Source organism: Arachis ipaensis, chromosome B8 (genome assembly GCF_059453495.1).
Source record: "Arachis ipaensis isolate K30076 ecotype BB chromosome B8, ASM5945349v1, whole genome shotgun sequence".
Classification (NCBI taxonomy): domain Eukaryota; kingdom Viridiplantae; phylum Streptophyta; class Magnoliopsida; order Fabales; family Fabaceae; genus Arachis; species Arachis ipaensis.
The window spans coordinates 141,160,463-141,223,543 of NC_142443.1; the positions used below are offsets into that span (position 1 = coordinate 141,160,463).

At 30.0% G+C, this 63,081-nt stretch overlaps 6 protein-coding genes across 9 annotated transcripts in view; 2 read left to right on the forward strand and 4 right to left on the reverse strand.

The window, feature by feature from the left end:
• Positions 1-9,117: 9,117 nt before the first annotated feature.
• LOC107612733 (Pseudouridine synthase family protein) lies at positions 9,118-14,792 on the reverse strand. Its single transcript, XM_016314455.3, has 12 exons — positions 14,545-14,792; positions 14,403-14,446; positions 14,199-14,276; positions 13,651-13,751; positions 13,477-13,564; positions 12,776-12,854; positions 12,458-12,540; positions 11,598-11,663; positions 11,106-11,162; positions 10,576-10,686; positions 9,833-10,071; positions 9,118-9,465 (listed from the first exon to the last, which is right to left on the reverse strand). Exons 1-12 carry the CDS (start codon positions 14,657-14,659, stop codon positions 9,354-9,356), a joined length of 1,173 nt encoding a protein of 390 aa, XP_016169941.1. The 5' UTR covers positions 14,660-14,792; the 3' UTR covers positions 9,118-9,353.
• Positions 14,793-16,510: 1,718 nt separating this feature from the next.
• On the forward strand, positions 16,511-24,302 carry ATGP4 (Ubiquitin family protein). 4 transcript variants are annotated; one of them, XM_021110198.2, is made up of 5 exons: positions 16,540-16,654; positions 16,769-16,789; positions 16,861-17,051; positions 22,122-22,292; positions 23,877-24,302. In XM_021110198.2, exons 3-5 carry the CDS (start codon positions 16,922-16,924, stop codon positions 23,930-23,932), a joined length of 357 nt encoding a protein of 118 aa, XP_020965857.1. In that variant the 5' UTR covers positions 16,540-16,654; positions 16,769-16,789; positions 16,861-16,921; the 3' UTR covers positions 23,933-24,302. The 4 variants fall into 4 exon arrangements, with proteins under 4 accessions (XP_016169943.1, XP_020965857.1, XP_020965856.1 ...); XM_088496834.1 differs by having other exon boundaries at positions 16,564-16,654; positions 16,743-16,789; XM_016314457.3 differs by lacking the exon at positions 16,769-16,789 and having other exon boundaries at positions 16,511-16,654.
• A 2,018-nt stretch (positions 24,303-26,320) lies between these two features.
• LOC107614482 (TPD1 protein homolog 1-like) lies at positions 26,321-29,643 on the reverse strand. Its single transcript, XM_016316678.3, has 3 exons — positions 29,018-29,643; positions 28,597-28,728; positions 26,321-27,920 (listed from the first exon to the last, which is right to left on the reverse strand). The coding sequence occupies exons 1-3, from the start codon at positions 29,109-29,111 to the stop codon at positions 27,562-27,564; spliced, it is 585 nt and encodes a 194-aa protein (XP_016172164.1). The 5' UTR covers positions 29,112-29,643; the 3' UTR covers positions 26,321-27,561.
• A 19,859-nt stretch (positions 29,644-49,502) lies between these two features.
• Positions 49,503-51,281, forward strand: LOC148550095 (uncharacterized). Its single transcript, XM_088495931.1, has one exon. The coding sequence runs from the start codon at positions 49,503-49,505 to the stop codon at positions 51,279-51,281; it is 1,779 nt and encodes a 592-aa protein (XP_088352057.1).
• Positions 51,282-53,141: 1,860 nt separating this feature from the next.
• Positions 53,142-59,618, reverse strand: LOC107614070 (omega-hydroxypalmitate O-feruloyl transferase). The gene is made up of 4 exons (XM_016316296.3): positions 59,558-59,618; positions 57,999-58,464; positions 54,631-54,988; positions 53,142-53,906 (listed from the first exon to the last, which is right to left on the reverse strand). The coding sequence occupies exons 2-4, from the start codon at positions 58,440-58,442 to the stop codon at positions 53,404-53,406; spliced, it is 1,305 nt and encodes a 434-aa protein (XP_016171782.1). The 5' UTR covers positions 58,443-58,464; positions 59,558-59,618; the 3' UTR covers positions 53,142-53,403.
• Positions 59,619-62,694: 3,076 nt separating this feature from the next.
• Positions 62,695-63,081, reverse strand: part of LOC107613245 (DEK domain-containing chromatin-associated protein 1) — a 6,112-nt gene continuing 5,725 nt past the window's right edge. Inside the window, exon 11 of the mRNA XM_016315147.3 lies at positions 62,695-63,081. This exon is cut by the window's right edge and continues 146 nt beyond it. Within this exon, the coding sequence (XP_016170633.1) occupies positions 63,034-63,081 (48 nt within the window). The 3' untranslated portion in view covers positions 62,695-63,033.

Sequence of the window (63,081 nt, forward strand, 5' to 3'; positions counted from 1 at the left end):
CTAAATTAGTATATTTTGTATCTAGAAACACTAATAAAGAACATGACTTATTTTTTATTTTTTCTTTTATTATTCTTGTTAATTTTTTATAATTATATTTTTTATTATTATATTTTTCTACTCAAATTTTTTGAATGAAAAAATGAGAATAAATTAGATTTCCATAATTTATTTTATTTTATCACTAAACAAAATACAAAAACACTAAATTCTGTGTCTCTGTCATTTATGTACTATTATCAATGTCTTGTCTTATTCTAATCTTAAAAACAACCGTAACTTAAGAGACGTGAGTAGAGATTCATATATAGTACATTTTTTTTGAGAAAAATACAAATAAATCCTAACCTTTTAATTTGAAAACACATAAGTCTCTGACTAATTGAGAATACAAAAATGTTCCTAATTTTTAAATAAAATACAAAAAATTTTTCGTCCAAAATATATAAAGACAAATCGATATTTCGAAAAGACTTAGATATCTCACGTTTTAGAAAATAAAAAACATTTTTATATTTTTAGTTAGTAAAAAATTTATTTATTTTCAAAATAAAAAGTCAAAAATTTATTTATATTTTACTCCATTTTTTTCCGTCCAAAAATAATCATTTTAAGAATGAACATTTACAAATAGATAATTTAATAATATTAGATTAATTAAACTCTAATATTATATTAAAATTGAAATTGAGTAGACATATGAGAATGCAAAATAGAAAAGTGGACCCACACAAACAAGAGAGGGATGTTTATAATGCATGAAAGGATAAGCATTTGAAGGCTTTACGCAAAATGGGTGAGCCAAGAGTACTATAAGGGTGGTTCTCAAAAAAGTTGGGTGTATATTAAATTGAAAGCTATATAAATATATAAGATAGTAGATAACAACAATGGCATGCAATGAATCACAATACTTGGTTGGTTTCTTCTCGTGCAAAACCCTACAAGCATGCACAGATAAGGTGATGTAATAAACCACTTGTTTCGTTTGGTTTCAACATACTTTAAATTAAAGGATACTAATAAATAAAATAAAAGAAAAAAAAAGAAAATATATTATTTAAAATTATTAAAAAAAACATCACTCCCCATTACCGTATGTGTCATATTCATATATCAACAACAACCCTAAAATCCCTCCTCTTCTAATAATAATGCTTTATCTGCTTCTATTCACATACGTCAATGAAGTGATATATGTCCAATTAATTAACATATGAGCTGGTTTCCTATATAGATACATTTTTTCTATTTAATTCGGTAAAATTTATTAATAATATAATAAAAAAAATTTAAAAATGATATAATCAATATTTTGAAATATAAAAATTTTATATTTTTTAATAATTTTTGATAACATATTTCTTTATAGTACCCTTTGCTAATGTCCTTAAAATACACGTGCTATTAAAACCCTATAAATGATTAATTAGGGGAATCGGAGAAGATGAAAAACGATTGATTTTTATTTTTTTTAATATGTTTTTGTTTTGTTGTTTAAATTATTTGAAACTATAAAATTAGGATTAATTGAATTCTAAAATTTGATTAATTTAAAAGGGTATTTTTGTCTAATCAAATAAAGTAAGGATGTTTAAGATTTTTTATAAAATTAAATTAAAAATATATTTTTATTTTTATTTAGTTAAAAGGGATGTATTAGTAAAAATGGTGATATAATATATATTTAAAAAAGAAAAAATTAAATGCTGATGTGGAAAATAAATTCCACGTAGCTTATTACTACTTGTCCATATTTTTAATATATCGGTACGTATGAATTTATCATCGTACCGTAACAAACACCTCTAAAATAATTAATTTATGTTAGTCAAGTGATCAATTCACTCGTCCACGTTAATTTGATGCATATCTTATTTGAGTGTGAACTTTTTTATTTGATTTTCATATCTTTCTTTTAAATATCTCTAAAGAGTAATTCACAATCTTACTATTTTGGTTAGAAAAGTGAAAGAGCTAGGTAAGGGGAAGCCAATATATAGGTTTAAAATAAAAAAGTGTGATATGAGAACATCTTTTGAGATATAGATAATAACTTCCAAAGTTTTTAGTAATGTTTTACAAATTAATTAGAACATAACAAGTTATTACAACTTTGATAAAATTAAATGACAATATATATCAAATAAATCCTAACTAAATTTTTCACTAGGAAAAGAAAAAGAAAAGAATTGGGTCTCAAAATAATATTTTTATGATTTTTATTTTATGCTTTTTAGTGGCTAACTTCAACTCTCCCATGCCAATGATTGCCTAATAATGGGGTCCTATAGATATATGAATATAAATATATGTGTATATGATTGATTATGATTTTTTTTTGAATGTCTAATGCATTAACATGTGTCATGCATCAATATTAATTATTATTTTTTGTGGTAGGCTTTGCATGCTTACCTCACATACATACTTTGATGATTCAATTCAATCATAAATCATATCTTACTGTATCCTCCTACTTTCTTTGTCTTGTTCTATATTTTCCCCAATTTAAACGCTTCCATCTGTTCACTTATGTTGGCATGAATTTCGTTTTGTACTTCTTCCATCAATATATAATCCATTCAATTCAAACCCTATCACTTTCTGCCAAATAATTTATGGGCCAACCGCAGAAAACTCTCGACCACTGGGGAGAAATCAAGCGAGAGAACATAAGATGAGAAGACACCATATTCAACTCAAAATCTTAAGGTGTCAATTTAATGGGTCTCTCATCTTATAAACTCTTCACTCTTTCTTGCTTTCTTTGATGTGGGACTAACTTCAACACTCCTCATACTTGCAACACTAACAATAATAATCAATATAATATATATCTGAGATTTTATGTTCCTATATTATTATTTTGTTGGTTCACCTGAATTAGTTTGTTTTCTTTGATCACAAGATATGGCAATGACATTAATGCTTCAAGCTAATAGGGTTAACTATTTAGGTATTGTTGCATTGTGACTAATTAGCCACTTTTAATAGAAAAATCTTTGAGTGTTAGTTGTTAATAAGGTTATCAAATGACTTAGTTTAGAAATCTAGATTAATGACTTTTTTATCCTCATTATATTCTAAGATAATATTTTAGTTTTGTCATGAAAAGACTCGTTTTAATTTAAAAATATAAGCTAATAGAAAAAGATACACAAATAATAACTATTATATCTCTCACATGTCTCCATGCACAATTTTCTTTTTTTTTGGTTTTTGTGAATTTTACATAACAAAAATCGAACTCTAATTCTTTAAATCATAAAAATTTTAATATCATGTTTTGAAGTTATTTATTCTAATAATTTAAATTGATAAAAAGAAACAAATAAATAATTCTATTTCTATTAACTCTCTATGTACCAAAAAAAATAAGGTTATAAGTTTGAGTTAGAGATATTTTAATTGAGTTCATTACAAATTAAATTTATTTGGAGTCGTAAATTTAGAATCTTAAATTTGGGATAAATTATATTCTCGAATTTGATAATTTTGTAGGTGACTTATATATGCGTTAATATCCTACACTAAACCCAACTGATTTATTTATCTTCGATATTACCGAGATAATACACTAAAAAGTGTTCTTATAACCAAGTTTAATTAAATTAACACAAACTCAACAAATAAAATATGCACACATGCATCATATGTTTTTTTTTCACACTTCTTCGGCGCATAAATTTTTGTTAGATAGTACAAAAATTTATTGATGTAGCACAAAAAATTTTGTATATAGCACAAACTTAACGATATAGCATAGAAATTTTTATACATATAACACATAAATTTTTATTGCAATATAATTATTAGTTAAATGAGTCAATATTCTGAGTGTAACACCTTTACTATCAAGAGTATCATGCTTCTGGCTGCACTACTCTAATAGTGAAGAGTATTACGACGATTTTTACATATATCTTTACATATAAGAGCCTTTATCTGAAAAACCGCCTCGACTTTATTTGAAAAACCGGATATACTTTTCTTTTATTATAGAAACATACATACATACACTTAAAATAATAGCACATGACATATATATATAAAATAGATGCAGCACAACCAAAATACTCAAAAACGTTTTCGCAAGCTTTTTGTCCGTTTTCTGAAAAACAAAAATTTGTAAGGAGATGAGAACCTAACCACACAATCTTACTAGAGAAGTTTTAGAATTACTATACAATGATATATAAAAAGGATAGTTATTTTCAATAACAGTGATTATCGCTCGTCTTGTGAATTTTTTCAAAAACTAACAGTTACTTATTCAAAACCCAAATTTATATTTCCATTATAAAATCTTAAAAGTTACTTAAACTGTGTGAATGACCAACCTGTTCCAAACATAAATTTATTAAGTCTATACTGAACCAGTTTGATCTTTCATATTTTACTAAACCTTAAACACAAATCAATCCCGGCCTCCGGCCTTTCACATAATCAAATCACGGCCTCCGACCCAAGCAAAATCAATCAACACATAACCCACCACAAGTCAAAGTGCATATCAACCTTTAACAACTTGCTAAATTACAGCCTCCATCCCAACCAGTCACGACCTCCTGCCCAAAATAATCAAATCTCGTCGGCCTCCGACCCAAAACAATATCAAATCTCGGCACATCAATATCATTCTCGGCTTCCGACCCAAAACAATATTAATTCTTGGTCTCCGACCCAAAACAATATCAAATCTCGGCCTCCAGCCTCACATATAATTACTTACATGCCACCACACTCTAAATAGAGAAACAGACAAACAGACAAAGAGAATAAGTCACAAACTTAAGCAATCAAACAGACAAACAGACAATCACACATAGAGAATAAGTACGACAAGTAGTACAATTAGCAATTAACATGATGTCAATTAGGCAAGCCAAGTAATTATATGCAGACCCAAACAAATGTAGTATGATGCATACTTGTCTTATTGGCCATGAGCTCACGCGTTGATTAAACTTCCAGAACCTGACACATCATAGCTAACCTAATTGTAGAAGAAGGTGATAATAAAAGAGGAAGAAAAGGAAAAAAAGAGAAGAAATAAAATAAAAGAAGAAGACGATGATGACGTTGAAGAAGAAACGTGTAAAACATTACAAGAAACACGTTGAATACCATCAAATTTACCGTCAGATTTAGTGACAGCCATTGCATCGGATACGAGCAAGATTTTGTTCCCAAAATTACTTACCGTCGGATTTTATATTTCACCATTAAATTCAACGGTAATTAGTGGCGCAAAATCTTATTTCAGTAGTGCTAACTTTACCCGCGGATCTTCCATCGTATTTAGCCGCCAGTATATCGGTTTAGTAAAACCCTGCGTTTAGGCGATTTATCGGCAAAAATCTCTGCCGGTAAAATTTGGGTAAAATTTAAACGCGAAACTCCTCCCCCTCACTTTTGCAAACTCTCTCTCTCTCTTTCCTCTCTCTCTCTCTCTTCTCGTCTTTTCTCTATGGCGTTGAAGCTGCCACCGTCGCCACCACCATCTGAAGCTTCTACTGCTGCCACTACTACATGTTGTCGCCACTCGAACTGTCGATCACTGATGAAGCTGTCGGCCCCGCCGCCGCTGTTAGTGTTCGTGGCCGTTAGTGGTGATCACGTTGTTGCTGTCACTGCCGCCTCCTATCACCACCTTGCCTCCACCATCCTGCAGCTACCATCAGAGGGTAATTTTGCTATAGTTTTTTTACTTTTCAGATTTCTCTTGTGAGTTTAGGATTTTGTTGGGTATTTTATCAAATTGTTGATTAAATTAGTGTAATGAAATTTGTAATTAGAATTTGTTAATGTTTTTTTTCTAGATTTTTTTGTGAGTTTAGGATTTTGTTAGGTATTTTATTAAATTATTGATTAAATTAGTGTAATGAAGTTTGTGATTAGGATTTATTATGTTAATTTAATGTAAATAAAAATTAAATTAAGTTAAGGTAGGTTAAGTAGGGTGAGATTAAGAGTGCTTAAGCTGTTAAAAGATTTTATTTAGTTTATTGAATTAGTTTTGATCTTAGGGTAGATGACGACACACTACCACTGGACGACAACGATCTTCAAGAAGAAGACGGGATTGATGGAGACGAAAAAGAAGAAGACGAGTTCGATGATTAGGAAATTACCTTAGAAGAGGAGAATGATGAACCAGAAGAAGAAGATGATCAATCTGAATAAGATTAATGACAACATAGTTCTATCCTATGTATTTCATTATCAAACTTTCATTTTGTGTTTACATTCTGTATATTTGATACTTTACATCATATATAAATCACTGTTTTCAGATAAAATACTAATTTATTCATTGTTAATTGATAGTTGACTATTAATTATTAACTATCGGGATACATCATAGATTGAAAATATATATATATATAAAAATATTGACGCCACCAGTGAATTTACCGACAAAAAATTTCCACAGTAGCAATCATTCAAATTATTTTAAAAGAAAATAAGAAAACACTTTCCGTCGAATTTTTTCGACGGTAAAGTGGTGTGAAGGCTCAACTTATGGTGCCAACGTTACTGTTGGACTTTTTTCGCCGGTAATGTTCATAAAATTTTTTGTCCCTAAATCATCATATTTCGATGCTAAATCCGCCGCAAGTTACCAGCAGACAACAAAATTGGAGGTTAATCATACTACCGGCGGATTATTTTTGTTTTTCCATCGGTAAATCCGATAGTACTCAACGTTTCTTGTAGTAAAAGAAGAAAAGCGAAAAAGATGACGATGACAACGTCGTCGTTGAAAAAGCGTGTGTATAACAAGAGAACTTAGTTAGATTTGGTTAAAAAATAACTTGAGTGTCTAGCTTTATTATCTTTATTATTATGATTACACTAACTACTACTAATTAAGATAATTAAGACCTTGAGACACATTTTAGTTATTTGTTTACATGACATATCAATGTTTCTTAGTATCCTAAACGAATCAACTTGACAAGAAGACGTGTGCTACTTCAATTATATAAAGTGCGTGTCTATGCATAATCAATAATCTAATAATTAATGAAATCAAATACCATTGATTTCTTAATCTCATTTATATATCCTCTAATTGCGCATGCACTATATATAGTATATACCCTATATATCATGCAAAGATATAATGTTGATTTGAACAAAAAAAGGCACTAATCTTGATTATCATTAATGACTATACATGATTAGAATTTATTTGGTTGAGGATTTCATTAATGAAACTTGCATGATTAGTTCTTATCTGGTTGAGTATACGTATCCGTATCCGAATATAAAGAAAAAGGAAAAGTATATATTAACCTTAATATTTTATTTTATTTATTATTTTCTAATGAATGAATTCATTCTTATTTTATTATTGGTAATTGGAGAATTTTGCAACTATGACCAATGAAGTATTTTTGTTTATTCAAGAATTATCTTATTTTTATTTTATCAAGTAAAAGACTCAATATAAGAATGCACGAACCTTCTTTAGATATTCTAGTTCAAAGATGGTAACAAAAATTCAAGTATTATAAATCACTTGAAGTGAAAGATAGAATATTGAAAATTTGCACTTTTAAGTGGGATATGGGTACCACCCACTGACTTTAACCAAATCACATTATCCACTTAATGCGAGTAATTAACAATATAATTAAAGAAATTAATCATTTGATGAAATTTCTAGTGATTAATAGATCATTTAAACGTGATCATTGAAGAGTGAGTATATAAGTTGAAATTACAAGTGATGTTTCCACTAAAATAAAATTAACGTATCATCAAAATATGGACCAAAATAAATCCTTGTTAGGTATAACAAAATCCCCCTTTTGTGCATTAAAAAAAAAAAAGAAAAAAAAATCCCTTTAGTCTTTTGCTACATGTTATCATGCATATTGCCACATCCTTTTAAGTCCCTATTTTCTTTTTCTAGGTAGAATAATGCTATTGAAACCACACATTTAACACCAAATATAAGTTCTCAACTCTTTTTGTTTCAATTTCTAACTCGCATAGTTAAAGTTCTTAATTATTTAACCACATAAGCGTAATCTGATTACTTATTATGATTTTTTAACTAAGAAGTTGAGAGAGACATAGAAAATATTCCATGACCAATGTTCGCCTAACACATAACGAGAGAATTAATCGATGTGTTAAACGATATATACCCTTTGAAAATTTACGAAATAAGTCCTTAATTATTTATAAACAATCATGCTACGTACATATCAAAAATCACTCGCTGAAAAAAAAAATACAAAGTATCTACTGTTTGTAAATAATGACTAAGCTGATATAAATAAATTTTATTATTCAACTATAACAAATTTAATTATTCTATTATGATAAATTTAATTATTTTGCTGACTCATTCTTTTGTTGAAAAAATGCATAAATATACACAAATACATAATAATTAATTTTTAATATATACAGAACATTTTCTATTTTCTAAAATAAAGAAAAAGTTGAAATAAATGAGAATACTACAAAGTTAGGTGTTTAAACATGAATATCTATTAGAGAGTACAACAAGATTTTCCCTTCTAGATATTATATGCTTAATGCTGTAATCTGGTTGTAGATATGTTATATCTATTTATGCTCCATTTCTTCTAATGTTTGGTTTGGTAAGAGATAAGTGAGAATAAAGCCAATAACTATATATATACCTAAATAAGTTTTTTGTGTAAAATATTTAACCCCAACCAAACATATCCCAAGTACATTATGTACTAGAGAACAAAATAGCAACCACTTTGAAAAGTTCAAAAAACAAAGGAAAAGAAAACACACAAACTTCTAAACAATACTGAAAGGAAACAACCACTAACTAAAACACTCAACAACCCAATCAAAGATATTAGTTTCAAATTATAGAGCAAAAGACAGCTGTTGTTACTGCTACAAATCATGACTTGAGAAACTTGGCTTCCCTTTTGAACCAACTTTGTAGGAAAATATAATGTAAGGAAATCAATCAAGTTTAGCAACACAAAAATCAAGAACACAATGCACTAACAAAACGTGTTCATCTTCAAATAGACAGCATCATCATATGTTTCTTCTACTACACTTTATACCCAAGAAAAAATCTAAAACAATTAGTACAATGATGAGTTTTGCTAACTAGAACTCAAATTAATGAATAATGAATAATCAAGACATTTTCATATTTCAATACAAATTTCCCTTTCTATCTCATCAGCCAAATAAAGCCTCACAGTTTATGAACAATGCACATTCTTCTTCTCCTATGAACAGGAAAGATTAAAGAACATGTGCACTGACCCTACAGAACTAGAACAATGTGCAACATTCAAAATGATGTGAAATTGTGTCAATGAAAAATGCAGTTAAGTTGTCTGAGTGAGTTTGGCCCAATCAGGATATGGGCATTCATATGTCCAATCAGGGCCAGAGTACTGAATACAATGTAACCATAGACCTTCTTCGTCGGTATCATATCTGCGATCACAAAACCAGAAGGAAATTCGGAATGGAATCATATGAATCATGACTTACTAGATGCTGGCTAACAAACTGAAAATTAACACTAAGCTTCTACATATCATTACAAACTAAACACACAACCAAAAACCAAAAATTGGAAAGCATGGGGGGAAAAGTATAAAGTAAAATGGAATAGTATAAAAAACTCATTAGGAGCAATATTGTCATATCTATGTAGAAAGAGCAATATTGTCAACACTGAGAAAAAAAAAAGGATATCATTTGTGATTTGAATGCAGCATTGAATCATAAAGGTATATTCTACAACTTACATTACAAACAAGAAGCAAATTTTTTTATTTTTAGGATAAACGGTTCTTACCCTTTTGGTGCCAAATTTGGACAGTTTGTACACATGGGATCAATGCTAAAACCCACATTGGACTTCTCTTCACAATCATTGACGACTTTTTCCTCAATACTTGATGTTAGAGCAGTGGCAGATGTGCAAGCTGATCTATCAGCACTTGAACCTTTACTTGATCGATCGACAGTTTCATCTGATATGTACAGCATGTCATTGGCTATTGGGTGTCCTGAATGCTTTAAATGAACACGAATCTACACCAGAGGCGAGTGTTTGTTAGCATTTATATATTCATATTGTAATAAGTGGACAACGATCAAATGCAGGATGCCTTTGATCCATAGTGGACTTCAGATTTTCAAATGCATCTGTGGTTTTTATTCCATTATCTTTATTCCCTCTATTGGCAATGAATCGAATACTTTCATTGACAAGCAAAGTGTTCGATACAACAATATGGACGTGCAGCAACATAGCTGACGTGTGGCCCACTGAAGAAAGTGTTGTCATTGTCGCAACACATCAATGGTGAGTCAGCACATTCGGCACTAAAAATGCCATATGTTTGCATCCGCATAGCAGCAAGAGTTCACCTCAACAAAGAACATATCAGACACAAATAGAACTACATATCAAAATCATCACCAGCAGGAAAAGTGAAAAAGGGAAGCAAAAAAATAAAATCCAACATGCATGTGAATTCTTAGGGGTTCGTATTAATCCAAGCCGGATCACATATTAACCTGATAGTTTCCTACCTGATGAGTACGACCAGTGATTGGTTCACATAAAACAATACTCTGAGCACCATTAGAAGATATCCGAGTAAATTTTGTAGAGGCTGCCTTGCCCTTCGCAGAGTCCCTGACCTGCATTAATGAAAAATATTTATTCAGATTTATCATGTAAAGTAATTTCCAGACTTTTCATCCCTGAGTTTATTCATCAACAACTGAATGTATCAACTTCATGTTGAACCTCCTAAAAGTATCTGGCAACTTCTTTCTGCTGAGCATTAGTTATCAATTTCATAATTGTAGCTGAATGACTAACTTTTCATAACATGTGAATAAATAGGGCAAGTATTAACCATTAAGTGAATCAGTGGTTAGTCATATCTCTTATGGTTAAAGTGGTAGAAAACAGGGAGGAAGAGTGTTTAGCAGTCCTAAATAATTGCTTATATTTTGATGCAGTTGTGACGGATGTTATGCATAAAAAAACATATGTGAAGTGTTGGAACTAGCTACCAAAACCCTCTGTCAGCTATAGAGATTAAGGTGCTCACCTCCGCTGTGCTCCTCCCTTCCCGAGCATTATAGTCTATATTGGCATCAACAACTAGCTGATAAAATCAACAGATGATGTGAGTAGAACTTGAGAATTTGCCTGAGACTTTGATTGTTCATGTTTGTTTTGAGATTCTTTTAAAAACACTCCATGTACAATAGTTAAAATAAAAATCAAGTGATATTTTTTCCTTTAATGTTTCCAAAAACAATGTTTTCAGAACAACTATTCTGGGCTGGCAACATAGTAATCAGTAAATTTCATAAACAGCAATCCTCTAACGAAGAGTAATACTACATAAATTTCCGCAGCATGACAACAACACTAAAAAAAAAGGTACTTCATTAATTTTCTCTATCACAAATACAAATATGCTTACTTTTGCTTTCCAACTCTAGCTTTTAATTAAATTTGCTCCAGCTTGTGATTCGGATTGTGACAAATATATCATTTGATTGCTATATTATATTCAGCTCAAATAACAAAATACCTCATCCTTGGGAAATTCTCCAACTACTCTTGCTATATACTTTTTCCGGACTAAGCCACCTTCAATCTGTAGTAATCAAATTCTACATTATAGTGTACTGGAAAAATAAAAAATCCAAATGATTATATGTTATGAACTCGTTAGAATGTTGATAACATGACATAAGAAATTGAAATGTTGTTTCATTTCTTCCCCTTTGCTACGGAAGCAAGCCTCACCAAAATTTTGAAAATGTACTTACACTTTCAAGCCAACAGTTGACAATTACGTTATACAAGCATCCCTGTCTTTTAGTATAGGTTACATGATTGTCAACTGAAACTAAATGGGATACTCTTCGCACAAATTGCAGATATGAAACATTTTTCAATAATCAAACTGTCATTTACAAATCTAGTTTGACTGCAAAACCAGCCATCTCTGGACATACCTAAACTTAAAAAATTTACGCAAAAGTACACATGTAAACTTGCTATATACCCCTTATCAAATTTACATGCAGGCATTGTAACTCTGCAGTTCAGAAAATAGAAAAGACTAACATGCAAGTAAAAAACAGAAAACTTCAATTCACAAAATCAGATTAATTATATTTCATAACTTCATGGTAATAAATACAGTAAAGTACCATCAATAATTCTTTATGTACATCACTTTAACTATAAGGTGTAATATTTCAGTCAAATTAGGTTTGCTAAATAAACCATGGCACCTCCTATTTAGTCAAATAATTACATTAGATATATTTATTCATAGTATTGCTGCACAGTGTATATGTCATGTTCACGTAAAATTACACAAATCAACCATTTATCTGATTTATAGGAAATAAATAGGGAACAACAAATGTGCAAATTTACCTGCTGCCTAAAAATGTCAGCTTTTGAAGCATTTCTGGCTAAAATAAGAAGTCCTGACACAAGGCGATCTAGTCGATGAACAGCTGAGATTATGATGTAAAGGGAAAATGCAGGTACAAATGGATAAAGTCTATAGATTTGGGTTGGTATACCCCCAAATAATAACAACAAAAAGGCACAAGGGAAAGCTATATTTTAGGGCCAGGAAATCAAACACCTTATCAGCATATATCATATATGACACTTCTCTTGAAGAAGAACATGAGGAGGACGACGACAACAATGTAAAATATATCTAAAAACAGCCTGTTAGGATACGAAATACAGGTGCCAGCCCATGCTCAGCTTGAAGGATGCCAACAACAGTGTTCTTACGATATTGACCACATGGATGAACCTATTTAACAGCTAAAATTCACGGCTTTAGCACCGATGACATACAAATTAAACGATCAGGTAGAAGCATCTACCATTTACTTAGGTAACTAGAAGAAAAACCAATTAAAATCCAGATATTGTTTTCTTCTAATTGCACGAAGCAATTCAAATTACATAAAAGCATCATCATGTTAATGATTTTTTTTGGTGACTATCATGTTAATGATTTAATTTAACATGCTAATCTCCATAATCCATCTTTGGCAGATATTATGGTAATAAAAGCACAATGCATGTAAAACATTAGGAAAAACAAACAACCAACATCCTTGCGAAACTGGCTAAACACTTGTACACCTAGATATGTTCGGCCACACCTTTGGTGGTAAATGAAAACCCAAAAAAAGATGTCACTACACACAATTCGCTATTTCTTGTTAACTCTTATGTATCTTTGGTAGTAATATGAAGGGAATAACCCCTTAACGTGAGAGTCATACTGAAAAAGTCATGCTCTCTATGATGGCAACGTTACATATTTGTGGCAGGTACATACAACAATTTATGCTGTTTTTCATATAAGTTTAGATGAAAACATCATGTGACTAGCAAATATAGTTCACTTGTTAATGCATACTTACAGGGACAGATGCAGGTTTACAAACAGTCAGCACGTCTAGTTCTTTTTGGAGAATTGGAACCTCACAAGCCATCACAGGCGGTTCATGCCTAAAACCTTTGCGGCATCAGTTTCAAGCTCAATCACTTCTAAACCACAAAAGTAAAAATGCAAAGCTTTCAGTGCAAAGACAAACCTGTGTACGAAATGGCTAATCTTCTGTGATGATTTAACTATGTATGAAACTGATACCCTCTCACCATCAACTTGAATCCTTCCACATTTCACTGCACTAACCTACAACAAGCAACTAAATTGTATTAAAAAGCCGCTCTTTCCTTTGGAGGTTCTGCTAAGGGTACTCGTTAATGATACAAAAGGGGGAACTTTTCAATGATAAACATAAAGTTTAAGTTTTCAATAACATGAAACACATAAGTTATGTCCTCCCACCCCTCCCCCCCACTATGAATCTGCCATTTCTTTTAAGGTGGAGACTCACATACAACTATCTTCATGTGAAGTTGGTAATTGAGAAACGTAGATAATTTGACAATTTTGACTACATTCTCCTCTACCGGTTTTAATCTCTATTTTTAAAAGTTGAAATATTTTTTTAAAGAAAAATGCAAGAAACAAATTTCAAATGCATAATCATGGAGGAATGATATTACTAACTAGTAAGGATATTTTGCTTCAAACTAAAAAATGTGAGCAAAAGGGTAGTTATTGTTGCATACTTACATAATATTCATAAGGTCGACCTTTGAACTCTTGGGCGAATAAATCCACAATAGTTTTCCCAGCCCACCGATTCTTAACCTGACACCAGCCAAAAATTCACCATTTTTCTAGGGTTTAATCAGGGTTTTTACATTACACCGTACATGTAAAAGATAAATTGGATTATAATTAATAGATAAGAGAGAAATAGTAAAAAGAACTAACATGAGCTATGAATTCGAAGTAGTAAGGTTTAACATATCGAATTCCTGCGCCAATTATTAAAAAAAAAAAAAAGGGAATGAAGGTAGCAGAGAGTGTGACAAGTAGTTGATGATTATGAATTGAAGGAAATGAAAATAGGTACCGTTTCGGAAGATGTAGTCGTGAGGGTGCGGGGGATTCGCTGGGGTTTGCCACACGATATCCGTTCCCATTCTGATTCCTTCTTCTTCTTCTTCTTCTCTCTTCCTCTTGTTCATGCTATGAGGCTATGATTCCACTGGGTGTGCCAAAAAGCATTCAAGTTTCAAGCTTGGAACTTGGATACTGGATAGTGTCTTGCGGTTATCAAAACGACAGTGTTTTGTTTTCAGTGCGGCGTAGCGAAAGCCTTAAACGACGTCGTTCTGTAAGTTGTTTCGTTATGAATGACTAAGTCACTAAACATATCAAATTATTTTAGGTTTAATTATTCTGTTGATCCTATAGTTTTGTGAAATTTTTAATTAGGTTTTTATACTTTTTTTTTAATTGGGTCTTTGCATCAATTTTTTTTTTCAATTAAGTTCCTTTTAGTAGTAATTGACTTAATTTTATAGGGACCCAACTAAAAAAAAAATTAGTATAGGGACCTAAATAAAACGGGAAAAAAAAATATAGGGACCCAATTAAAAAAAAATTAGTGCAAAGACTCAATTAAAAAAAATATAAGAACCTAATTAAAAATTTTGCAAAACTATAAAGACCAATAAAATAATTAAACTATTATTTTATAATATTTAACTATTAATTTTACATGAATATAATTATATATGAATCTTTATTTTTTAATTTATGAAGAGTGATTGCACTAAATAATTATATTATAAAATAGTGAAAAGACAAAAGATAAAAAAAAGGAGAGAAATTTAAAATATACGTTGATTATTAGTAAAAAAAAAATAATAATATACGTACAACTCATTATGCATTATGGGTTGAACAAATGTTAGCCTCAAAATAAAAACTACTTAGTGACCTTTTTAATGTAACTAATTTAAGTTAATCAATTAATTAGTTCACTCATTTAATAAGTATGCTGGTAAAAAAAATATGCGAAAAAAATAAAAGAGAAAAAAAAAGACATATTAAATTAGAAAAAAGAAAATATTTAAAAAAAATTATTAGTCTCTATTTTTTAAAATTATTTTTACGTGGCATTTATGTGATATTTATTAATCTATTTTTTTGTCGATTTACATTTTTTAAAAAATTACACAATGATTTAAATGATAAGTTAAATTTATAAATATAAGTTTTAGAAGTATATAATTTACGCATAAATTGTTTTAAGAAGGACTAAAGGAGTATATGAAGTTTTAATTTTTGCACCAAAAGAGAAAATATTAACATAGAAGTGAAATTGGAAAAAAAATTATACTAAAAATAAAAAATTTAACTATATTAATTATATTATTTAAAAAAAATAAAGATAATGTAGAAGTAGAAAATGATATAAATCATATGATTAAAGTGAGTTGGTCAAAATGATAGTGTGCTAAGTTTTATATGTAATAAAAAAATTATATCTTTTAAAATTTAAAAATAAATTTTATTGTATTTCTGCTCAACTAATTATGTTTTGACTGTATATGAGGTGAAGTCTTGTGCAACAAAAAACAAACATAATATTAAGCTAAAATAATGATATTTAAATAGATGAGTAATCATACATACAGGGAGAAAAAATAATCATGCGAGTAGTAGTACCGGTTTACTTGTCAATTTAATTTAGTTGCTTATTTTTTAAAGTTAAAACATGCATTATTTTTTCTTAAATGCAAAATCTAAGTAGACACACCAAATAAAAACAAAATCCAAGTCTTCTTCTATCTAAAGTCATCCTCCTAAATAGAATTTTTTGTCAGTCATATCTTTATTATTATTATTATTATTAATTAAAAATACAAAAATATTTTTAAATTTTTAAAATATAAAATATCTAAATTTTTTGTATTTTACGAAAAAATTTAAATATCTTGTATTTTAGAAAGAAAAATATTTTTTTATATTTTTAATTAATGGATCATTTATTTGTGTTCAAAATAAAATATGAGGACTTATTTGTCATTTATTATTATTATTATTATTATTATTACAACAAAAACACTATCGAAGAAGAAAAGGGAAGAGGAAGAAGAAGAGCATTTTCGCTTCGCTCCCAAATCAGAGAAGTCAAACAAGTCTTCCTCTGAGAGAATCACTCATCCACGAAGGCACTTTACAAATTCCAGATTTTTATTTCCTTTTTTTTTTTTCATAATTTTTATTCTTTTTTAACTTTTGGGTCTTCTTAGTTCTCAGTTCTTCTGTTGTTTTTGGTAAATCAGAATCAAAGTTCAAATCTTCGGGTAAGATTTTCTCTGTGTGTGTATGATTATGATTACAAAATTACAGATCCACTTCAATTGAAAATTTTTAGGAACTTGGGTTTGGAGAAGAAAAGTGAATAGTGAAGAAGAAGAAATTGAAATTGAAGTGAAATGCCGGAAGAGGAGTTGGTGGACATAAAGTTCAGATTGTACGATGGGTCTGATATGGGGCCATTCAGGTACTCTTCAGCAGCCACAGTTGATGTTCTTAAACAAAGGGTTGTCTCAGATTGGCCAAAAGGTTCTAACTTCATCATCACTTGTTTACTTTTCCCCCCTGAATTATGCCCTTTTTTTAATTTTTGGGTGTTTTGATGTTGCTTAGTGTTTATGTCAATTTTTGGGTGTTTGATTTTGCGTTTTTCACTTTTTGAGCTATATTAGTTGCTGTATGTTCATGATTATTGATTCATATGAGTAGGGGAATGCATTGATAGTGTCTAATTTTAATGTTTGATACTATGTTTTATTGTTTCTGATAAGTTTGTCACTTTATGTGTGATCATGTGATGTAAATATGCATATCAGGCTTGTGTAATTAGTTAATTTTGGCCTTTTGGGAGTTTACAGTTGGATTCAGCATTTGTAAGTCTCTTCTTAAAGCTAAATTATGGTAGCTTTGGCTTCTGTGGCTTCTGTAGCTTTGGCTTCTGTAGTTATTTTGTCAAGTAAAATTTGATTCGGCTGGTATCATTCGATGTATATAAAGGGAAAGAATGAGGTGGTGATCTTTTGTTTTCCCTCAAGGTCCCAAAGCCCTTCCTCGCCGAAACTCTGAGTAGCCAGGAGGAAGTGTTTCTGCATAGATTTCGTGCATGTTTGGGCGCCATTATTTTGTTAAAAAAAGATCTTTTTTCAATGAAAAAAGATCTTTTTTTATTTTTTAACGTGTTTGGCAAATTTCTAGTAGTAAAAGTAAAAGCACTAGTAAAATAAAAAAAAGATCTTTTTTGAGAAGCTGTAATTTACATCTTTTTTTAAAAGATCTTTTTTTCTTAAAAAAAAGATGTTTTTCATGTAATAAATAAACAAAAAAGTACTTTTATATTGTTATACCCAAACATAATTGATAGATAAAAAGACCTTTTTACATGAGATATCCAAACATAAAATTACTTTTACTTCTCTATAAGATCTTTTAAAAAAAGATAACTCGAAAAAAGATCTTTTCTTAAAAGCTCACCCAAACAAGCCCTTCAACTACTGAACAAACAGGAGGGAACCCCTCCATTCCTTAAAACATGCAAAGAAGAGGAAGTCCGTCCTCCTTCACACACTCTTTCATTTTCCTTTTGTGTCCCCTCTTCTGAAAAGCTTCCAAAATTAGGTTTTGGCTGCACCAAAGCTTCTATGCTTTCATTCCTTTTCCTTTCCGATCCTCTTCCGTGCATTCTTTTTTGCAGTGTTTTAGTCCCAACAGTCATTCATCATGCATGCCTTAGTTGGTGCAACAACACCAACCTTCACACCTATTTAGGAATTAGGATATGGATGTCAATTCCTATGTGATGCATGATATTGCAAGATGCATGTTTCATCACAAATTTCTTGCATATGAATAGAAAGCTTTTGTTTTGCTTATTCCTTTACAAGTATTACGTTTGATTTTGATAATTTGATCTCTTTCTTTGACCTTGATAACAACTAGCTCCTATTCACAGAAGGGAAGAAAGAAAAAAAAATCTTTGTATATTACTATTGGAACTAATATTCCAGCAGGGAAATTCAACTTCAGAAGCTTGTAAAGTAAGATTATCCAGCATGGAAATTCAACTTCCAGCATGTATATTACTATTGGGCATAAATGACCATTCAAATTTTCTCACCTAGTTAGCATAACAACCTCTTCTTGTTTCTACTCCCATTCTTTCATAAAATTTGATGAAATTTTTTGCCTTAGTAGGCTTGGGGTTCCTATCAACATCCCCTTTCAAAATCCATCATGTCCGAAAGGTGAAATGTAGGAAGTCCCCGTTGAATGTAAGATCCAACGAGTTTTCAAAGCGTGGGAGGTTCTGCCGTTTGACCTGTAATTCCTGCTGACTTGTTAACTTTCTCTGCCATTTATTCCCACTTGACCTTTTCATTGGCTTCATATAATATGGATCATAAAAGCGTGAATTGAATTTTTAATTCACTCTATTGGCAAGGACTGCAACTTATAAAGCTGTATCTTTATATAAACTTTCTTCCCAATTTCCAGCTTCGACTATTTTATGTATATGCACCTGAACTTTCATCCTGTTTTGAGGAAAGAGCTCCTTATTTTTATGCATTTTCTGATTTTGATCTTGCAGCGGTTGGTTCATACCTGTATCATATCTTGAATAGGTTAGCTTTTGAGGTTGAATTGTAATTGGTGTCATACCAATATTCTGGACAACTCAACCACTGGCTGACTCTCAGGTTTAAAATCAGAAAGACACCTAAGTACTTACCACTTTGGATTGTCCATTGATGGAGGGTGGTAGCAGTAGTGAATCAAAGCTTACCCTTGGCAGGTGAGCAGTGCAACAAAATGTGCAAATTTGGTGAGTTGATTCACCAGCACCATTACAGTATCCAAGCTCATAATAGTCTTTGGTAGCCCTCATAGCAAAATCCATATACAAATCAGTCCATGTATTATCTAGAATAGGTGCGGGAGACTTTATGGAGAAAGTGCTAAATATTTATCCCTTCAAAATACAATAGGGTTGATATTCTTCTGTAGTTTCTCTGAAATTTGGAATGACCCCTTGAAAGTGAAGTGAGTCATGGAATTCTCTCTATTCTTGCATTAACAAAGGGATTTTCTAGGATCCCTTAGGTAACTAATTCCACCCTACTTCAATTTCCCTTCTGCACTTGGAGACCTTGACAGGAGTTTGGAATAATAGTAACTCTTGCATAATACCTAAGTTTCTCATCTGTGATAAAATCTTCCTCTATTCCCAACTGAAAAATGTCCTTGTTGTTAGGGACTTGGGTATTCTGCAGTGCCCAAAGTCCCACATCAGGTAGTATGGGATGTTTGATGTTGTATTTAAAGAGAGTGATTCTTTCCCCTTAATAGCTAACTTTTAAGGTGTGGTTTCCGACTTTCTTAGGTACTTAACACAGTTAATTGGGTCATAGGTCAAGCAATCTTACCATATTTTTTTAAGTAACCTCCTATAGTACTGTTAACCGAAGGATTCCTCCCAACCCTTTTCAAACTTGTGGGAGTTGGCCCCTCCTCTATGGCTTACATTTTCTTGGGGTAAGTTGCCACCCTTCATTGAAGATTTGCTCCTAGATGCACCAGTTTAAACTGCCTGAAGCTGCAAGTTATTCTATTGTTAATAAGTGACACTGTCTTAACAGTTGTAAAACTAATCTCAATTCTCAAATCTTCTCTATATGCTTCATATTCTTGCTCTATATAAGCATGTCATCCAAAAATACCTAGTCAGATCTCCTCAACCATGGCTTGAGAACAAATTTTGTAAGACATCCCTATGACGGGTATTATGACTTTTTGGTTATGCCAATTGGTTAATAGCTTAAATAATTCCCATTCCTCTTCCAAATTTCAGGCATTAGTGGATTTTGGTTATCAAGCCATGTGTAAGGAGATTTGCCTTAGTATATCGTGAAGCTCATCGAAGATTGAAATTTTGAAATTTTTCTGGTATTATGCCTTATAGCTCTAGCATGTAACACTTCAGCCACTTTGTTCTCAGACTCATTCTTTTGGTAGTGAGGATATCTTTGGAGTTTTTTGGTTGGGATTTCATCCTCCTTTAACATAATAGCATTGTTTTACTCTCTTATAGGTCTTAATCTTGTAAGTTAGATTAAGTCTTGGAATTCATGTAATGCTTGTGGCACGTCTTAGAAAGAAATTGATGACCCTTGGGCTGATGCTTTTGGATGAGGTAACTAATCGAATTGGATCCTCTCAAGCAAAATCCATATGACCGAGTCGTGTTATTTTACACCGTTGATTATACTCTTATGCATCCCACACATGGTTTCACCTTCGTGATCAATGCTAAAAGAAACAATACAGGACTTGATCGTGTGAAATTTCGAATGAAAAAATTCCATTCTCACTAAAGTAATACTTCTCTTCATTCTATTTCAACACCATTGTGGTTTTCCATAAGATTTAGATTCTGCATAAGGCAGGATAACCCTCAAGAGTCATGTCTTCCCTGCTTCATTCATGAAGTTCCAACTCTTGGAAGTTATCTTCTCCCCCTCCAAGAATCGGCTACAAGTCAAGACCAAGAAGTACCTTCATCCCCTTGAGCTTCATTTAGGGGAAACAGATGTTATATTATCTTACACTACCAGCACTTTCAAATTCCATCTCCTTTTTGTTTATCTTTTTTGTGTTTTTTTGGTCTTTCCTGCCTCCATTATGAATGAACTAATACTTTCTATTGACAGTCTGAATTCTTCAATAACTTTGGTTGCTAAACAATTGCTTTAAGCACCACTAAGGATTTGATATGATCCCATTCCTTTGATTTCACCCTACCTTTGGTTGTAAATCCCATAAACTTTAGAAAGAGCCAGTAATTTTTGCTGCCTTTCTCAACAATAGAGCTCTTGGGTTTTAGCCCCTTGTTCCTTTCCCTTATACCAGCATCAAATGGATGGGTTAAGGGACATATCCCTGCCTTTTGCTATACTACAAACCCAAGGCCCTCCTTTGTCTTTGTCTACATTTATAGACTCTCTACCGACCCTATATATTCTCATATCCACTCACTCCCCCCCCCCCCCCCCTTCTCTCTCTCTCCGCCATAGGCGGAATTCCTGTTTTCCTCATAATCTTCAGGGAAATCTCTGTCCTTGATATGATTTGCTTTCCTTAATGGACCCTTCTTAGAGCAAAAGGGATGAGTCTTTCCCCCCAAATTTTGTGTCAATCTTAGGACCATAAGAAATTATGTACATGATATGAAATAAGAAATAACACAGAATACATATTTTTCTTGGCCTAACTGAAATGAAAATTTTGCTTGCAAAGTTCTTCACTTTGCTATCATGCATTTCAGATTGAGGACCCTATGAAATTCCCTTATTTGTTTACCTGAATAGATGTTATAAGGGGGGAATTAATCATGGTTATCTGTAACAAAATGTGGTATTTACTGATTCAATCAACTTGTTTACAAATGATTATTCGTGTCTGAATTGGGTTCTTGTTTACACCTTATTTAGAATAGGGTATAGCTATAGTTGTATAAAGCTCTTATCTTGAGTATCATTCTTATGGAGTATCTTCCTTCTATTTAGTTTCATGTTCTCTCATTTTTGTTTCCCTATTTGATTGTAGGCAAAACAGTCACCCCAAAGGCAGCAAATGAAGTGAAATTGATTAATTCTGGTAAAATATTGGAAAACAACAAGACTGTTGGTCAATGTAAAGTACCATTTGCTGATGTTGCAGGCGGTGTCATAATAATGCATGTTGTTGTACAGCCATCTCCTGCAAAAACAAAACCTGGTACGTTTGTATTGATTTATACATATAAGAGTGCACCAGTTCTAGTAACATTAAATTTGGGACATCAGATATTTTTATTTTTTATCATTTATCTAATTGTTTACATCAATTACTGCTGTTTATATATCATATTTGTTTGAATATTTGTTCTTTTGGCGGTGGTTATTAATTTAACATGTCCCCTAATATTCATTGATGGATTGGTTTAAGCTCCTCTTCAGAGTATTTCAAATTTCAATTTTTTTAAAATCAAATAGATAATGTAAAGCTGGAATAAAACCATAGTTTGTGGGAGCACCCTACTCATTTCCATAGATTTCTACAGATGGGATCTTTTTTTTTTCTCTTTTAAGTTTTCTTTTCATGCCAAAATTTGGGTCAAGAATGTCAAAGGAAACTAGGTGATGATAACCAAAATTAATATAGGTCATGCAGATGCATGTGACAGGCTTTTGATAATACCATTTTTTCACCATGACATTCCAACCTGATTTATAATATCAAGTGCTAGTTTTAGGTATGAACAAGCTGGTCAATATTTGTGTCAATGAGAATCTTTATTTTTCCACATTTGGAGCAGTTTGTATAGGAAGCAAGGAATCTTCAGTTCTTTTGATCTGAAATGTCAATAACAAATGCCAAAAAAAAGTAACATATGAATGGGGGAGTTATCATGTTTTTGTGTTTATCCTCCTATTCTGTATATGGTGGTCAGATACCATTTTATGCAAAATTGGTTATCATATATTACTTCTTCTTGAAACAGATTATTTGCCACACCATCCAACCACTGCTTCTGATTTATTATTGATTGCTGTTTTTGGGTTATATTTTCAAGTCAAACAATAATGTAGCTCTTACCATTGTTCCATTGTGCACATTTCTTTCTTTGGTTAAGTGATGCATCATAATGGGGTAAGGCTTTTTTCTATTGTTATTTTTTCTATTCTAATAATGTGGAGGGTAAGGAGGAGAATCATTAATCATAAACTTTAAAATTATGCAAATTAATCCATCGGACTTGCCCGAATGTGCAAAATCATCATGTTGGCAATTTTTCCATTAATTTTTCATAAAGTTTAGGTTGTCAAACTTATATATTTAGAGAAGGGAGTGTTTTGCACATAATCCCAAGTTCAAGGTGAGGTGTATACTACACTTATTTTAGGTAAGATGCACATTTAGGAAAGTTTAGCATCTGTTTGGTTTGAGTTTTTATTTTCAATGTTTTCTGATTTCAGGATTTGGTAAAGAAAAAATTGAAAATAGTAAAATGGGATATTGTTATTTCTACTGTTTTCAACTTTTTCTTCGTAAAATTCTAAAAACAGAAACACTGAAAATGAAAATAGAAATCAATTAACGTTTCGTGACTAAACTACATATGGTGTAAAGTTTATGAACACTTTACACTAATACTACATCTCAAGATTATGAAGATGAAAGTTTGAATTCACATATGATGGGGGCATTGAGGAGTGCTTTTTGCATGTGATCAACTGTACATTTATGCTTTAATTTGAAGGATTGCAGAAACTATCCAGAATGACATTTTCTTTTTCTTGTATATCATGTCATGAACAGAAAAGAAGATAGATGATTCACCCAAGAAGATTGTCTGTGCTTGTTCCATTTTGTGAGGACAATCTGGTTTCATATTTTGGGACATCCTCAATCCTTAATTCATCAGTATCAAGTATCATCACCACTGGTAAACTACAGAAATCATCAATATGCTTGGACCAAAAAAAAAAGAAAAAAAAAAGAAACAAACTCTTGTGTTTTCAGTTTTCAACATTCAATGTGTAAAGTATGTGTATACATATATAGTTTTTTATAATATTATATTATGATGATGGAGGATACCCTATCACAAAAAAGAAGTGTCTTAGTAGTTGTGACTTTCTCAAAAAATGTCATTCTTTTATTACTAAGTTCTGAAGAATTGATGATGACATAATAGCCACTTATTGCTACCATTCATTGGGTATGATGACGTTTTGTTAAACATGTGTATGGGTGTATTGGTAAGTCTCAGGAATTCTATTCTCAGGCAGTATTTGACTATTAATGGCCCTAAAAATGAAAAATAATAATACAAATCAAAGATGAATTACATTAACTTTTTTGAGATTTAGATTTTTTTTTTAATGCCTACGGTATTCCTTGACCCGACAAGTCAATGATTAATCCGTCGCGAATCTAAGCTCTCTTTAAGGGTATTTTGCTAGTCAATGAGTTACTGTATGCACAAGGCGGGATTTATATATCCAACATTTGTTTAAACGGACGAGTGGGTTGATCACTCGGCCAATCCATCCAAATTGATTTTTATGTTCTGAGATTTAGACTTGACACTGATGTTTCTTGTAACTGTTATTACCATAATGTCGACCTCACTTAGTGTAAGCATAATAAATCAAAATTTCCAAGTGTATTACTACTTAATTATAGGTCTATATAATACACCCTAATTGCTCTATAATCAAGAAGGTGCATTGGAATGAATATTCCAACTTGAAATCATGATGGATGGAGTTGAACCAAAGTTGTAGCAATTAGGGATGTTAATGGGGCGGGGCGGGGGCGGGGGATGCCTCCCTGCTCCCCGTTTTCGCCCCCAGAATTGATCCCCGTCCCCGCCCTGTTCTCCGCCATGGGGGAATAATTGTCCCCATCCCAATTTTCCGCGTTCTCTGCATTTTTCGCGGGGCCCCATTCTCCATCTCCCTATATTTAACATTCATATGAAAATTATAATAAAAAATATAAAACAAAAAACAAAAAACAAACTACAAAATATTATTACAACACACAAACATATCTTATCCAAGATTATAAATCCAAAAATATAACATAACAAATCATAATCCACCATTAGGACTCCATTCGGGGCGGTCCCCGCAGAGATCCCACATCATGAGAATTTTTGACACCCCTAGTAGCAATGATATAGTAATATAGTATTATAATGATGATGTAACGTGTGCAACATCATATGAAGATAGAGCAGTTGATGTAACGTGAACCAAACCTGTTATGCAACCAACACTTTCATACCTTCATTCATATTTCTCGCGTGTATAATTCATGCTATATTCGTAAATATTGGCAGTAAATAAGATCGTACCAAACTACCAATAGTGCTCTTCTCTATTTTTCGGTAGTCATCTTGTTTGTTTGGCTTTGGATGTTAAAAAGTGTATATAGCATAGGAAGAGTTTCTACTGTACCTGGAATACTGGTATTTCAGTTGTTTTAGCCGTTGATCTGAATTATAAAAAATATATAATATATATTAATTAAAATCAACGATTAAAATAATTAGAACATTGGTATTCCAGGTACACTTGAAATTTTTTCTATAGCATATAGTCCTTCAAGGCGACAAAGGAGTTCTAACTTAGGAAAATTCAGTTTCTATGCGAAGATTGAGGACTATACATTAGATTAGCTTGTTCCATTTCAAAAATTCTGAGAATTTATTTTTTAAATGCGAATGAATTATAATAATTTTTTAGTCATTCTATTTTAAATTTATAAGTTTATAAAAAATTAAAAACATTATTTTTAGAATTTGAACAAAAATACATAATAAAGTTTTATTCTTATTAATTTTAATTTTTTTTATATTTTATTTAAATCTACATAGAAATATTTAATTTTTACTGACTTTAAAATATAAATATCAAAAATAAAAACTAGTGAATTTGTTTATATTTTGCAATATTGCTATAAAATATTTTTTTAGTTCGCTATTATTGCCTGCAAAATAACCCTGCGCACAAAAACATACGTCCTCTGCCCTTACTAGATTTAGAAACTAGATGTTTTTTATTCAAATAAAAAAAAGCTCTTTATTCTGTCTCCTCGAAATTCATAATAAATTTGTAGTATGATTTCAAATCTCGTCATCATATAAACTACATCTGATAATCGATGCAAAATAATTTAAATCATCAACATCGTTTTTTTAGAATATTTTTATTGACAAGCTATAACCTGAAATTCAGCTGAGTCGTCAAGTGTGCTTTTCAACAACGCACGAATTTTACTTTAAAATATAAGTTCTACATCTTTAATGTGCGTAAAATCTCTCAAATTAATCAAATAAGACATACCTTTAGCAAATTTATAAACTATGATAACGAATTAACTAATCTCACCAAGATTCTTTAGAATGATGAATGCAGCGACAGAATCATTGTCTCAATCAATTAATAAATCGATACCTTTTACAACAGAGTGCATACTTTGAATCCCCACCATGACATCACCCCACTCTGGGGGCAAGAATAAGACAAGGTATTGAATTCCCTTACTATAATGCAAACCCAACTTCCCTTTATTCTTACGCACAAGCGTGAATGATATTAATATTTATGGTAAAGGAATAGGACTAGGTATTTTTCGGTGGATTTTGGTAGAAACATTATGATATGTCACGGGCCACCCGGGTTTACACACAATGCACTATACATTACATAGGAACATACATCACACTGAGAAGGAAAATTTTCAACGGCACAGAGAATGAAAAAAAGTGGGGACCTTTCCATTATTTCTTGTTTCTTTCCAACTAATTTTCCCTTAAATTTATCAGTAGAAAAGGAGTTCGATGCTTAGAGAAATTCAACATTTTTAGCAGGTGGGTAGTAGTAATTCACTTGCTATTAATGCTTTGTAGTTTGTACAGTTCTATTAATGAACCTACCCAAGTGGGGTAATGGTTAATAAGTTGTGTACCAATATCATCATACCCCAAAAGAAAACAAAAAGAGATAAATGCATTAAAACAAAGAAAGGGAAGGGAAGGGAAGGGAAGGGAATTGAGTATGGAACTTTGTCCTAAGTAGTAAGTAGTCCTCACCCTCTACTATTTCCTATATTCTATTATAATATTTGTACAAAACTTTTAACCACATTCCTCTGATCTGATCACATTTCAAAGACCCATCCAAACTGCAGACAAGTAGGTGAAAAATACATTTGGAATATACCATGATGATTGATTTACCTATATTTGTGTATATACATGTCCAAAAAAATTCATCCAAAAAAACTTCCAAACCACCCCAGTTCACCATATGACCTATTCTCCCCCAATAACCCAAAATCAACCAAAAAAACACCAAACATGATCATGTCAACCATTCTCTCAGACCATGACCAAATCACCAAGTCCAAAATGGAGTTGAGTGTGCCTATGGTGGGTGGTGGTAGTGATGTGTCATCATTCATCAATATAAAGGGTTGTTGACAGAATTCATCAAATACAGGACACAGAAGAAACAGAGAGAGGATAAAGGAAGGTATTGGCATACTGGAATGAAATGGTTGCACCATTGAGCAAAGGCCTTCCATCATTAACAAGGCAATCGTTGTATCTAAGCCTCTTGAAGACTTTGGGGTTGATGAGCCTTGCAGAGCTGAACCAGCCACAGGTGAGGTGTATCCTTGAGATGTCACAGCCACTGACACACATGTTCATTATCTCAACTGTGTATGTTGGTATCCCACTCGGTAGTGGGGCCGTGGGACCTTGGCTTATCACTATATCTGATTTGCTGCACTTGTTGTCACCCCATATTCTGTTAGGTTCCACCACTCCAGTGCCTGTGCCTGCCACTGATCAACAACAGGAAAAGAAAACTAAAAACATTGATATACACAACAGAAATCAAACACTTTACTATCCCTTTTTTGCATCAAATTACTTGTTAAAGTGTCAAAACAAACCCCAAAAAGGACTATTACCGAACGGAAAAAAGAAGAAAAAAAAGGTTGAACGGTAGATGAATCATTGCAGAACAAAGAACACGAAGATTAACAAAGTAAAAATAGAAAGGGCTGTTTCTGTATTTTGAAAAAACAATACATCAATACTTCACTACCTTTTTTTTGCATCAAATTACTAGTAAAAGTGTAAAAAAAAAAAAACAGAAAGGAAGCAACAAGAAGACAAAAATTGACATTCTTTCAGTATGGAGTTATTTTATTTAATGCAAAAAAAGGGAGGACAGCAAGGGAATCAAGCCAAAAACAATATACCACAAACAACAAAGGCTATAAAAAATTAAAACTCAAAAGTCATACCAATTATTGAAAATAAAAACTAGCGCCAAGTACTAATTTAACATCATTTAACTTGAAATAACAATAACAAATATATCCCTTCAAAAAAAAATAACAAATATATTCCAAAAGCTGAGTCACAATTAATCCTAATAATAATTAGTATTATTAAATCATCATGATGATTATAATAATAAGAATGAAGCCATTACTGTTTTTGCATTTTTACCATTACTACTACGATGATTAAGAAGCTTGCGGTGCACGTTGGCTCCTTCCTCCTCCACATTCAGAGACACCGACATGGCGGTTCCAGTTCCGGTTCCGGTTCCGGCGCCATTACAGTCACCACAACCAAGGTCTGAAAACGCCATTAACAACAAATAAAAAATAAAACAAACTAAATAAACCAAAAAAAAACCTCCAATGTTCCTCAAGAACTAGAAACAATAAGGCACAGTTGCCATAACCGAGAATCACATGATTATCTTCAACATTTAAATACTAGTACGAATCCGATTTTCTTCAAAAAAAAAAAAAAAAAACTACAATATCATTTACTAAATAACGAAACCGATGAAGAAAGCTAGGTTTAGAAGCGCGATGATTTAGGTAAAAGAAAAGGTCGTAGAAGTAGAAGGTTCACGTACCGTTGACGAGGCGAAGAACAGTAACGAGTGTCGCGAAGGAGAAGACGGAAACCGCTAACGTGAGAAGGATCCGTTTAACCGAACGAAACTCCATTGAAGAAGAAGGAGAAGACGAAAGCAGCGAGTGGAATCGGAGCGAGTTGACTCAGTCAGAGACACCGAAAAAAGTGAGGATAAAAAAAAAAAAGAAAACCGTCGTCTATAGACTGAGACTAAGACTGAGACTGAGACCTCACTCTGCTGCAGTCTGCACTTGAAAAAAAATATATGAAAAGAGAGCGATATTTATATATATTTAATAATAACGAAAATAAAATAATAATTTATAAAGGGACATGTGATGTATGAATGAGGCGTCGATTAGAAAGAAAAAGGTGAATGTATAATGTATGTGTGAGTCACGGGGCTATGGTGATACGTTAAAAGAAAAGAAAAGGTGTGTTGTGTATAGATGGATAGATAGAGAGATAGCGTTGAAATTGAAACTGAATCGATTGAATGCGAAACATGCCAGCTATGTTAGGAAATGGTGGAGTGGAGGCACAAAGAAAAAGAAGAAGAAGAAGAAGGAGGAGGAGGAAGAGGAGACGAAGAGACAAGGGTGGCAGAGAGGGTTCAAGATTTAGGGAAGAGGGCCCCACAGAGACGCATAATGAGAAACAGAGCGCGCGCCACACACACTGCATTACTGCCTCTACCTCTACCACTCTATCACTGTAGGGTTTAAATGTTTAGTCGTGTTACTCAATGCAATATTTGTACAATATCATTTATACTATTTAGAATAATTTTTGACCTTTCAAATCTAAAGCTCTGATATCATATTATGATACTATTCATCTCAAAAACTTCAGCTGATTAAAAAAGATAACACTAATAGACAATAATTATATCTCTAATATATTCTTAAACTTTCATTGTACATATTGTACAAATATTTTATTAATTTTCTATATTTTTTCTTAAATATTTTTTTTTTAGAAATAAGAATTAAAAGTGATTTTTTTTTGTTTTAAAACAAATTATCATGTAAAATTAATAGTTAAAAATTTATTAAATAATTTAATATATTTAATATAAAATTTAATAAATTTTAATTATTAACTTTACATAAAAATAAATGTATATAAATTTTGATCTTGCATAAAATCTAGATTTTTTTGAATATATATAACTAAATTTAATAAATAAATTAGTAATTTTTTATTTTAAATATTATCAAAAAATTAATTAACTTAATTAAAAAATTTTAAACTTATCTTTTTAAAGCTGATGTAAAATATAATGTATAAAAAATTTAATTTGCTTAACTAATGATTACTGTAACTTCTTATTTAATAGTTTGATCTACTTTAATGAATATTAGTATTTTTCTTTTTTTTTACTATTATTATAAAAGATTACACAATTATTTTACATACATAGATTATTATTTTTTATAATAAAAGATGTAAACCAACTTGATACATATTAAAATTTGGATTAATTCAATAAAATATTCAAAACGTTCGATGATATTATTTATTTTAAATAATTTTACCGAACTAATCTAACTTAAATTATCTTTTAAAGAAATGTGATCTTTTGAGTGTTACTAATTTTTTTTAATATTTCAAATTATTTTATTTGAATTAAAATATTTTAAATTGGATACTAAAATGATAGTTTACTTAAAAATGTAAATAAACAAAAGGGCACTGGATTGAACAACATGATTTTGGGTTAATGTCCTTCTATTTTTCCCTCTACTATATTGAAGAACAAACATTGAGACTTGTTGTTGATTCAATCTAATGTGATTGGTTACGGGTCTTCTAGTGAACTTATTTTTAGTCTAAATATTAAAGAGTAAAATTTGTTCCGTTCCTATTTTTTTTAATTTAAATAATCTGCATTTTAATGGTTGAAAAATGATAATCTGTTTTTTATTTATTTTTTTATTAGGCAAATAAGTCTTTTTGTAAAAAATTTTTATAAGATGATAAAAAATATTTATGTGTGACATAATTTATACGATTTAACTTTTATCAGTCTTACTTAAATGATAATAATTTAATTGAAACTGTTTAACTTCTATATAATCATTAAAATAATATTTCAATTAAATAATTATCATCTTTTTGTAATATTATTTTTATGATTGTATAAATAATAATAAATAATTTTAATCAAATAATTATTATTTATATAAAATAAGTAAAGACTAAATCATACAAGTTAACGTCATATATAAATATTTTCTGTCACTTTTTATCAAAAAATTTTATAAAAAGACTCATACATTAAAGTACGGATTATCTAAATTGAAAAAAACACAGAAATTGAAAAGAGATTTTACTCAATATTAAATTTTAAATTTTTGAAATACTTATCATCATCATCATATTACTAATAAACTAGAAATGGGTTGGGTTAATGGTTATTACTTTAGTCATATATGCTTATGCATGTATACATGTATAAATGTATACATCACGGTGACAGCATTATTAATTTGAAAAAGATGAAGATTGGTGTATGCATGTTATAGATTTGTGTATAGCTAAGCACCGCACGCACGTGGGGTTACTTATAAACCGTGTGGTCCCCTCTGGTAAATATGGTAATGCCATTCACAATCATACACTATATACTCAATCAATGAATACATATAGATTACTATTATCATTACTCATTATGATGATTATTATCATTCTCTTCATTATCATTCTTAAAGATAATCATTTGTAATGCTAGCTAGATACCACACTACACCACCTTGTTATTATTAGGGTAATTGATAAAGATTGTATTAAAATATGACAAAAATAATTAAATATTAAATATATATTTTTATTATAAATATTTAAAGATTAAATTTTGATGTATTTTTTTTGTAAGTGTAATTATAAAATAAGATATTTTTATTTTTTAAATTTAATGAAGGCTAAATTAATCTTTTTACTTCATTTGTGATTCATATATTTTTAAAAAATAAAAATAAAAATAAATTTTAGTAGTTAAATTTAATTTTTTTTTTTTGTGCACACCTTTTAAATACTTATCTTAGTATTTTTAAAAAATTCGAATTAAATACACAAATTATTTATTAAATATAAAATTTATTTGTCATTTATAAAAAAAATATTTTTAATTATTTTTTCATATTTTAAATATTTTAACATTTATTTATTATTCTTATTCTCCGAAATTATTTTTATCAAGTGATATAAACTTTTGGTAATATTTTATAGTTTATCCTTGTTGTTATTATTACTATTATTGTTACCTTTCAAAAAGTAAACGCCTTAATCTCTTCAACAAATGATTCAGGTGCTTTGTGGCTGGGAACATCAACATCCTCAATACCATATTCTATTGTGTAATATTTTTAATATAAAATAACGGCTACATATACATAGTTATATACGAAATACGATACTAATCAATTTATTAGTAGTATACTTTATGACAAGTTACCAATGCTATATGGAGAGGCTTGTTTATTGCGGATTTACCTGAGTGCCTAGAGGAGAGAATGCACTGCCACATCAAGCTGCTGAATGGAGGAAGAAGAGAGTGTTGGTCCTTGGCTCCTTGCTGGGTTTGGGTCGGGTCGGGTAATGGAACCGTCTGGTTCGGGTTGGGTTGTCCGGCCCAAATTCTGTCCCCAAAAAAATAGCGGTTAGTTTACTCACCGGAGTTAAATCTTAAAATGGTCCCTGAAATTGACGTCGTGCACTAAAATCGTCATTGAGATTTCAATTGTACTAATTACGTCTCTGAGATTGAAAAAAGTGCACCATATTAGTCTCTGGCCCATTTTCTATTAACGACGTGATGACATGGTATGATGACGTGGACTGTAAGTGACACATGTCACTTCATCATTTGGCCACGTGTAATAGTATGATAATGTGGTGACTAGTGACACGTGGCATGCTGACGTGGATGGTTGTGCCACGTGTCACAATGTTATTTGGCCATGTGTCCGTTTGTGCCACGTGTTGCAACAATATTCGTCCATGTGTCATCCATTATGTCATTGTTGTAGATGCATCAAATTAGTCCCTCACTTTGCATTAAGTGACTCATTTTACTCCATGAAATTGAATGTTGTATACCAAACTAGTCATTTCACCAATTTTTCTCATTTTTTTCTATAAATTCAAAATTTTCAATATTTTTGAATGCATTAATTTCAATTCTATTTTTTCACATGTTCTTTAAATAAAAGTGCTTTTATAAAAAAAATTTTCTTGCGAATACCCTAACCGTCGACTTGGAGTTGACGTGAAGGCATTTCAAGCACCTTCACTACCATCTCCGACCTCTTTCAGTGCTTTTATTAAATATTTTTTTTCTTGCGGATACCCCTAACCGCCATCTTGGAGTTGACGTGAAGGCATTTCAAGCTTCTCTCATTACCATCTCCAACCTCTTTCGCCTAGACTGCAGAGGTCGAAGATGGTAGTGAGGGTGCTTGAAATGCCTTTAATCTAACTCATTTAGATATAATTAAAACATGTATTTCATAAGAAAAAAAATGTTTATTTTAATTATTAATTTTTTTTAAAATACATTTTTTTTATGAAAAAATGTGTCTAATCAATCATATAATTATTTTTTTATAATAACGTACTTATATATTACAAAATTTAACAATGTTAAATTATTAAAAAAATTACATAATTAAAACTAAAATTTTAAATTTTTTTATGAAAACACTTGTATTTAAACGATATACGAAAAAATATAATTAAAATTAGTGTATCCAAGATAATAAAAATTTTAAATTTAAAAAATAAAAAAAAATTGGTAAAGAGACTAGTTTGGTACACGACATTCAATTTCAGGGACTAAAATGAATCACTTAATGCAAAGTGAGGGACTAATTTGGTGCATATACAACGATGACATAATGGATGATACGTGGACGAATACTGTTGCGACACATGGCACAAACGAACACGTGGCCAAATAACATTGTGACACGTGGCACAACCATCCACGTCAGCATGCCACATCTCATTAGTCACTTACAGTCCACATCATCATGTCATGTCATCACGTCGTTAATGGAAAATAGGTCAGGGACTAATATGGTGCACTTTTTTCAATCTCAGGGATGTAATTGGTACAATTGTAATCTCAGGGACGATTTTAGTGCACGGCGCCAATCTCAGGACACCGTGAGTACTGAGTAAGTAGTAAATGTTGAATGTTTGAAATTTTGAATTGTATTAATAACTTATAGACAGTAATAAATTTATTAAAAATATTTGATAATAAAAAAATAATTAAAATTAATCAAAATTTATTTTATTTAATATGTAATAATTAATAAATATTAAATAAAATAAATTTTAGTTTTTTTATCTTCTTAACATTATCATAAATCTATAAATAAATTATAATTTTAATTTATGATGAATTAATCTTTGATTTAATAAATTAAAAAGTATGTAAAAAAAATCTATTTAGCATTTAAGATTGACTATTGTTATTGTAGGATTTAGATTCCAACCTAATATTATCTGTGGATTTAAATTTTATATAAAAATTTAACATTATCTTATCTGTGAGTTAAAAATTTTTCAATTTTAATTTTATTATACTCTAAAGTTTCACGCCTAATCTTATCAGTAACAATCGATTTTTTTCAACCAAATATAATATTTAATTATTTTATATTTTATAAACATACTAATAAAACAAAAATTACAAAATTAAATTCATATTAAAATTAAGAGTAACAAAAACATAATAAAATTCATATTAAAATTACAAAAATGAAAGAATATGGTTCTATTTCTATTAATTTTATTATACATGTATAATAATTTTTAACTATATATTTTAATGAATAATATTATATGACCAGCAAATATTATTATTTTTGGCTAACACTTAGTTAGCAATAATTTGTACCCATATTTACAGATAAAACACACACAATAAGTATATAATTTACACCTATATTATCAAAATTTTGCATACATAAATCAATACAGTTTGTACCTACGTTTTTCACAATTTGCACACATAAATTAATAAAATTTATTTGTTAAAGATAATTTAGTATTTATGTTGACTGAATAATGACTAAATATACTAAAAATTACTGATTTCTAAGAATTTCTCTACTTTAATATATCAAAAATGCAAGTAGATTATGTAGGGTAAGATATAAATCCGCATCTAACCCTACCTAAATCCCAACATATTCCATTCTCAACTTGATCTGTTGGGGTCGAATTACCAATCCTACTCGAACGGATTAAATCGAATTGAATACTTACAGATAGGATTAATATTACTAATCCTATGGACACCAAAATACAGTAAATAAAGAGTTAATACTTAATTTAATCCCTGAATTTGCACGCGAACCTCAATTTAGTTTATAAAGTTTCAATTGCCTTTTTTTAGTCCCCAAACTTTACAAACGTGACTCACATTAGTTTCTGGGACAATTTCTGGCACAAAAACGATAACGAAGCACTGACATAAACAACCAAATATCATATTAGAACTTGTAAAATGACGTTGTTATGGTTTTAACGTTTAAATAGTCCAAAAATAATGTCGGATCACTTGTTTTAGGAAAAAAAATTTCAATAAATACCACTTATGATTTTTTTTAGACTATTGGAGTGCTAAAACAAAACAATCGTCGTTTTACAGAGTCAAACATGTCATTCGGCTGTCCACGCTAGCGTTTCATTAACGTTTGTGTGTCGAAAATTAGTTTAGGGATTAAAATGAGTCACATTTACAAAGTTTGAAAACTAAATAAAGACGATTGAAATATTAGGAATTAAATTGAAGTTTGCATGTAAGTTGAGGGATCAAATTAAGTATTATCTCGTAAATAAATAGCAAGTTTAAATTTTGTACATTAAAATCAATAAATTACAATTTATATGACTCTCATGTAATAAATATGGGAGTAGATATTGTTATTAGCTAATTGATATTATTAATCTTCTATTATATATCATTTTAAATTAATTTCAATAAAAAAATTTGTTATCACTATGGAAAATAAAATAACGAAGATGATTGATAATGAGAATTACAACGTCACTTTCTTATAAATATTAGGCAAATATTATTTATATATAGCAAAAGCAAATAGCAACTACTTAGTACACTTTGTCCTATCAAATACAATACACTCCAAATATGTAGAAATGAAAAAAATAGAAAAAAAGTGTAATTATTTATTTATTATTACTTACTTCCATTTTGTATATATAAAATTAGCAATTTTCTCATATATTATTTCTTTATTTATTTAACCACAAATTTTTTAGAAGAAATATTTTGTTAATTTTATCGTTTTTGATACGAAAATGACCTAATTAGTAATTATAAAATTAAAAATATTATATGAATTTAATTAATAATATATATAAAAAATTAATTATAAATTTAATAAAACTACAAAGACTAACAGAATAATTAAACCTTATTATTACTTACTTGCAAGTTGTATATATAATTAGCATTTCTCTCATATATTAACATTTACTTCACCACCATTTTGTAATCCACTCAGTCACATATTCACCATATAGAAATTACAACCTCTTGAAAAACACTAGTAATATATAAGGTGAAAACTCAGATGAAGTAAAATTCACGTGAAGTTGATACCTGAAAGCCGTTGGATGAAAATTTAGTCAAATCAGTCAAATAATCATCTAACGACTCTCGGATATCAACTTCACGTGAAGTCGACTTCACTTGAGTTTCCACCAATATATAAATAGAATATTGTTCTCCTAATTGAATTCCAAATTTTCCATTCTAGGTCAACCTTTATTACCCAAGAGTAGAAATGATGATCCTTTGAATTTAATTAAAGGTAGGGTAGCAAGGAAGAGGAGGAGGCAGATTCTGATAGTAATTTGTGCACACATTGTACTATGCTCTAGTAATAGTAGTACTAATTAGTACAAAAAACATGCAAATGCAAAAGCATAAAATTAAAAGCAACAGAAATTGGGACCGGCAAGCAAGTAAGGCCATTACAAACAATTTGTCATAAAAGAACCAACCATAAACCAACCATCACAACTTCAACTTTGTCCTTTTCTTACACATTCCTATCATTTTTATGGCCCCTCACCTAAAAAGTAACCTTTTGCATTCTTATATTTTAACCATTCAAGTAGTGGCGCTTTCTTTGCCTTCACTTTTTTGTGGGGTGGTGGGTAAAGCTATTCCCTGTTCTTTCTTCTTGCCTCTTAATTATTATTAACATTATTCAGATTCAGATAAATGATTCTTCAATGAGATAATAACATCCACACTTATGCCTAAATAATGTGCTTCCCCCAATTGATTTTTCTTCCCTTTTATCTCTCTCTCTATATACCTAAGTGTTTTCTTGGTTGGTCATTATATTGTAGGGTTTTTTAAGTACATATGCCTAATTTTTTTTAAAAAAAATAATAATGTTAGATGTATAAGTAATTTTCAACCAAGTTAGATGTCATTTTTGTTAGGTAACAAAATAAATCAGAACTTGTTAGGTAACAAAATAAAGATTAAAGAATACAACTTTGTTGAAACTTAGACACAAAAATATTTGTTCATGTAACTTTTATCTTTTCGGTACGGATAAACTAATAAATATTTAAAATTTCACTATTTAAAATGGTGAAAAGTTAATTTATAATTGTTTTCTATTATTTATTTTTTACATAATTAAATATATTAGTTGGGCTACACATTCATGTAATTTTCTATCCAAGTTCATCCAAATTGGTCCAATACCAAAAAAATCTAATACCATTAAATGAGCGTGTATTACACGTGCTCCAAACCCCCAAAACGTTAACATTCATTCGCGTCTTCATTATGAAACAACGTTCTTTCTTCAACCTTGAAACCACTACTGGAGAAGTTCGAATCTCTCTCAAAATCTCTCAAACTTCACTCGTGTTCTCTGCCGAAACTGGTTTTACTAAAGAATTGCGAGAAGATTGCGAAAGGAAGAAGAAAAAACAAACGAAAATAAGAACAGAGACTGTGAAAGGTATGATAAAAACTAATGTTCATTTAAAATCTCGCAATCTCGCGTTTCTCCTAGTTGCATTTTAGGTTTACTGGATTGAGTTACTTCATTTAGTAGATCGACTTATTCTGATTCTTTTTTTTTTTTTGCGTAACTAGGGAATAGGAATGGAAAGGTATTCTTATTTTCTTTCTGTTCAGTGGAGTTGGTCATTTTGATTCACTTGATTGTTAGTGTATTCAGTTGAGTTCTTTTGCATGCAGAAATATTTTTCTTGCTGATTAAATGTTTATCACGTTTTATTTGAAACATGAATGGAGTTCTGTTCAGTGGAGTTGGTCATTTTGATTCATTTGATTGTTAAGTATTCAGTTGAGTCCTTTTGCATGCAGAAATATTTTTCTTGATGATCAAATGTTTATCACATTTTATTCAGAGCATGAATGGTGTTCAGTTCAGTGGAGTTGGTCATTTTGATTCATTTGATTGTTAAGTGTTCAGTTGAGTCATTTTGCATGCAGAAATATTTTTCTTGATGATTGAATGCTTATCACGTTTTATTCCGAACATGAATGGTGTTTAGTTCAGTGGAGTTTGTCATTTTGATTCACTAGATTATTAGTGTGTTCAGTTAAGTTCTTTTGCATGCAGAAATATTTTTCTTGCTGATTGAATGTTTATCACATTTTATTCAAAATATGAATGGTATTCGATTCAGTGGAGTTGGCCATTTTGATTCACTTGATTAAAGTATGCATGCTTGTGTTTGTCAGTGTATTAAGTTAAGTATTGACCAAATTTTTTTGTCCTAAAAGCAAAAATGAAAAAGATGATGGTGACAAAAAAGTAGAAGCCGCGCTATAACGTAAGCATATGTACACATTAAATACATTTATCCCTTTTCATCCAAATTAACTCTATTTTGTATTATAAATATATCATGACATACTGTTTCGGAACCTTGCAGAAAACTCACGATCTCAGATGCCAGACAAAAGCAATAGCGAGGGTGTTCAAGGCAATGAGTCAGAAAAAGAAAGATATTGTTGAAGAAATGAGATTCGGTACGCTGTCACATGTCCTGGAAATGAACGTCTCTCACAGTCTCTTGAGAGAATTGGTTGCTTGCTATGATGAATATTATGGATACCTGGACATTCTCTATGGAAAAATATCTATAACACCTGACAAGGTAGCAGCTACGCTGGGCATAAATCACGACGGTAATACACTTTCTACCTTGTGCTTATTTCGGTTCATTGCTTGCTTTATTTTCAGTTTATTTGTGTACAGAAAATGAAACTGAGCCTATTTGACTGGTTAAAATATTGTACGAGATCGTTTTCCTGAAAAAGTTGAGTGCGGCAGACTGAATGAGGCAGACAAGGAGATAATTAACAGCTTCAAAAGTGCTGCATTGGCATCTTTGACAAAATCTGTCATCGATATGAGTGTTGAAGGGGAGGAGAACCGGCAAAAATTCCGAAGGACTTTTGTTGTCTTCGTCCAAAAGTGCTTCTTGCTGCCGACGATGGTAAGCACGGCCTCCCCAATCCATAAGCCGCCAGTCCTTTGTGTGGACAACATCCGACAATGGGGTTGGGCAACTCATGTGCTGAGCTTCTTGAGGAAGGGGATCAAAGCCAGGAGAAAGGGAAAGAAACAGTCTGTTGATGACTGTGTGTTTGTTTTGATGCTGATATATTTCCATGAATCCAGGTTCCCTCGCTTGGATGCACCTGCGGCTCCCAGGCCACCGTGGGTGGCCCACTGGACACGAAAGAGGATGCTCGACCGGATTTCTAAGGAAGCAACCGATACAATGGTAAATTAAACAAAAATTTCCCATGAAATTTGGGTTCAGATGCTTCTAAAATACTCTGCTAACTAAATAAGCTTGTGTTTTAGGGACTTCTGTACAGAGCACAATCAAAGGAGGAAAAGACAAAAGGAAAGAAGGTGGAGAAGAAACCAGTTTTTCTGAAGGAGAAAGAGAAGGGAAAGCGGAACATTATCTATTATATAAATTTAAATTCGAACATCGTATATATATAATCAAATTCGAAAGACCTGCATCTAGAATTTAGAGATTGCATTCCATTCAATTCAATTCAGTTCAATCCAAATCAGAACACCCGCGTCTAGAATTTAACAATTGCATTCAATTCAATTCAATAATAAAACCTTGTCTGCTTGATTCGATTCAGAAGAATAATCCAAATCGCTCTCATTCAAATGAGCTGAAGTTGAATCATTCATTATTTCGATATCCTATTGAAATCTGAAAACAAAAAAAATAAATCTACAAATCGAAGAATAGGAAGAAGAACGACGAGCAGCAGAGCAGATCCAAAAATCGCAATCAGATCGTTAACGTTGAAAAATATTTTCGTTGAAGAAAAAGCTTTACGTAATTCTGTTATGTTAATGGGAGGGGGAGGGACCACACGTGTATTTCACATAACTTGGGAGAGGGGGTGAGGCGCATTAACCAAAAAGTATTTGGATGACTTAGTTAAATTTTTTACATAGATATGGAGCATTAATTATACATACATACATACATAATAATATGCATGTATGTATGTATTCTTCCATAACTATTCAACTATTTATTATGACTCACTTAATTGTCAAGTTCACTTGTTACAATGTTTATGACATAAAAATTATCTAACCAAAACCATTGAAATAAAAAATTACTAAGGAAATTTAAAATAAATATATTGATAGGTAGATGAAATATTTTCTTATCTCAACCAACTTTTGAAAAAAAAAAATACTAACAATTTCATTTATATTTAGGAAACTAAATTTTAGTTTAGTAATTATTCAATTGATGGGTGTTATTGGGTCATTACCATTATTTATTGGTTTTTTCTATTGGTTTTCTATTGATATTTATTTATTTTTAGTTTCAATACTAAATCAAATTTAAAAAAAAAATATTATTGTATGTTAATTTTAATAAAATAAATTTCCTTTAATATAAAGCTAAGAAAATTTATATTTATTGTGGGAATAGATACACAATATGGCAATAAAAACAAATATATTAAACACACTCCCCCCCCCCAAATTAATTTAATTTTTTACCTATATAAAACAACGTCTTCTATATAACGAAATATATATTCATGTTCTTGATAGTATTTAATTAAGATATTATTTTAAACAAGGCACCTCTCTGTTCTTTTATTTTATCATAAAAAATTCAAAATTATTAGGCCCGCTTGATATAATAATAATAATAATAATAATAATAATAATAATAATAATAATAAAAACACAAATAATAAAGAGATAATAACTTTTTAAGATTAGTAATACCTGAAATTATTATAGTAAGTAAAGTACTAATTATTAATTAATATTTGGGAGATCACATAATCTGGCTTTTGAGTAACTTTAATGTTGGGATAATAGAAGGGCTCCACCCTCCAAATTTGAAACACAATTGAAGAGACAAGAAAATGACTTTCCATAAAATGGTGCCTCTAATTCCACAGACATAGTAAGCCACAATCACAATTACAATAATATTCAATATACACCAATTGCAATAAACAAAAATGGTGGCACCATTGATATATAATATGCTTTCTACAAACACTTTGATTACAATCAAATGGTTAATTATATATGCCACATGCCACATATCTTCTTTGAACATCATTTTCAAATATTAAATGCTTATGAATCACTAATTACATTGTGCTTTTACTTAGTAATTTCCCTCCTTCATGATCATTTGCATAATCTTTCTAGATGCCTTAGTCAATTTCCTCTTTTAGCCTCATGTTATGTAGTATTGGACTTCATTCAAAATTTCCAGTAGATGTATAATTGGACTACTCTTTTAAAGATCTAACTATCGGTGGTAAATGGGTCTAAATTCGTCAGATTGGTATGTATAATCCACTAAAAAATGCGGATTGGGTTGGAAATCTGAGACCGCCTTACTTAAAAAATCTGCCTACCTTGCACCGCTTAAACCGTGGGCTTTGGCGAGATGGGGCGGACTTTCTCGACGGGCCTAGTGCTTTTTTGGCTAGGACGTTTTTGCAAAAAAATTAGTTTATGATTATATTTATTATATATTTATAATTATAAAGTCTTTAATATTTATAAATTTATCGAAATTATTGTAAAATTATATACATTATTTAACATTTAATAATATAAAAAAAAATTTGGCGAGCCAAGTCCATCAACCTGCCGTTAAGCGAAACGTAAAAAAATTTTAGGACCGCCTTCTTAGACAGAGCGACTTATTCGTTTCCCAACCCTAAATCCAACTTTATACAAGTAAGTTGTTGGTATATTATAATATGTAACTATCACTTGATCATACAATTTTTTATTATTGTGTGCAAAATAAACCAGTTTATGCATAATTCACTACTAACACATTGGAGGATAGTCAAAAAAATTTGAGATATCTTCAAGAGACAAAATATTATAGATTATATTATAATAATATAAAAAAATGTTTTCACTGAATTCTTGTATTATAGTATAATAATATTAAAAAATTGCATAAAAAATAATACACATATTACTTTTTTTTATTTTTATGTATAATGTGCCGGCTTTTTTTACTTAAATGCGCATGTAAAATACTTTAATTTTCAAAATGCGCATGGTTGAAAATTTTTCTGAAAATGCGCACTCTCATTTTTTGACTGACGTCCGTGAAATAGAATTCAACTTTATTTCACCCCAGGTTCCCACGAAATAGGCAAACTATATCAGATTCATTTTGTGTGTGCCATAGATGAAATGAAGCATTTCGTATGTGCCATGGCTGAGATGGTCCATTTCGTGACTGATACACATGAAATAGTTTGTGTCAGTCGCCAGAACCCATTTCGTGGACACCACCCATGATATGCCTCCTATTTTTATTTCGTTTGTGATCCTTGCGAATTGATAATGCGTATTTTTAGAAAAATTTCAAACCATACACATTTTGAGAATTAAAATATTTTACATACGCATTTAGATAAAAAAGCATAATGTGTGCCACAAGAAACTTGCAAGTTGCCACATCCGTTTCCACGGTTGACCACGTTTCAACTTTTACATTATTTTTGGTCTTCAGAAATTAAAACTTATATTACTATTATATTTATTATGTACCTTTGTTCACATCACATAACAAATTAAGAGAAAATGACAAATTAATTTTTGACTTTTTAGTCGGTAGATTTTTTAATTTTTAAAATTTTAAAAATATATTTAAAATTTTGATTTTTTTTAAATTTGAATACATTAATTTTTGGGTTTAATTTTTTTAATTTAGGTATACATCCGTATCAATTAAGTTAGTACAACGAGAGTTATGTTTAATTTTTTTGTTGGGTCAAACTCAAGTAAAAATGAGAAATCAATAAATCTAAATTTTAAAAAATATTAAAAACTTAAATATATTTTTAAGTTGTCAAAAATTTAAATATTCGCGATCAAAAGGTTATGACCTATTTATTTATTTTTTTAAATTAAATATTGCGCAGACACTTGGAAGTTAGAAATATAGAACCATATGACTTTTCTAGTTTAAACGGCTAAGCCTTTTCCCCCCTCCAAATTTCTCCCATTCTTCTACATTAATTAATTCGTTACCCTTTTATAAATTAACCACCTTTATTTATTAGAAAATTTAAAATATTTGGTATCAGAACAAAAAATAATATATAAATTTAATACAATGTTATCCTATGATGTACGGACACGGGACACGACACGACACGGGATACGCTGATACGCAAATTTAAAAATTTTACATGACACGGAGACACGCATACATATAAAATATAAAGTATTTTTTAGATAAACCGTAATGATATTTTAATATTTTATTGATATTAAAATATAAATTAATTTTTTAAATTATTTTTAATGTCTTATTTTAATTATATTAAGTATTTAAAATATTTTTTGTTTTAATAAATAATAATATATACTATATCTAAATTTATTTTAAGAATATATATTAAGAATAAGACCGGATACGCTGACACGTTATGGTATTTAGGTGTGTCCAAGTATGTTCCGAAAAAAATTTTTATTTTTTATTGAGACACGGTTTGGACACAGTAGACACGCGTATCGGTAAATATCGTGTCCAAAATATGTCTGACACGCAAACACGGCAACTCAACAAAGTGTTTGTACTTCATAGATGTTATCCATTCATACACAACTTATTGGTTAGTAGCCATTCCTCAAATCTTCATATGTGTATATATATATATATATATATATATATATATATATATATATATATATATATATATATATATATATATTTCTATATGCATATACTTTTATGACTCAAAATATATATATCTCTCTCTCTTAGTGAATAGTTTTAGAAATAGGTTTTTATATATATATCTATATTATTATGTATTTATTATTAATTAATTTATCTTCCTATATAATAACATTATTATAATAATTATTATTATTTCCGATTTTCCTTATAGTTGCAGGATTTAATTTAAATCCAAATGGGGTATGTGAAGGGAAAATTGAAGAGCTTGATTATGAAGGTATGGAAGCTTTATAATAATAATAATAATATTTATTATTATTCATCAAAAAAAGATGGGTCAGAAATGATGATGGCTCCAAATGGTTGCTTCTCAGTGTATGTTGGGCCTGAAAAGCAAAGGTTTATAGTGAAAATAAAACATGCAAACCACCCTTTGTTCATGATGCTATTAGAAGAAGCTGAATTGGAATATGGTTTTCAATTTGATGGGCCAATTTTGCTTCCTTGCAATCTTCGATTTGTTCTTCAAAGTCTTGGCTGAAATGGATTCCACCAAACAACAACAAGAACAACAAGATATCAATAACAATAATAAGGTCAAAGTCAAAGGGTATTATTGTACCTTTCTTCTTCTTCTTCTTAGTCCTAAACGTTTTCTTTGTTATGCTAATAATAATGGTGAGCATCTTCATCATCATGGTCCATATAAAGGTTATGGATTCTGAAATGGTGAGGGTAAACAATTTTCAATGCTAGATTATTATTATTATTATTATTATTATTATTATTATTATTATTATTATTATTATTATTATTATTATTATTATTGTAGATGTTATATATGTAACTTGAAATTCATTATTTATATATGAAATTAGTTTTATATTGACGTAGAGCTAAAATGAGTATGATTAATTAGGTATTTATTTGATCATATTAATATTTTAGTCATATTATACTCATATTTTTATGTTTTATATTAGTACTCTGTAATTTTAGAGACTAATTTAATTATTTCTAATAGAGTTGCACATGAATCGGATAATATCCGCATATCCGCGGTAATTATCTGTATCCGATCCGAATTTTGCGAATATTATCCGATTCGCACTATAGTAAGATCGGATTGTGGATTCGGCAGTGATATCCGCGGATCCGATCCGCAAATCTTCATATCCGCACATCACATATAAATAACATAGTTTAAGAAAGTAAACCCTAATGTGATGTGAATTTTAGTGTGTTATTTTATGAATTTTATGATATTTTGTTTTTAATTTTTTATGTTGTACTTCAACTTAGAATAATTAAACTTAAATCTTGTGTTATTATTTTGTTTTTGTTATTCAAGAGAACTATTATTGATAATATTTTAGGAGTAAACAGGCTTAAACAGATAAAAATAAAATTTTTTGATATTTTTTTGTAAAAACAGTCAAACAAAATTTTAAAATAGTTTTTTTGAATTATGCGGATATACCTGATATCCGATCTGGTCTAAAAAAATGCGGATATCGTATCCGATTCGATCCAATGAGTGCAGTGCGAATCGAATAGAATTTTAGGTTATATCCAATCCGATCCGATCCCTATGCAGCCCTATTTCTAAAAGTTAAAATCTGTTTTAATGAATGATGTTGTGATGAGAATTTTATAGACTAAGTTAGATATTAATGTAATTTTCTGTTTGGGCTCTAGCCCAGTTGGTTAAAAAAAATACAAAATTAATTTTAATGATGATGCTAGGTTAGGCAATTATTAATTAATGTATGTGAAACCTGAGGAGGCATTTGAAGAATGTTGGTTGGAAAAGGAAATTCCAAAATGAAATAGGAAGAATTAAAGAAATATAAATAATATTTAAGAAATTTAAACAGTCTATTAATTCTTTTTATCTTTCTAGGATTCTTTTTTTTAAAGTTAGGAGTGAGACTCAAACTCAAAATTGTTAGATGAAAATGTGGAGATTATGCCATTTGAATTATAGCTCATTGACTTGCTTTTTTTTCTTATAATAACATGATTAGGGAACATTATAATATATAATTTAATGAGAAAGAAAAAATTTAGTTGAAAATTAAACAAAATGAGATATGGGAATAAAAGATTATTATACTAAAGCTAATTAATAAAACTGATAATTTTTTGAAAAGAAATACTATTTGTACACTAAAATCAGCTATTAAATCAGTCATCAATGTATTTATGTATAAATACATGTGTGATTTAATTTATTTTCAATGTATATTTATATTTTAACATGTATTTTATACTAGTGACTGACTTTAGTGGCTAATTTTAATATACACGTAGTATAGAATACGTGACATTTTCATGTCCAGGCCATCCTAATTTTGTTCCAAAATTTTTTTGCCTTATATCATTTGAAACATTTCTTAAAGTTTGAGTTAAGCATGAGATATGTAACATCTAGCTAGGAAAAACATAATAGAAAAATCCCACTTTTCATTCACAATGCTTTAATTAATATCTCAGTACATATTTAAATTGAATACCTTTATTACAACACTTAAATAATAATACTAGTGTTAGACAAAATATTATTTTCATAAGAAAATTATAAAAATAAATAATTAGTTGTTTGGTAATATTCCTATATATAATATTTATATCTATTTTAAATTAAGTTAGATCATTTGATAGTTAGTTATTTATTTAAATTTTGAAATTAACAGCAAGCAAGAAGTGCGGAAACAGCTACAAGAAATTCAAATTTCCTGCAAGTGGTGTACAAAGAGTAACTGCCCATTGAGATTAGGCTAGTCTATAAATAGAGATTTAGGAACACGTTGTAATCAGTTCAGTTCTTCTTGGAAAACACTTAGAGACCCAAAACGCTCTCAGTCCCTTGGCATCACAGAGTAAAATTGGGAATCTTAAGTAATTCCTCTGAACTCAAACACTTGTACTTTGCTTTCTTTCAGTTTTTATTAATAAAATTTCTTTACTTTTACGTCTTTTTCTCTTTTACGTTCATGTTTCTTCTTTCATCTTCTTTTTAATTTCCTGTTTGTTTTAATTTCTGCATTTTACTTTGCCTCCGGCACCTTGTATGTTTTCCTTTTTATCTTTAATTTTACTTTCGAAACTACAATTGAGACTTTGAGACACCCACAAAAGGAGTCGTTTCCGCTCCTTGAATTAAGATTGTGAAACAAAACTCGAAAATTGTTGATTTATTTGTTGTTAACAATGGAACAAAAATTTGAGTAAAACAAATTGGCACGCCCGGTGGGACATTGTCAATAGATTGTAGTTTGTCAAAAGAAAAATCAAGAGTTTTGAATTTGCATGTGGTTGCGCAGTGGTAAATTTGTGCGTCCAGAGCCAAGGAAATCAGCGTCAGTTGACATGTCAAATACTTCTGCAGCATCTTCTTCTATTTCTAGTGATGAGATTAGAGGAAATGAATCCGAGAATTCTCCTGTGATTTCAAATGCAGAGCCTACCTTGATGTCAGTGAGGCATGATGGCGTTGGCCATGCCCATACAGGGTTAAATGCAACTCACATAAATACCATGGGGTGGCCGCCATATGGCTTGCCACCGGGGTATGTCCCCTCCATGGTGACACAAGGATTGCCTGTGCCTCTCTACTCAACTTTTCAAAATCCTCTTTATCAAAATCCATATGGCATGTCAAATGTACCTGTTTTTGGGGTGCCAGGTTCACACGTATCACAACAAAATTTTTCACATGCTATTAATACAGGAAATAACAGTGCATCTAATTCTACTACGTCCACTGTCACTAGGGTAGAAAATTCCAGACCTGTATTTCCTGACATGTCAAGAGCAATGCATGTTAATCAACCTAGTCAAACTGTGGGATCTTTAGCAAATATTAGGCAGCAGATGGATGAAAGCCACCATGATCTAGTAAACATGTTAACTCATCAAATGGTGACAGTTTTAAATCCTCTTCTAGAAAACACAAACACTAGAATTGAACAATTAAATAGGCAAGTCAATAGGATTGCTACTGTGGTAAATTTAGAAGAAAATGATAACTTGGGTTTAAGATTTGATAATGTCAATCAGAACGGTGGAGCAATTCCTAATTATGATGTTCATATGCCTAGACAGGGTCAAAATGCTGATGATATGTTAGAAAGACTTAGACAAAATAACTTAGGGGGCATTATAATCTAGCAAGAAATGTTGAACAAGTTTTAAACCGTTTGGGATTTAATGTTGGTTGCTTGAATAGGCCATATTTTGTGTCTGCTTTTCCTGAGTGTGTCCAACAAGCAGAGCTCCCAAGGGGTTGGAAGATTCCAAAATCCCTTACAAAATTTTCTGGAGAAGAAAATGAATCTACAGTAGAGCATATTGCTCGATATACTGTCGAAATTGGGGAAGCAGCTTCTAATGAATATCTCAAGATGAGATACTTTCCTTCTTCTTTAACAAAAAATGCATTTACATGGTTCTCTAACTTGAGACCAAATTCTATTCATTCTTGGGCGCAGTTGGAGAGAAATTTTCATGATCAGTTTTTCCGAGGTGAATTGAAAGTTAGTCTTACGGATTTATTCTCTGTCAAACGTGCAGAAGGAGAATCCATTGATACCTATTTGGCGCGGTTTAGAAACATGAGGAATAAATGTTTTACTCCGATTCCAGAATCTGAAGTTGTCAAAATGGCCACTAATGGGCTAGAATTCGGAGTTAGGAAGAAACTTGTTAATCAACATACTTTAGATCTTTTCCAATTAGTTGAGAGAGTAAGACAGATAGAACAAATTAAGAAAGAAAAAGAAAATTTTAAAAGGGGTTCAAAAAAGGTTGCATATGTTGATTGTTTTTCCGATAGTAGTGATTCAGATGAAAAAGAGATTTATATTGCGGAATTACGTGGGGGTCCTCCTTATATATGCAAGTCTTTGAAGCCTGTTAAAAGAAAGGAAAAAGTTTCTTCTTATTCTAAAGTTGAAAATAAGACTTATTCTTTTGATATTTCTAAGGCAGATCAAATATTTGAAGTTTTATTAAAAGATAAGCAGCTCATTTTACCGGAAGGAAAAAAGATGCCTACAACTGATGAAATAAAAAATAAGAAATTTTGTAAGTTTCATCAAGTATTTTCTCATACCACTAACAATTGCGTCCGTTTCAGGGATTTGATACAAAAAGCAATTGAGGAGGGAAGACTGAAGTTTGAAGATAAAACTACTATGAAGGTGGACACTGAACCATTTGCTGCTGACTCAAATTATGTTGAGCCATTCGATTTGTCAATCAACATGGTAGAAGTTGATGCCACGATGGTTAGTGCTAAAAATGAAAATAAAGACCTGAGAGTCTTTGAACAAGATAAGAAGCCAGTTTATCCGCATCCTGGTGAGGATTTGTTAGATTTTTTGTTAAGAATTAAAGAATCTGACAGCACCATTGCCATGTGCCCAAAGTGCAATGCTGTTTTTGACAAGGAAGCTGCAAAAGAGTTTGAAAAGTACAAAGTTGAAGAGAAAGAAAAGGCTGAGTTGAGAAAGAAGATTGCTGAAAAAGAGAATGAAACTAACGAGCTAAAGCGGAAGATAGCCGAGGGAAAACAAAAGTTGGGTGGACAAACTCCTTTGAACAAGTGCGTCAACAACACTGGAGTACAACCTGTCAACCAGAAGATGAAGACTGTGGTCATGATTGATGGAAGACCTGATGGATTTTCTCAAAAGACAAGGGTTCCTCCCACCAAAATCTCAAACAATAAATGGGTCCAGAATGTGAGAAATGTGCAGAATCAACCTACTGCTTTTGCAAGAGGAAAAAACAAATGGGTGAAGCCTAGACCTTTCAAGCCCAGGTACTATGAGTCTCAGTTATGGAACATGAACCATGCACAAGACGGAGGTAGTATATATATTCCAAAAAATGCGCCTATTCCCTCTAAGCCAATTTATTCTTGTTATAGTCCTAACATGCAGCAGATTCCTAATTATTCTCCTTGGCCAAATTGTCAAAACATTCCCAAATATTCTCCTTTTACAACTTTTGAGCAGAAAGAGAATATGCCTGAGTATGTTCCTTTGGATCCATACCAGGGACACGGAGTAGATTTTCCTCCTTTGCCAACCATGGCCAAGTCTGTAGAAACAGGCAATTCTTCTAATCACCCTAAGTGCAATAAAAATGTCAAGAAGAATCTTGTTGGAAAGAGGGTGATGGTTGAAAACAAGGGAGAAAATGATGAAGATTTAATTACTGATAATTTTGACACTGGTTTTGATGACAGCTTAGAAGCAATATTTGGTGTTAAGCAACCTATAGCTGTGGTGTCAATACTGCCTGAGGAGTATAGTCAAGTCCAGGAAGTAGAGTCATTAAAAGATGATTGTTATGATGTCTTTCCTGGAAGCGAATGTTTATTGCTAGACGACAATATGTGTGGTGGAGGATTATTTGAGAAGCCTACTGAAAATGATAAGGAACACTTGCGTCCACTGCATATCAAGGCTCGTGTTGACAGAAGGATAGTCAATAAGATTTTGGTTGACGGGGGAGCTGCTGTTAATCTCATGCCTGAAAGAATGATGGGAAGGCTTGGAAAGACTGAAAAAGATCTGATTAAAAGTAGCATTGGGGTGACAGATTTTAATGGAAAGACTTCTTCTGTTAGAGGTGTGGTTCTGCTGTCAATTGAGGTTGGTTCTGTCAATAGGCCAACTCTATTTGTGGTGGTTCCTTCAAAGGCTGGTTTTAACTTGCTTTTGGGACGAGATTGGATTCATGGAATGGGTGCTATTCCATCAACTTTACATCAAAAATTGATTTTCTGGAATGAAGATGGAGGAGTGGAAGAAGTTCCTGCTGATAATAGTACATGTTACTATGATGAGATGCATGTGGAGTTCAGGATGTATAATCCTGGAGTCAAGCCACTAACAGTTGAAACCAAGGCATTTAATCCTGAAAGTATTGAGATGTGTAAAATAGATATGAATGATTTTATTTAAAAAAAAATGCATCAAGTTTAAGATCTTGGACAAAAATAATCTCTCATTGACATTTGGGTATGTACTTCATAAATACAAAAGCCTAATTGACTTAGAAATTCTGTTGAGTCTTTTAGCGCTTGGAGTCAAAACTATTAGAATGTTAGTGTGGAGATTTTATAGGATTAGAAATTTTATCAAATTTAATTGACACCTGGAGTTTAACATATGAAAGAAACGACTTCACGAAGTTAAGATTTTGTTACTTCTGAAGTTAGGAAAATTGTGTCAATTAAAACAATGACAGTGTGTGTAAAAAAAAAAAAAAAAAAAACTCTTAATTGAAATATTAAAGGTCAAAACAAAGGTCAATTGATACACATTTAATGTGCCGAAATTAGAACAGATATCATTTGACACACTTAAAAATTTTATACAAAAGAATAGACCCCGTTGACAGTTCAACTATTAATGTAAAAAAATTTTATAGACTTAGAAATTCTGTTAAGTCTATTACTAGTAGGCATTTAATCTGTCAAGCGGATGTGTCTAAAATGTCAATTGAATCTCAATATCAAAAATAAAAAAATGTCAATAAACAACTAAGTTTTCTCACTTTCAATCATTGCATATCTTCAAGTGAGAAATCTTGGGGAGCATCTTGTTAGACAAAATATTATTTTCATAAGAAAATTATAAAAATAAATAATTAGTTGTTTGGTAATATTCCTATATATAATATTTATATCTATTTTAAATTAAGTTAGATCATTTGATAGTTAGTTATTTATTTAAATTTTGAAATTAACAGCAAGCAAGAAGTGCGGGAACAGCTACAAGAAATTCAAATTCCCTGCAAGTGGTGTACAAAGAGTAACTACCCATTGAGATTAGGCTAGTCTATAAATAGAGCTTTAGGAACACGTTGTAATCAGTTCAGGTCTTCTTAGAAAACACTTAGAGACCCAAAACGCTCTCAGTCCCTTGGCATCACAGAGTAAAATTGGGAATCTTAAGTAATTCCTCTGAACTCAAACACTTGTACTTTGCTTTCTTTCAGTTTTTATTAATAAAATTTCTTTACTTTTACGTCTTTTTCTCTTTTACGTTCATGTTTCTTCTTTCATCTTCTTTTTAATTTCCTGTTTGTTTTAATTTTTGCATTTTACTTTGCCTCCGGCACCTTGTATGTTTTCCTTTTTTATCTTTAATTTTACTTTCGAAACTACAATTGAGACTTTGAGACACCCACAAAAGAAGTCGTTTCCGCTCCTTGAATTAAGATTGTGAAACAAAACTCGAAAATTGTTGATTTATTTATTGTTAACAATGGAACAAAAATTTGAGTAAAACAACTAGTAATAAAATATATCATCAAAGGCCTAGTACAATGTGGTAATTTACTACTAATAACCACACATATTTGTATCAGTAAATCTTACATATATGTATTTATCGATATGTCAAATGAAAAATTAATAGATATTTTTTTTTAAACCGCTAAGAATGCGTTTGATTGTATTTTTATTTTTTATCTTTATTTTTAGTATTTTTTATAATTAAAAAAAAATATAATGTAAAACAAAAAATATTTAAAATAAGAGAAAAGATAAATAGATTTTTTACTTTTTAATTCGAAAATATATAAATTATTAACTAATTAAAAATACAAAAATATTTTTTACATTCTAAAATACGAGATATTAAGTCCTTTCGTCCAAAATATATAAGGACAAATCAATCTTTTGAAGAGACTTATATATCTTACATTTTAAAAAATGAAGGACATTTTTGTATTTTTAATGAGAAAGTATAGGAGCCAATGGAATATTTGTACAATATGTACAATTGAGGTTTAGGGAAGTATTAGAGATATAACTATTAGTGTTATTTTTTTTCATTAGCTGAAGTTTTTGGGATAAGTAGTATCATGACATGGTATCAAAACTCTAGATCCAAAAGATCAAGAATTTTGATTCTTGGTAAACCCCAAAATCAACCCATTATACACATTGTACAAATATTCCATTGACTCCCTAACAGAATTCATTTTTACTTAATCGAAAACTTATTTATTTTCGAGATTTACTCTAAAAAAATAAAAATAGAAAACGAAAACACAAATCAAGCGCGCGATATCCGATCAAACTTGGTTAACCAATTCCTGAAAGGTGTTCATGGCAGAAGCAGGCAAACCCAAAAGAACATTAATACTTCTCCTTCCATGGCCATGAGACAAGAACAAAACAACTTCTCTTTCAGGCAAAGTAACAGGACCGGAACACAAAGGATCACCCCAACCAAAATTTGTAGTGTGAAATGACAACTTTGTCCAAGTTGTGATCAATAATGTAGCTGCCAAAGAAGGCCTTGCTCTTGTGACTTCAAAATAATCAATGGCTGATCTCATGTAACTATCATTCACCATTTCAATTGCTTCATGAACCAAACTCACTGAATATGACAAAGGGCTATTCAGTAATTCACCAGCCTTACAAAGAGAGTTTGTTAGAACAATAGCATTCCCAAAGTACCCCTCAGGTATTGGTGGCACAAATTTGGACCTTCCATCAACTGCAAAGAGTAGTTTAGTCTTTTGATCAGGTTTCATTCTTAAGGCTTCAGATCTAGCCCTCCATACAAATCCTGCAGGAAATCGAGATTTTCCGTAAAATTAGAGAAATAAATAAAATATGTAAAAAATAAAATCGTACCAAGATTTAAATCGTAAAATTATCTGATTTAATAAAAATTTTATAGGGTATATAGTTATATTTATTCCTAAAAAATTACTCATTTTCTAAATTTATCTCTAAAAAAATATTTTAATCAAATTCGTCTTTCAAAAATTTTAAATTAATCGCGTTAGTTTTCTATTATTTTTTTGTCGAGGGCGTCAAAATTTGTTAATGTGACACGTTAGGTGATACTACAACACACACAGGAGTCTTAATTGACTATTAACATGATAAATTTATGAAATTATATCAAATCAAAACCTAATTAAGGAGAGAATTTGAAGTATTGGAATCGCTCAATTTTAGATTGATTTGATCTAATTTCATAAACTTATCATGTTAACTGACAAATTGACAATTAGGATTACTAGGTGTGTGTTATAGTGTCATTTAACGTGTCATATCAATAAATTTTAACGATATTAGCAACAGAACTGACAGAATGACTAATTTAAAATCTTTAAAGGATAAATTTGATTATAAAAAATCTTTTTGAGACTAATTTAAAAAATGTGTGATTTTTCGAAGATTAATTTGACTATTTATTCAAATTTTGTGAAATCGACTAACTCATTTAAAATTATAATATCAAAATATTTTAAGAGTTAAAATCGAGATTTTAGCTGTTATGCCTGATAGTGCTTCAAAACTTGTGCATTTCTTCAAAACCCCATCTTGGGTAGCCATTTTCTTGAGGTGTTCAAGCTTGTGAGGGTCAAAGGTGAATGATTTGTAGATCATCTCTTCTTCATAAAGCTTGTTAGTGTTTGATACATCTTCTATCTGCTCAAATTCTGTGTGTTCGAATTCAATCTTGGGAGGGTCGCGCGCTTTGAGCATCGATCGGTCGAGATATGGAGGAACCTTCAAGCTCAAGCCTCTGGCTACATTGCTCCATGCATTCACAAATTCCATGGCACATATTCCATCTTTCATGCAATGGATCATGTTTAGTCCCAAACTGAATCCTCCACATTTGAACTTTGTCACCTGAAACATCATTTTTAATTCAATACCTTTTTTAGGTTTATATTGTTTTATAAGAAATCTACATGTTCAATTCATGAGACCGTTGGAGGAACATAATAACTGAAATCTTTGTTCAAAACAAAGATATAATATAATCGGTCCCGCTACGTTACTAACAGCATTTCTGTCAATTTTTGCCAACTCTTATTTATAACTGTGTTTAATGAAAGTGTCTTCGTGGATGTGTCTAATAAAAATGTCTATTTTATAGATATATATTTTTTGGATATGTCTCTTTATATATGTATTTAAAATACAATAATTAATTATTGTTGACAATAAATTGGCAGATAATATATTAGTATCCTATACTTTTCCTAATATAATATAGTTCATATACGAAAAAATATAAAAAACTAACTTTTACTTAGCCAACTTTATATTTAGGTTTATAATTTGAAATTAAAAATTTATAATTTAAAATTTAAAATTTAAAATAAATAAAATAATTTTAAAAAAATTGACTGATATTGACCGAAAAAAAATTAATATAAAAGAAAACTAGTTGGTTGAATATTAGATTTTGTACATTATTTAAAAGAGTAAATTAAAATAGTCTATTTGATATTTCAAAATGTAAATGTATTTTAATTCGGCTTTGAAGTTTTAAAAGCGTTGATATATAATCTGCAAATTTATTTACTTACGTCATTTTAGTCTCTAATAAAATAGCAATTAATCAATTGATGATGTCACAAGTTATGTAAAATTTATTAATAACATGTCACATCATCAATATGTGGAAATGTGCAATATCAAATCACTATTCAGCAATATCATGCATTCATGTGTACTTTAACATGACACAAAATTATTAATAGGATAATTTATATATAAAAAAATATTGGGCTGAGCCATACACATAATGAATTCTATTAGGCACTGTTTGGATTAATAGAAAATGTAAGAAAAGAAAATATAAAGAGGAAAAATAGATGAAAAACTTCATTTTTCATTGATTGGATGACAATGGAAATTGGAAAGAAAGAAAAAAAAATGGTATGGACCTACTCTCAAGTTTTCCTCTCACTCTTGCGATGAAAATGGATGATAATACACAAAGTGAAAGTGAAATTACTATTTTATCCATGGTGTTAAAAAAACAAAAGAAAAATAAAAGGTTTTAATGTAATTTCATTTGGTTATGATTTTCTTTCTCTTTTTTTTTTCTATCTATTTTCTCTTCATTCAAATAACATAAAAAAAAATCAATTTTTCTTTTTATTTTCTTTCTTTTCATTTTCTTTCCTCATATTTTCTTTCCTTCCATTTTCCATCTTCCATCCAAATAAAGTGTTACTTTCGGATTCATTATGTGTAGCCAAAGTGAATTTCTTGTTTTCTTTTTTTTTTATTGTCTTGTTAGTTTGGTTTGTTATGTTAAAAGGATTAGACACTAAAAATAGGTTAAAGAATTAATTTGTGTTGTTTTAGTTATTAATTCATTAGTTTGTTTATGATAGATTAGTCATTGATTTATCAGATTAAAAAATATCGTGAGAACCAAAAGAAATAAGTTTGAAACTCTCACAAAATACAAATAAAATTTTTATAAAACTAATTTTTATTATTATTTAATAAATTTTTTAACAGAAGAATTGTATTGTCTTAAAATAAAAAAATTGATAGTTAAAATATCTTTTTTGTTTTATATAAAAATTACTTTATCTTTCGTGAAAATGAATAAAGACCGAATTGGGTATTTACTCCCAAGGAATGAAAGATGTATTGTGTTTATTCATTCTAAAGTAGTGAGAATTATGTGGGTGAATTGTTGTATATAGTAAGGAGAAAGTGGAGGGGTAAAAAGGAAGAAGACATTTTTATCAGGAGGGAAGGGATGTGAGAAAAAAATTATGCAAAAGAGTGAGATACAATGGAAAAGAAGAGAAACAAATAGAAAAGTGATAGATATACATATGATTAAGGTATTAAAAAAAATCAAAATTTTAAGTAAAATGAAAAGATTAAATTAAATATATAAAATATAAAATTAAAATATAATTTAAATAATAAAATAGTCTTATTTAATATTTTTTTAGAATCAATTAACTTATTTAATATTGTAATATTCACTCTAATTATCAGATACTTGAACTCAACAAATAATTTATGGAAATGTATGGTTTTTGAAACATTGATTCGATTTTTCATATATGGCTGAATGAATATATTAAAAATAAAAAAAATAATATTTATATCACTTTTTATCAATCGATTTTAATACTAAAAAATAGAAGATATGTAAAAGAGGATAACACAAAAATGGGTATTCATGGGTCGATTGGTTCGATATTAAATTTAATTGATTCGGATTGGTTTTGATTTGTTATTTTTAATGAGTGAATTTAAACCAATTTGAATAGTCACCAAAAAAAAAAACCAATTTGAATCAATTAAATTCGAATTGGATCGAAATAATTATCCGATTTAATATGAAATTTAAAAAAAAAATTAAAAAAAATTAGAAAAAAATCATCTAATACTATAAATATATAATAATAATAATAATATTAAAAAAATAAATCATCGATTCAAACTTAAATATAACTATTATAATTTGAAAGACTTTAGGATTAAGAAATAAATTTGCATATATATTATTAGATTTTATTTATTTTTTTAATTAATATTAAACTAATCGGGTTGATTTAGATTTTGCGATTCCAGAACCAATGTTCAAACCAATTAATATCGGATTTGATTGGGTCTGACCCGATTGTATCGGATTATCTGTCGAGTCCAAAACTAATATAATCAGATTGGATCAAATTTTGGACGGATAATTAAGTTATTTGTACCAAAAACACCCTACACATAATATTTTTTTTAGAAATTTCATTGAAAGCTAAGGAAAATATATAAAGGACCACAAAAACATGCATATTGACATATACTTTTCTAGAAAAATTTGGTGATACTAATTTTGGTGGTAAATAAATTAAATTAAAAAAAAAAAAGTATATCAAACCTGAGCAGTCATAAGAGGCATCTCAAGAATATTGGTTGCACCAGGAACACTATAAACAAGTTTGCCAAGATTATGAGGATCTGGTTTTGTTAAATCTCCAATGTCTTCAATGTTACACTCTGCTTCAGCCTCAACAAACACTGCACCCTCTTCAGTGCAATCCACTATAAGCTTCCCTTCTTTGCTTAGAATCAAGGTACCTGCCATGGGGTAATAAGGGACAAGAATCTTTGAGAGTGAATCTTTGATTACTTGTGGAGCTTCTTCATTCCCCCTTGAACTTGATTTGAAGCAATAAACTGTTTTAACTGGAACAGCAATGTTCTGGTCAAGGTTTGAAAGGAAATAGAGTCCCTTTTGTGTTTCTTCTGAAGGCTTCACTTTTGTTGGTTCTCCTATTTGCCTTACAACAAGTTCAAATTTTGAGCCATGCCCATTTTCCATCTTGAGATAATTAATAACCTTTCTGAAGAAAAAAGGGAAAAAAATGTGTGTGTGAGATTTAAGAAATTATATAAAAAAAAAATAGTTTTGAAAGCATTTAGGCCCGTTTGGGAAGTGTCAAAAATAACTTTTTTAGACTTTTCACTTATGAAAAGTAGTAGTATTAATATCTGGTGCAATTTTCAAAACCAAATTGCAGCTTTCTAAGAAGCTATTTAGGAGCTTATAAAGAAGTTAAAAAAAATGACTTCTCTCGTAATACTGCTATTTTTTATCACATTTTTATAAAATAAGTACTTTTAGAACTAAAAATCCAAACACAAAATAACTTATTATAAACTACTTTTAATATAGTCATTTATTGTTTAAGTTATTTTTTCAAACTGGAATCTGTCGGCCAAAAATCAGCTACTAATTTTTTATTTTGTAAAAATAAGAACATAATATCTAATGATGCATTTAGTTTGTGTTTTTATTTTTTATTTTTAAAAATTTATTAAGCAAAAACAAAAAAAAATTATTATTTTCACTATTTTTTTCATAAAATTCTAAAATAAAAAATAAAAATACAAACTAAACGTAAAATGTATTTATAAAAAAAATTAATAAAATTATATTTTTTGTTTTTTTATAAAATTCTAAAAACAGAAATTACTTTAAAAAAAACACAAAATAAACAAGGCTAATTTTTTTTGGTATGGAAAAAATATTAGTGTTTTTGTTGAAAATGGGAGTATTTAGTGTAATTACAGATGGGTGGATTTTTTGGATGGGAAGCCAACAGGTGGGGGGCGTGTTGCAACACGTGGGGGGCGTGATGGACACGTGGCAGCATTCTGGCCAACACGTGGGGAGCGTGTTGGACACGTGGCAGCTTCTTAGCCAACACGTGGGAGACGTGTTGAATGATTTCCATACTATTGTAATACACTTTAAATATCAATATTCAACCAAAGTCCAAAACACCATCTCTCCTTCCATATTAAAAATAATTTCTGAATAAACAACCCCTAAATAATTCAAATAACTTAGACTTATGGTTCGTTGAATATATACATGTCATAGCAAAAGGAACAGATATGATTGAAATTTGAAAGACAATGTAAGAGTTTTACCGGAATCTTTAATGCAAGCCTTTATGTTGAATGATTTAATGAAGTGAAATTTGTTTTGGACATTTGGTGCATGGTTAGAGAAGTTTATATAATAAGTGCTGAGGGTATTTTGGTCAACATGTTCATTTGAAATTTAATACACTTATGTTTCCGTCCTTTTATTAGTACAGTAGACTTTAAATAAACACTTCAATTAAGGTCGGTTGAATATTCGTTCTATTTTCAAAGTATAACTTTTAATTTTTGGATTTATCTATCATATGTTTTAAGAGTATAAGTTAAAAATTATAAATTAATTTTTTTTATTAAAAATATAAAAAATTTAAGTTTTTAATGTATTTATTTTATATTTATTAAATAAAAAATTTAAAAATAAATTTATCATGTGTTTTAAAGACACATATTAGTTAAATTTTTATTTTTTTATTTTAAGCGTTTTTTTTTTATGAATGGTTAAAATTTTTTTAACATTTTTTTTCTGACTAGTCTAATGATAATAGGAAGATAATTACTATGACATGCATATCACCACCAAACACTATTTTGTTTCATCTTAATTTTTTTCCCATTTTTTCTTAATACACTTATCAAATACTATCTTATGCAATTGAAATTGCACTCATTTCAATTGGAAATGTTTCATTTTTATTTGAGCTATTTTGTTAAAAAAATTGCTAGCTGTTAGTACTTTAAAAGTACTATTTAGGAATTTGAAAAAGAAAAATTTATCATTGAAATGTGAAATAGTGAGACTATTTGATCTATCTTTTTATATTTTAAAAAATAATATAAGATAAACAATATAAAATATTTTTTTTTTCTAAATGCTAAGAACAAAAATATTAAAAAATTTTACTGAATTGTGTCCTGACTCCTAACAAAAATTATAAAAAAAATATTAAAAACTTGTTAAATTTTTTATGTATTTAATATAGGTTTAATTACTCTGTTGTCTCTATAGTTTTGTGAAATTTTTAATTAGGTCTCTATACTTTTTTTTTAATTAGGTTTCTGCACTAATTTTTTTTTCAATTAAGTCCCTCTTAGTAGTAATTGGCTTAATTTTATAAGGACCCAACTAAAAAAAAGAATTGATACAAGAACCTAAATAAAAGGAAAAAAATATAGGGACCCAATTAAAAAAAAATTGGTACAGGAGCTCAATTAAAAAAATATATATATAAGGACTTAATTGAAAATTTTGTGAAACTACAGCAGAATAATTAAACCTTTAATATATTAAAAATATAAAAAAATATATTTTTATGATAAATTAATTTATATATTCTTAAAACACAATTAACATGAATAAACCGTACCTACCCTTAAGTTTTCGATATGAAGGCACATAGAGTGAAAATTCAAAAACATAATCTATTTTGTACCATTCTTAATCATTTTATTTTTATTAGGAAAGACCTATATTTGGTTGGACCCCTCATTAAAATATAGGAATTTGGTAGGGACATTAGTGGTATTTTCATGGGTACCAATTTCAAAGTTGATAAGAGCAATTAAATGAACGCAGACATTATGTGCGGCATTGTTTTAATTGATATTCTCAATTTCTTGTCATATAAATTATGATTTCACACTATATAAAATTTAAGATAAAAACATATATATAATATAAGTTCATACTTTATAAAATCATTTGAAAAAAAATCAAGAGTATCAATTTGTAGCATTTTTTAATTTGGAGGCAAAGTTGTAACTGTAGAGAGCAGGAAAACGGGTAATGCTAGGAAGATAAAAAAAACTATCAGAACTTGTCTTATTTAGCATTCATTAATTGTCGTAACAATTAATAAATGTTAAATAAGACAAGTTATGGTTATTTTTGGCTGATTTTTTTTTGTTACCAAATATTTCCGACACACAAAATATTAGATAAGTGGTGTATGGTCTAGGAAGATTGAGTCTTTGACTCTTAATTTTCATATTAATATAGCTACATGTATGGTTTTCAAAATAAATAAATAAATAATCTAGATCTGATTTGTGTAAATGAAGTATATATATATATATATATATATATATATATATAGTATTACAGTTAGCATTTATTTGCCCATTTTGGTGTAGCTAGAAATTCAACTTGTTAATTTGTTTCATTTGCCAGCCATACTATCAATTTGTCACATACCCATATCTAACCCAAAGCGTCAAAATCAAGAAATAATTTTATTTTTTTTTATCTATCTATTTTAAAAGCATATTATAAATGGTTAGTTGAAGAGTATTGATCATAAGGTCTCAGTAGCAGAGGATGAGAGTTGAAGTGCACAAATGAATATAAACTTTGTTTATATTTAGACGTCATGGATTTTGTAGTTTGTGGCAAGGCCGCAAGGCACTCATATAAATATTTAATATTTTTTAACCAAAAGAAGAGAGAAATTTTTATTATAAAGTAATTCCAAGACGGTGGATGCATGTGCAAAACTTATGCCTCAATTGCTCAAATGTCTTCAACCGATTGAATAAAAATAAGAATAAAATATGACCCTAGGGAGGTGATCTTTTCTAGTATATATTTTTAGTTCATCTGTTATATCTTTAAACCAAACACTCATCATCTCCTATAAAGAAAAAATTTAAATAAATTACATCTTAATCTATTTTTGATAATCTAAAAGGTGACTTACAAAATATCCCTAAAATGTAAATTTGCTAATCCAACCGACTAAATTAATTGGGGTCACAAGGCCATTAATTAGGCAGATTAGCCCATTGATTGTCCGCTTAAGGTGCAATGGTTTTCCTCCTTTTCTGTTTCTTTTGTGGATAATCTTAATTAGTATCTCACTCATTTTACTTGTTTCTTTTATAAGAAAATCGATCATCGTTTTTTTTTTTGTTTTCGGACATGCCAGTCGATGTTTGACTTATCAAACGGCCCAAGAAACAACAAAAGAAGTCCACTGGTAACAATAATTCAGACAGAAACAAAAGAAATCCTTAATCATTTTAAGTGATTTCACTCCAAATATCAAACCTGCATAAGTGGCCCATTTCGTCCAGCTTATACCACAAGTTTTGAATCCAGAGTTATATTCCAAAATTACGATTATATATGTATGTCTGGGTTAAAAGATTACCATCAATAAAACGAACACATTTCAAGGACCCAAAAATTCAACAAATAAAATTTAAGAACATGACATTGATCTAAATTAGAAGGAAATATAGTTTACAGGCAGGTGAAAAAGAAATTATAAAAAAAAACTATTCAATGAGAAAATAAAATATCACATCAGTAATACAGGGAACTGGGTTAATCTAATATGGTACAAAGTACAAACCTAATTTAGATCATCTATCACAAAATGTCACAACTCAAACCAAATATCTACCATAGCTTAACCTATAGAGACAGCTGATAGGAGAATCATCAAGATAAACTCTAGCTATTGGACTGACCCAATTGCCTCTAATTTCTGCACAGGTCAAATATTATTTATCCCTCTAAAGTTTCAAGCTTCATCATCATCACCCTCATCGTCTTTTGCTCCATCTCCATC

Bases quoted from the DNA above. Each gene is read 5' to 3' on its own strand.
- LOC148550095 (XM_088495931.1), top strand. From the start codon at position 49,503: ATGAAGGTGGACACTGAACCATTTGCTGCTGACTCAAATTATGTTGAG.
- ATGP4 (XM_016314457.3), top strand. From the start codon at position 16,922: ATGCCGGAAGAGGAGTTGGTGGACATAAAGTTCAGATTGTACGATGGG. The intron at 17,052-22,121 runs GTTCTAACTTCA...ATTTGATTGTAG, and splicing joins TGTCTCAGATTGGCCAAAAG to GCAAAACAGTCACCCCAAAG. The intron at 22,293-23,876 runs GTACGTTTGTAT...TGTCATGAACAG, and splicing joins TCCTGCAAAAACAAAACCTG to AAAAGAAGATAGATGATTCA.
- LOC107612733 (XM_016314455.3), bottom strand. From the start codon at position 14,659: ATGAACAAGAGGAAGAGAGAAGAAGAAGAAGAAGAAGGAATCAGAATG. The intron at 14,447-14,544 runs GTACCTATTTTC...TAATTGGCGCAG, and splicing joins CGACTACATCTTCCGAAACG to GAATTCGATATGTTAAACCT. The intron at 13,565-13,650 runs GTTTGTCTTTGC...CAAAGGTTTTAG, and splicing joins ATTAGCCATTTCGTACACAG to GCATGAACCGCCTGTGATGG.
- LOC107614482 (XM_016316678.3), bottom strand. From the start codon at position 29,111: ATGGAGTTTCGTTCGGTTAAACGGATCCTTCTCACGTTAGCGGTTTCC. The intron at 28,729-29,017 runs GTACGTGAACCT...TGGCGTTTTCAG, and splicing joins TGTTCTTCGCCTCGTCAACG to ACCTTGGTTGTGGTGACTGT. The intron at 27,921-28,596 runs GTAAAAATGCAA...GTTGTTGATCAG, and splicing joins TAATCATCGTAGTAGTAATG to TGGCAGGCACAGGCACTGGA.
- LOC107614070 (XM_016316296.3), bottom strand. From the start codon at position 58,442: ATGGAAAATGGGCATGGCTCAAAATTTGAACTTGTTGTAAGGCAAATA. The intron at 54,989-57,998 runs GTTTGATATACT...ATGATGTTTCAG, and splicing joins TGCCTCTTATGACTGCTCAG to GTGACAAAGTTCAAATGTGG. The intron at 53,907-54,630 runs GCATAACAGCTA...GATTTCCTGCAG, and splicing joins AAGTTTTGAAGCACTATCAG to GATTTGTATGGAGGGCTAGA.